Below are 58,523 nucleotides of genomic sequence, written 5' to 3' on the forward strand. Positions count from 1 at the left end.
TCCCTTTCCCAGCAGGGACATCTGGTCCCCATTTAGGGAAACTGAAGTCCCTAGCTTGTGGCTCTTCTCCCACTCCCCCAGTCATATCTGAGACAATACATTCACACCTTTTTTTTTTTGCAACAGGGTCTTAGTTTGTCATCCAGGCTAGAGTGCAGTGGCATGATCATGGCTTAGTACAGCCTCAACCACCTGGGTTCAAGCGATTCTCCCACCTCAGCCCCCTGAGTAGCTGGAACTACAGGTACATGCCACCATGCCTGATTAAATTTTTAAAAAAGTTATACACCAGGTGTGGTGGCTCATGCCTGTAATCCCAGCATTCTGGGAGGCCGGGGGAGGTGGATCACTTGAGGCTAGCTGTTGGAGACCAGCTCGGCCAACATGGCGAAACTCTCTCCTACGAAGCACAAAAAAAATTAGCTGGGCATGGTGGTGCGGATCTGTAATTCCAGCTATTTGGGAGGCTGAGGCAAGAAAATCACTTCAGCCTAAGAAACGGAGGTTGCAGTGAGCCGAGATCGTGCCATTGCACTCCAGCCTGGGCAACGAGCAAGACTGTCTCAAAAAATAACTTTTTTTTTTTTTTTTTTTTTTTTTTTTTTTAAGACACAGGGTCTCATCATGTTGCTCAGGCTGCTCTTAAACTCCTTGGTTCAAGTGATCCTCCCTTCTCTGGCTCCCAAAGTGCTGTGATTACAGGTGTGAGCCACCATGCCTGGCTCATAGTTTATTGATTGAAATAACACATTTAGATCACAAAGTTCAGGCAGAATTTGGATTTTAAACACTGCAGTGAAAAACTTTTTCAAGGAATTTCAAATGGACAGTTTGGTAATATTAATGGTGGTAGAGTAGCGATCAGCCTTGGGCATAGAAGTAGGACCAGCTTCATAATTTGCAGCGCCCAATGCAAAATGAAAATGTGAAGTTCTTTGTTCAAAATTATTAAGAATGTCAAAGCTGTGACAACAGAGCATTAAACCAACTACAGGGTCCTGTGTGACTGCATAGGTCACATACCCATAATGCCACCCCTGCATAGAAGGTACTAAAATTCCACCTCCCTCTGACCTATAAGCAGCTCTTTAGTTTGTTTCTGGACATCACCCTGTTCCCTAGAAGAGGAAGAGGTAGTGGCCAATCACACCAAGACTGCTGGCTCTGGGTTAGGAGCCACCAAGAACTGAGGAGATTTTTGTTTTCCACTTCTCTATTTTTCCTTTGTAAATTTTTCTTATTTAATTTTTTTTTTTTTTTTTTTTTGAGATGGAGTCTCGCTCTGTTGCCCAGGCAGGAGTGCAGTGGTGCGATCTCCACTCACTGCAAGCTCCGCCTCCCGGGTTCACACCATTCTCCTACCTCAGCCTCCCGTGTAGCTGGGACTACAGGCGCCCGCCACCTCGCCCGGCTAATTTTTGTATTTTTAGTAGAGACGGGGTTTCACCATGTTAGCCAGGGTGGTCTCGATCTCCTGACCTCGTGATCCGCCCGTCTCAGCCTCCCAAAGTGCTGGGATTACAAGCATGAGCCACCGCGCCTGGCCTTTTTTTTTTTTTCTTTTTTTTTTTTAAGACAAGGTCTTGCACTGTAGCCCAGGCTGGAGTGCAGTGGTGTGATCATGGCTCACTGCGGCTTCGAACTCCCTGACTCAAACAATCCTCTTGCCTCAACCTCCTCAGTAGCTGAGACTACAGGTGTGCACCACCATGCCTGGCTAATTTTTGTATTTTTTGTAGAGACAGGGTTTCATCATGTTGCCCAAGCTGGCCTTGAACTCCTGGACTCAAGTGATCCTCCCCTCTGCAGTATTCCAAAGTGCTGCGATTACAGGCATGAGCTACTGCACCTGACCTATTTGGTATTTTTTTTAAGATGGGGTCTTGCTCTGTCACCCAGGCTTGAGTGCAGTGGTACAGTCATGGCTCACTGTGGCCTCAAACACCTGGGCTCAAGCAATTCTGCCACCTCAGCCTCCCAAGTAGCTGGGACCACAGGTGCGTGCCGCCATGCTCAACTATCTTTTTTCCTTATTACCAAAATAACATATGTTTAACAGGAAATATATCCAAGCAAAACATTTTGATCCATGTCTTCCTTTTTATGTACTTTAAAAAATACACAAATAATAATGTGATAACACTTTACTGTTTCATAATTCAATTTTTTAACACTCTATGTTAAGGACTTTATTTTTCATTGAATTCTAAAACATTGATTTACTTTTTGAATAAGTATTACATGACAACAGCACAAAATTTTAAAATGCAAAAGTTACTTATGCAATAAGAATAACTTCCCTCCCGTTTTTGTTCCTGAGCCACTCTGTTCCCTGTTCTCCTCTCAGGAATCAACCAAGATGATACAGGGCTCTAAGTTAGGGTTCTTGGTTTGCAAACAAAATGTGTGGTAGCTCATAGAGTAAAAGGAAAAGATGAAGAATGAGGCCCTGGAGAAGATAATACCCAGAGTAGTTTGGGGTCTAGAACTTTCCTTAGGGTTCTTCTATTAGAATTAATCAGCTTCAATACCTTTTGGCTTTGGACACAGGCACACCTCTGGTGGGAATGTTTTGAGTACCTCAAGTGGTAGTCCCAAGACTGTGTGCAATGGGGTCTTGCTGGTCCCCTGAAGAGAAACTGAGGTACCATTACCAGAAGAAGGAATAGATGCTGAGAAAAACATGTATCCACTGTATTATTATTATTATTATATTTTATTATGAAGAAGCCACTACAAGATAATTGAGCTTGCTAATCAATTTTTGTATGGGGTATCTTATTTCTTACTTTTGATACTGAAATGGACACACTCAGCCTCCCAAAGTGCTGAGTTTACAGGCATGAGCTACCACTCCCAACCACTTTCACTATTTTCTGACTTGTTGAACTCCTTCCCGAGATGGCATCAAGAGCCTGGACAACAACCAGGGTAAGCGTTTCGAGATCTTCCCTAGCTCACCAGTATCAATACTACCATGCCATCTTAGTGCCAGAGTTTTGCTTTTTGTTTATAATCATGTTGGTACCAATTTACCATCTGTTATTTGCAAGGGTTATGTTAAATGGCAATAATCATTCTGTGTCTGTTCTTGTACTTACGTCTAATTTTTAAAATAAATTATGAAGATAAAAACCTTCTTTATAGTCTTGCCAAAAGGATTAAACTTAAAAGTGTCTAGTCCTCTAGATGTAACTACTAATTTACAGAGAATACACAGGACAGAGATATATATTAATGTACACCATGGCAGGATACGGTGGCTCATGCCTGTATTCCTAGAACTTTGGGAGGCCAAGGTGGGAGGATCACTCGAGGTCAAGAATTTGAGAACAGCCTGAGCAACATAGCGAGACTCCATCTTTATTAAAAAAAAAAAAAAAAAGGTCGTGGTGGTTCCAGCTACTTAGGTGGCTAAGGTGGGAGAATCCCTTGAGCCCAGGTGGTAGAGCTTGCAGTGAGCCAAGACGGCGCCACTGCACTCTAGCCTGGGCAACAGAGCGAGACCCTGTCTCAAAAAAAAAAAAAAGGACGGTATATGAGTTTGTAATCAGCAGCAAAACCCACAAACACATGGTTTCTTCAGCAAATAAGTCGCAAGGGAAAAAGAGACAAAGAGGCAGGTTGGGAGATATATAGATAAAAGAAATTGCAAAAGGAAAAAAAAAAAGATATTTAATTTTGTTAAGCTCAGACCAAAAACAGGTCACTGTGCTACCCACAAAACACCAAACATTCCTTTTCTTGGTCACGAAGAGGGACTGCTGCTGCTTTAACAATTCAACCCGAGGAAGGGAAAATACCTGAGTAGCCTGAGCTATATAAGGTATGCAAATTTTTTTTTTTTTTAGAGACAGAGTCTCGCTCTGTCACCCAGGTTGGCGTGCCATGGCACAATCTCGGCTCACTGCAAGCTTTGCCTCCTGGGTTCACGCCATTCTCCTGCCTCAGCCTCCTGAGCAGCTGGGACTATAGGTGCCCGCCACCACGCCTGGCTAATTTTTTGTATTTTTAGTAGAGATGGGGTTTCACCGTGTTAGCCAGGATGGTCTCGATCTCCTGACCTTGTGATCTGCCTGCCTCGGCCTCCCAAAGTGCTGGGATTACAGGCGTGAGCCACTGTGCCTGGCAAGGTATGCAAAATTTATCAGGTCCAGGGAAACAGGAGTATGGAACTTCAGTCACACCACCCCTGATGCCTGGGGGCAATTTTTTAAATACATTTTATGGCTAGCTGTACCACCCATTATCTTATTTTTTTTGAGACGAGGTCTCACTCTGTCACTCAGGCTGAAGTGCAGTGGAGCCATCAGGGTTCACTGCAGCCTCGACCTTCCTGGCTCAGGTGATCCTCCCACCTCAGTCTCAGGTGTGTGCCACCATGCCCAGCTAATTTTTAAATTTTTTGTAGAGGCAGGGTTTCATCATGTTGCCCAGGCTGGTTTCCTAGGCAGACAGAGTGAGACTATGTCTTAAAAAAAAAAAAAAAAAAAAAATTTTACTGGAAAGGGGTTCTGATCCAGACCCCAAGAGACAGTTTTTGGATCTCACTCAAGAAAGGATTGGGGGCAAGTCTATGGAGTAAAGTGAAAGCAAGTTTATTAAGAAAGTAAAGGAATACAAGTATGGCTACTGCATATACAGAGCAGCCCTGAGGGCTGCTGATTGGCTATTTTTATGGTTATTTCTTGATTATATGCTAAACAAGGGGTGAATTATTCAAGAGTTTTCTGGGGAGAAGGGCAAGAATTTCCCAGAATAAAGAGTTCCTCTTCCTTTTCAACCATATAGGGTAGTTTCCAGACATTGCCATGGCATTTGTAAACTTTCACCGTGCTGGTGGGGGTGTCCTTTAGCATGCTAGTGTGTTAAATTAGCATATAATAAGCAGTAAAGGAGATAGCATGCAAATATATTATAATTAGCATATAATGAGCAGTGAGGACGACCAGAGGTCACTTTTGTCGCTATCTTGGTTTTGGCTTCTTTACTGTATCTTGTTTTATCAGCTGGGTCTTTGTGACCTGAATCTTGTGCTGACCTCCTATCTCATCCTGTGAGTAAGAATGCCTAACCTCCTGGGAATGCAGCCCAGCAGGTATCCACCTCATTTTACTTAGTCCCTACTCAAGATGAAGTCACTCTAGATTGAACACCTCTGATAAAAGAACCACTCAGCACCCCAGCTCCATTTTCCAAATCATCCAATCAAGCCTCAGATCCTAACACCTCCTTATTGAGTCTTCTCATGGTTTCCCGTGGTGTGCGTTCCCCTGTCTTAGTCCATCTGGGCTGCTATAACAGAATAACTGAGATTGGGTAATTAATAAAGATACAGATTTATTTCTTACAGTTCTAGAGGCTGAAAATTCCAAGATCAAGGGCTCCACATCTTATGGGGACTTTGTGTTCTGTCGTCCAATGGAGGAAGGTAAATGTGCAGGAGAGTGCAAAAGTGAAAGAGCAATAGACAGAAATCGAAACCTTAAGCCCTTTCATAATTGGCATTAATCCATTCATGAGGGTGGACCCCTCCCATAGGCCCCATCTCCCAACACTGTTACATTGGGCATTAAATTTCCAACACATGCTTTTCGGGGGATATATTCAAACCATAGCATCCCTCTTGCTGCAATTAATAATAAACAAAATTGTTCAATTACTGGTGTGTTCCTGGTCTTAAAAGTTTTTGACTTGTTCTAAAAGACACATCAACCAATGACAATGTATAAATCTAATTTTGATTCTTATTTTAACAAATGAACAGTAGGAAAATAAGTAGTTATTGAGACATTTGAACACTATTTAATACTAAGCAATTACTATTTTTTAAAGGTGAGATAATGATACTGTGGTCATTTTTTTTTTCAAACAATAGTTCTTTTTTAGAGATATGTGCTTAAATAATTGTAAGCCAGGCATAGTTGCCTGTGCCTGTGTTCCTAACCACTTGGGAAGCTGAGGCAGGATTGCTTGAGCCCAGGGGTGTGAGGCTGCAGTGAGCTATCATCATGCTACTGCACTTCAGCCTGGGTGACAGTGAGACCGTGTTTAAATATATAGAGATGAAATGATATGACGTCTGAGATTTGCTTCCAAATATGCCCAGGAAGGGAAGAAGTGTTTAGAGATATAGACAAATCAAGCACGTCAAAATGTTAGTAACTGTTAAAGCTTGCTAAGGTAGTTACTCTATTTTTGTATAATATACGTTTGGAATTGTTCAAAGGTTTCTTAAAACTTATGTTTAATATTCTTTTAGGAGAAAGCAATATTGTAAGATCAAAGAAAAGGCCATAAACAGGGCACCCCAAAAATTTCAGCATTACCATTCTGAGGGTCAGGAGTCTCCTCCCTCCTATCCGCCAACACTTGAATCAGGGCTGTCAAGTAGGTGTTTCCAAGTGTCTCAGGCAGATAAATGGATAAATTGCAAAACTGGATATAGAACTCAAATCTGCCTCATACATGGGCCCTGTGACACCCCACCAGCTCATTTGCTCTCTCTCTTCCTTTCTTATGCCGTCCCAGAGTCTTGCACACTACCAAGATGGTGGTGAGTCAGGACAGTGAAACAGGTCGGCTCTTCACTCCAGTAGTGCGCGCAGGCGCCGGGCCGCGCAGGCGCATTACTGCTCCCCTCCCCCGACCTTGGCTGATCGCGCCTGCGCAGTGGGGAGCAGCTCGCGCCTGGGCTTTGGGCTGGCTGCAGTCTTAGTCTGAGGGCGGCCGAAGCGGCTGGCTCAATTAAGATGAGGCTTCTGCTGCTTCTCCTAGTGGCGGCGTCGGCGATGGTCCGGAGCGAGGCCTCGGCCAATCTGGGCGGCGTGCCCAGCAAGAGATTAAAGATGCAGTACGCCACGGGGCCGCTGCTCAAGTTCCAGATTTGGTGAGTATGTGCAGTGGGCCCCGGCCACCCCGCCGCTCCTGTGCTCGGCGCCGCTGGGTACGCGAGGCCCCGGCTTCGCGGCCTAGCTGGCTGCATCTTCGCTGGCCTCGCAGAACGGTGCGGGCGCCCTTCCACAGCCAGCCTTCTCGCGGGCCCTTTTAGAGCGGTCAGGCCGCCCTCCTTTTCCAGGTACAACTGCTCACTTGATTTTTGCCTCCTAGAACAGTGGGAGTGGGGAAAGAGGGCGCGAGAAGGTTAAACGCTGAAAGGCGAAGACGGGGGGACACCTGTTAGTACGGAGGACCTGTCGGCGGCGTCACGCCATAGCCACCCCGACTGCCTGCGGAGATGGGGATGAGTAGGCGCCGCGTCAGCGGAGGAGCGCCAAGCATTTGTCACTCAGTTCACTTTTCCTGCCTTCTTTTCCGGGGTTATGTTGGGCGGCCTCGCTCCCTGGCTAGGTGAAGGTTAATTCGGGTCGTTGGAGAGGATCCGGGAGTGACAGACGCCGTTTTTCTCCAGGACTTGCTGGGGGGACTGTTGAGTTTGCGAATGGGGCGTCTGACAGCTGGAGGGCGTGAAGGGGAGGTCTGGGGATGCTGGTTCTGTTTGCCATTTCCAAAGTGTCAGAAAAGGAGCACGTTGTTCTTCTAAACTTTGACAGTTCGCTCGCATTCACCCCTCACCTGCCTCCCAGGAGTTGCCTGCTCTGGCATCTCGTTCTACCTTTCAGTTGTCTTGTGTATTCACAGAAAAGATCTCGGCAGTTTTCGACAGTGTTCTTTAAATGATTTTGTTTTTAACCTAATCGTTAGGAACAGGGCAATGATGCCTTTTATACGGTAAGGGAGGTTGCGGGTGGGGATTGAAAAGCTCCAAAGATTGGGGGAAAAAACACCAAAATTGTAAAATTATAGAAATGAGAATCTTAAACCCCCAAAGATGACATTTTCTCAGGATAAACTGACCATCCCAGGATAGCCAGATTAGTAAATCATCAGAGTCCTGATACATCGGAATGCTGGTGTTGGCCATCATTCACTTAAACCCTTCTTTTAAGAACTTCATGTATTAGTATATTAAAGTTTAGATTTTCTACTTCTCCAACTAGCTTTTTGCTTACTCACTGAACACCAAGCAAATCTTTAAAATAATTTTTAAAAATCAGTTTAAGGTGATGTTTGAGTTAGAAAATAAGATGGTGAGACTTTATTTTTGGAGTAAAAACTAAAAACATTGCAATTTCTTCTGAGTAAAAACAAACAAGGCCTGGCGCGCTGGCTCATGCCTGTAATCCCAGCACTTGGGGAGGCGGAAGCTGGCGGATCACCTGACGTCGGGAGTTCGAGACCACGGGAGTTCGAGACCAGCCTGACCAACATGGAGAAACCGCGTCTCTACTAAAAATATAAAAATTAGCCTGGCGTGGTGGCGTATGCCTGTAATCCCAGCCACTTGGGAGGCTGAGGCAGGAGAATCGCTAGAACCCGGGAAGCGGAGGTTGCAGTGAGCCGAGATCGCGCCATTGCACTCCAGCCTGGGCAACAATAGCGAAACTCCGTCTCAAAAAAAGAAGCAAAAAACCTCCCTGTACGGTGTACTGTGTGCCTGAAATATATCATCTTTCATGTAATACTGCAAATGGGAGGATGGTTTAACCATTAACTTTTTTCCTTAATTTTTAAATTAGAAGGTAGTAATCATTTTACCAACCTAAAGATTGTTAAGTGTTGTGATACTTACAGATTTAAGTAGTTTAAAAACTGCAGTTTTCAAATTAATATAATTTTTCTGTATCCTACTTTATCTCTTGGTTGCATTTTTGCTTTTCCAAAATATCACTTTTACATTTGCTTGTTTTGGAACACTTGTCACAATGATTTACCAGGTGTATCTTCCACCAACGCTATTCATAGCAAAGTTTTCAAAATGTGTAAACAAACGTAGGGAAGGGCATTCAGTCCTTCAAATAAACTTAAAAAAAAAAAGTAGTAAGTACTTCACTTGAACTTTTGATACTTTGTTTTTCTTTGTTTTTAAGTACAGACCTGTCCCAAAAGCCTAATAATTTTCTTTTACAGTCACCCTGAGCATGTTATATAACAAAAATACTTCCATTTTAAAAATTATTTTTATTTTTATTTTTCTGACACTATCCACCAGAGATCATTTTTTAAAATCTGTAGATGGGAAATAACTTTATTAATATGACCCACCAAATACATATCACCTTAGCTTGTTGTTTGTTGCTTTTTCCCCCATAGATTAATCTGTTTGTGGTAAAGTGAATATTGGATTTCTGGTTTTGCTAGAATCTTTTGACATTAATTTGCAAGTTTGTTTGAGAAAGGACAGGAAGCTAATACATTTGAGGATAAACGTGAGAATTTTAAAATTCTATTTGAAGTCAGCATTATAAAATGCAGTTTTTCATTAATTACCACTGCTAACAGTCAAAAGAGAACTATTTTACCTTCATTTCAACTGACTGTTTCCCCTCATATTGATCATGAGTACTTTATCAAAAATAACTATACCTCAATATCTCACCTGGTAATTGTACCACTTTTGCAATTGTTAGTCAACAAAATAGCAACACAGTGCTGAGAGATCAACCTTGTAGAGTAACTTACCTATTCTCGTTTTTTTTTTCCTTTCTTTCTTCCTTTTTTTTTCTGAGACAGAGTCTCTCTGTGTCACCCAGGCTGGACTGCAGTGGCATGATCACAGAGCCTTGACTTCCTGAGCTCTGATGATCCTCCCACCACAGCCTCCCAAGTAGCTGGGACTGCAGACGCGCACCACCACGCCCGGAATTTTCGTGTTTTTTGTAGAGACCTGGTCTTGCCATGTTGCCCAGGCTGTGTGTAATACCTGATGTATGCCAGGAACTAAATATGCTAAAGATGTGACCATCTCAAGAACCTATCAGACTGGCATAGTATTACTTGTGTATCTGAGTCTTTGGTTTATTATATCGATTGAGCAATATAATTAGATAAACTTTTGATTATATTGGCTTCATACTTGGAAAAAATTTATTCCACTTATTTGGACGTTTAACATTTAACATAGAAAAAGGAAGTTCTCTAATCAGAGCTTAAAATTCCGTTGTTTTTGAGACAGAGTGTTGCTCTATCGCCCAGGCTGGAGTGCAGTGGTTGGATTTCAGCTCACTGCAACCTCTGCCTCCCCGGCTCAAGCGATTCTCCTGCCTCAGCCTCACAAGTAGCTGTGATTTAACATGTAATCAAATCTATATCATTGAATTAGTTGCAGTTTAAAGAGATTATTGGCTACAACCCATTACAGTTAATATTTACTTGAACATTTGACAATTGATTTGCTGAGAATAGTAGATTAAATGAAATTGAGATTTCAAAACATTAAGTAGAATATGGCAGGATTTTCAAAGTTTTGTTAATTTGAGAATCTACTGCTGTAATTTTAGGACAGCCAACTTCTAAATATAGTTTTAAGAGGTAAATGAAAAACTGTTACAAAAACAGATTTTTATTTAAATTTACAACTACTCAGCCTTGGCTTTCATAGTATGACAGCAAGAAAATAAAGACCAAAGGCTGATTTGGATGTTGATACTCATCAAGATTAGTAGTAAAATGCTGAATTGGAGAAATTGTGAGTTACAGAGATCATGTTGGTTACTTTACTGTAGACTTGATATTTGCATATTCAACAGATATTGGAGCACTTACTCTGTGCAGGCACTTTGCTTCCTGCAGAGAATTCAATTCAGTACTCTCATGGACTTCACAGCAAGAGCAGATGCAGCCATTAATCCATGTACTGACCACACACATAAAATTCAATTTGTGTTAAGTGCTGTGAATAAAGATTATGTATGTGGTGGTATGAGAGATAGCTAGTCGGGATCAGGGAAGGTTTCCGTGAGGAAATGAACTTTGAACTGAGATTCGAAGGATAGGATTTATTTGGCGAGAACTTTCCAGGCAATGGGAGTAACACGTGCAGTGTTCTTATAGTAGGAAAGACCACAGTTTTACCAGAGAAGCCTAAGCCTACTGACCTCAGAGACCTAAAAGAAGGTGCCGTTAAGAGCTTGAGGGTCTGGCAGGCCATGCTTAACAAAGACCATTTGGTTTCCTTGTGGAAAAGACATTCCAGGAGTCAAAGAATAGATGGGAAACCATTTAGGGTGGCTTTTGGAGTTGTCCAGGCAAGAGATGATGGAACTTGGAAAAGAAAGGAGGTGGTAGAAATAGAAAGAGACGTATTTGAAAGATCTTTATGTGGTAAATTTAACAGCTCTTAATGATGAATTATATGTTTGTGGGGAAAAAGAGGTGGCATGAAGTGAGAGATGTCAAAGATGATTCCTGAGTTCTGTGGTGACGCTACACCATTCACTGGAATGATAATTAAAATAAATGAGTTCTATGAATGTTTTTGGTGGGAGGGAAGGAATATTGACAAGCAGCCTGGAATTGGTGAGGAAAAAATTTTGTTGCGTAGGTTTTAGCATGAACTGCTGATAAATCAAGTCCTGTAGTGATGGGGACATATTTTAAATTTTTGTTTATGCCTTTTTTTTTTTTTTAATGCCACTTGGAAATCTTTTTTTTTTTTTTTTTTTTGGCTACTTGTCATTCACCTCAAAGGTTAGAGAGAACTCCACCAAGAGATACGGAGAAGAAGCTTTACAAACTAAGGGAAGAGCATATGCAAATGAAGCCTGATTTATCATATGGGGGTGGGGACAGGAAATGAGGAAAGCTGAAGTCCCCTGATCAGTTTAAAACACCTAGCTCAGTTTATATGTTGCTGTTTATCAATTAATTGCTTATTATTGTTATTTTCATTATTGTCTTTTTTTTTTTTTTTTAAGACGGAGTCTCCCCTCTGCCTCCCAGGCTGGAGTGCAGTGGTGTGGTCTTGGCTCACTGCAAGCTCCGCCTGCTGGGTTCACTCCATTCTCCTGCCTCACCCTCCCGAGTAGCTGGGTCTACAGGCGCCCGCCACCACGCCCGGCTAATTTTTTGTATTTTTAGTAGAGATGGGGTTTCACCGTGTTAGCCAGAATGGTCTCAATGTCCTGACCTCGTGATCCGCCTGCTTCGGCCTCCCAAAGTGCCGGGATTACAGGCGTGAACCACCGCACCCGGCCTCATTATTAATAGTGTTTAATGCTATGATGAGATATTTGTTAAATAAGCCTTTGAAACTTTCCTCTCAGCTTTAAAAAACGTGAAAATAGCTGGTTATGAAAATAATACATTTTAGTTATAAAAATAAGTAAAAGGAAGACAGTTAAAAATCCTGTATAATACAGTAGTATGTGTCTATATAGTCTTCTTCAAAATGATTCTATATAGGCACGTACTATATGAAATAATTTTACATAATTTATAGTTGTATGCTTTTTAAAAAATTTGCCTCTCACCCTCACTTATGTTTTCATGTCAGTAAATACAGATTTGCATCAACAGGCATAATATTTATTGGTTAATGGCCCAATTTTTTTACAAAATTTCTTTGCCAAGATGAATATGGTGTACTTGTCCAATTGTTTCCATAAAATAAATGCATAAAAGCAAAATGTTAATACAAAAGGTATAACATTTTAAATATTGACATAGTTGAATTAGTTAATACTCCTACTGGAAGATCATAAGGTGGGTTGTGTCACACGCATCCATGTGAAGAGACCACCAAACAGGCTTTGTGTGAGCAACAAGGCTGTTTATTTCACCTGGGTGCAGGCAGGCTGAGTCCGAAAAGAGAGTCAGCAAAGGGTGGTGGGATTATCATTAATTCTTACAGGTTTTGGGATAGGCGGTGGAGTTAGGAGCAATGTTTTGCCGGCAGTGGGTAGATCTCACAAAGTACATTCTCAAGGGTGGGGAGAATTACAAAGAACCTTCTTAAGAGTGGGGGAGATTACAAAGTACATTGATCAGTTAGGGTGGGGCGGAAACAAATCACAATGGTGGAATGTCATCAGTTAAGGCTATTTTCACTTCTTCTGTAGATCTTCAGTTGCTTCAGGCCATCTGGATGTATACATGCAGGTCACAGGGGATATGATGGCTTAGCTTGGACTCAGAGGTCTGACAGGTTGAGTTTTTAAAATTTTTCTATTTTGTTCCACTATAATCAGAGAATGACGTTTACTGTTTCTGCTTATTGGGTTTTCTTTGTGACCTAACAAACATGGTCAGTTTTTGTGAATGTTTTGTGGGCTGCAGAGATAAGGTATTTTCTATAGGAAAAAAGCTTTGATCTGTCTATTAAGATTCATCTACAATGATACTATTCAGATCTGTAATTTTAATTTTTTCTACCACATTACTTTTTCTCTTTAAGGCCTCGATAGGTTTTTTAAGAAAACTTTGGTAAAAAACGCATAACATTAAATTTATTATTTTAATCTCTTCTGCGTGCACAGTTCATTAGTGTTAAGCATATTTGTATTATTGTGCAACAGAGCTTTAGAATTTTTTCATCTTGCAACACCTAAACTCTGTATCCACTAAACATTAATTCTCCCTCTCTCCTTCCTCCCAGCCCTTGGCAACCACTTTTCTACTCTCACTTTTTATTATTTGGACCACTTTATGAGTGGAATCATACAGTATTTGTCCTTTTGGCACTGGCTTATTTTGCTTAATATAATGTCCTCGAGTTTCATCCATGTTACAGCAAACGACAGGATTTCCTTTTTTAAGGCAGCACAATAATCCATTCAAATCTATATACCACACTTTGTTTATCCATTCATTGATGGGCATCTGGGTTGCTTCCACCTCTTGATTATTGTGAATAATACTGTGATCAACATGGTGTGCAAATGTATCTTCAAGATCCTGCTTTGAATTATTTTGAATATATACACAGAAGTGGGATTGCTGGGTTATATGGTAATTCCATTTTCCAGGAACCTCCGTATTGTTTTTCTTTTTTTTTTGAGATGGAGTCTCGTTCTGTCGCCCATTCTGGAGTGCAGTGGCGCAATCTCGGCTCACTGCAAGCTCTGCCTCCTGGGTTCACGCCATTCTCCTGCCTCACCCTCCCGAGTAGCTGGGACTACAGGTGTCCGCCACCACGCTCGGCTAATTTTTTTTTTTTTTCATATTTTTAGTAGAGACGGGGTTTCACCGTGTTCGCCAGGATGGTCTCGATCTCCTGACCTTGTGATCCGCCCACCTCGGCCTCCCAAAGTGCTGGGATTACAGGCATGAGCCACCACGCCTGGCTCCATATTGTTTTTCATAATGGCTGTACCATTTTATATTCCCACCAACAATGTATAAGGGTTTCAATCTCTCTGAATCACCAATGCTTGTAACTTTCTGTTCTCTTAATAGTGGCCATTCTAATGGCCCTAATTGCGAGGGCCCCAAAATATGTTTTAAATCTGCTTTTTGGTTTTGAGTTTCCTTGTAGTTCTTCCGCATCTCTTTTATCATCCTTTTCTTCTGCCTGTTGCAGAATGTTTTTGGATGTAGGTGCTTATTTTGAATCTTTGATTACTGTTTCTGCTTTTTTTTTTTTTAAAGTGACAGAGGTCTTGCTGTAAGTCCTGGGCTCAAGCAATCCTCTTGCCTCATCCTCCCCAGTAACTAGGACTACAGGTATATACCACTACACCTGGCTAATTTTTTGAACTTTTTGTAGACACTGGAGTCTCACTGTGTTGCTGAGGCTGGTTTCAAACTCCAGGCCTCATGATCCTCCCTCCACTACCTCCCAAACAGCTGGGATTACAGACCTAAACTACTGCTTTTTTGTTTTGTGACATTTTCTCCATAGTCCCTCAGGTTTTTTTTTTTTCTTTTTTCTCCTTTCTCAAGCAAGACAACAGAAACAGCTTTAGGTATTAACTAACTGTACCTTCATTAGAATGTTGCTGGTGCCAAAAAGGCATAGATTTTTGTCTGTTTTGCTTTAGATTGTATCTCTAAGGCCCAGAATAGTAGCTGTCATCAGTTAATATTAAAAAATGAGCACACCCTGTCGTAGTCCACTGTTGTTGGCCTTGTAATAACCTATCCTACACATTCCCTCCCCCACTTACTAAATCCCTAATGCATATAAATTGATAGTTGCCAATACAGTTTCTTTTTGGTAGGTTTTACCTGGTTTGCCTCTCCTTCAGCTTGGTAGCTCTTATAAAAATTTAGAATGTAAAAATTTGGAAGATACAGATACGTATAAAAGAAGATGAAAATCCTGTCATCCGGCCGGGCGCGGTGGCTCAAGCCTGTAATCCCAGCACTTTAGGAGGTGGAGACGGGTGGATCACGAGGTCAGGAGATCGAGACCATCGTGGCTAACACGGTGAAACCCCGTCTCTACTAAAAAAAAATACAAAAAACTCGCCGGGCGTGGTGGCGGGCGCGGTGGCGGGCGCCTGTAGTCCCAGCTACTGAGGAGGCTGAGGCAGGAGAATGGCGTAAACCCGGGAGGCGGAGCTTGCAGTGAGCCGAGATCCGGCCACTGCACTCCAGCCTGGGCGACAGAGCGAGACTCCGTCTCAAAAAAAAAAAAAAAGAAAATCCTGTCATCCAATAACTTCGTAGCATTTTATTATATAAAAGCAGTGCATTTAAAAAACTTCTCCGTCTAGGGGTGGTGGCCCATGCCTATAATCCCAGCACTTTGGGAGGTGGGTGGATCACCTCAAGTCAAGAGTTCAAGGCCAGCCTAGCCAACATGGTGAAACCACATCTCTACTAAAAATACAGTTAGCCGGGTGTGGTGGCACACGACTGTAGTCCCAGCCACTTGGGAGGCTGAGGCAGGAGAATCGTTTGAATCTGGAAGGCAGAGGTTGCAGTGAGCCAAGATCACACCACTGCACTCCAGTCTGGGTAACAGAGCAAGACTCTGTCTCAAAAAAAAAAAAAAAAGAAAAAAAGAAACTCTTCTCCATTGAGACAAGTTGTATGGACATTGTTTAAGCTATTTGTAGATATTATTAAAGTGTTTTCTGAAGAAGTTGTACCAGTTCATACTGTTCCTACAACTGACAGCATTTGGTGTTTGGTATGATTGGTGTATAAAACCTGTAGATATTTATTTTTTGTTTATGTTTTTTATTCTTGTTTTTGAGACGGAGTCTAGCTCTGTCACCCAGGCTGGAGTGCAGTGGCATGATCTCGGCTCACTGCAACCTCTGCCTCCCGGGTTCAAGTGATTCTCCTGCCTCAGCCTCCCAAGTAGCTGGGACTACAGGCACGTGCCACCACGCCTGGCTAATTTTTGTATTTTTAGTAGAGATGGGGTTTCACTGTGTTGGTCAGGCTGGTCTGAATCTCCTGACCTCATGATCTGCCCACCTTGGCCTCCCAAAGGGCTGGGATTAGAAGCATGAACCACTGTGCCCAGCCTATTTATTTATTTTTTTAAGACAGAGTCTCACTCTGTTACCCAGGCTAGAGTGCAGTGGCATAATCCTGGCTCACTGCAACCTCTCCTTCCCAGGTTCAAGTGATTCTCGCGCCTCAATTTCCTGAGTAGCTGGGACTACAAGCATATGCCACCATGCCCGCCTAATTTTTGTATTTTTAGTAAAGACGGGGTTTCACCATGCTGGCCAGGGTGGTCATGAACTCAGGTGATCTGCCAACCTCATCCTCCCAAAGTGCTGGAATTACAGGCATGAGCGACTCTGCCCAGACAGAGCTGTATATTTAGCATATACAACTTGATGTGTTCGGAGATAATTATACACCATGAAACCATCAAACCAGCATTTGGTGTTATAATAGTACTGATACTACTAATAAAAACATTTGTGGTAAGTGAAAAATAGAGGCCTATAGTTACTTTGTGTTTCTTTTATTATTAGTGAGTCTAAATTTATTATTAAATGTGTTCTGATACATGGCTTTTTCTGTGATTTGGCTGGTCATAACTATTGCCTCTTTAAAAATTGAGGCGTTTATTCTTTTCGTTTTAGTTAAAACATTTATATGCCAGGTGCAGTGGCTCATGCTTGTAATCCTAGCACTTTGGGAGGCTGAGGAGGGTGGATCCCTTGAGATCAGGTATTTGAGACCAGCCTGTCTAATATGACAAACCCTATCTCTACTAAAAATACAAAAATTAGGCTGGGGCGGTGGCTGACGCCTATAATCCCAGCACTTTGGGAGGCCAAGACGGGTGGATCACTTGAGGTCAGGAGTTTGAGACCAACCTGACCAACGTGGTGAAACCCCTTCTCTACTAAAAGTACAAAATTAACTGGGTGTGGTGGCACACACCTGTAATCCTAACTACTTGGGAGGCTGAGATATGAGAATTGCTTGAACCCAGGAGACGCCCAGTGCGTCAAGATCACACCACTGCACTCCAGCCTGGGTGATGGAATGAGACTTTACAAAAAAAAAAATTAGCTGAGCATGGTGGTGCATACCTGTAATCCCAGATACTCTGAAGGCTGAGGCACCAGAATCACTTGAACCCAAAATGTGGAGGCTGCAGTGAGCCACGATCATGCCACTGTACTCCAGCCTGGGAGACACAGAGAGACTGTCTCAAAAAAGAAAAAAGAAAAATTATATACTAACACTATTCATCTTGTGCAATGTATTTTGAATATCTTTTTCCTATCTGCCTTTGAATTCAATTTATGGTACTTTTTGTGCTACAGATATTTTTTAATTGATATGCAGTCAGAGATACCAACAATTTTCTTTTTTTTTTTTTTTTTTTGAGACGGAGTCTCGCTCTGTCGCGCGGGCTGGAGTGCAGTGGCCGGATCTCAGCTCACTGCAAGCTCCGCCTCCCAGGTTTACGCCATTCTCCTGCCTCAGCCTCCCGAGTAGCTGGGACTACAGGCGCCCGACACATCGCCCGGCTAGTTTTTTGTATTTTTTATTAGAGACGGGGTTTCACGGTGTTAGCCAGGATGGTCTCGATCTCCTGACCTCGTGATCCGCCCGTCTCGGCCTCCCAAAGTGCTGGGATTACAGGCTTGAGCCACCGCGCCCGGCCAACAATTTTCTTTTAGGATACTTTTTCTCCTTGAAAGGCTTTCCTTACCCTAAGATCAGAAAAATGTTGCCTGTAATTCTTTTTGGCATTTTGTTTCATTTTTAAACATGAAATACTGTTCTGTATTTCTGTACTTTAATATACCCTGAATTAATTTTTTTTAAAAATTTAGATACAGGGGCTACATGTGCAGGTTTGTTACATGGGTATATTGTGTGATGCCAAGGTTTGAGCTTCTATTAAACCCAAATAGTGAACATAGTGTCCAGTAAATAATTTTTCAACCCTTACCCTCTTCCTTCCCTCCCCTTTTTTGGAGGCTTCAATGTCTGTTTTGTTTCTATCTTTATGTTTGTGTGTACTCAATGTTTAGCTCTGATTTATAAGTGAGAATATGATATTTGGTTCTGTTTCTGCATTAATTCACTTAGAATAATGGCCTACAGCTATGTTTGTATTGCTGCAAAGGACATGATTTCTTTTTCTTTTTAATGTTTGCTTAGTATTCCGTGGTATATATGTACCACATATTCTTTATCCAATCCACCATTGATGGGCAACTAAGTTTATTCTATGTCTTTGCTATTGTGATTAGTGCTGCAGTAAACATACTAATACAGATGTCTTTTTAGTAGAATAATTTATTTTCCTTTGGGTATATGCTCAGTAATGGGATTGCTGAGTCAAATGGTAATTCTGATTTAGTTCTTTGAGAAGTTTCTGCTTTTCGCGTGGGCTGAAGTAATTTGCAGTCCCACCAAGGGGAGAAATAGAGAACCCAAAAATAAAGCCACACGCTTACAACTAACTGATCTTCAACAAAGTCAACAAAAATAAAACGATAGGGAAAGGACATGGTGTATTAGGTGTTACCTTTTTTTCTTCATCCTCACCTACATTTGTTATTTTTTGACTTTCAAACAGGAGTCATTCTGATTGTTGTGAGATGGTATCTCATTGTGTTTTTAATTAGCAGTTCTCTGATGATTAGTGATGAGAATTTTTTTCATGTTTGTTGGCTGCTCATATGTCTTCTTTTGAGAAGTGTGTGTTCCTGTCCTTTGCTTGTTATTTGTTTTTTTCCTGTTGATTTAACTTCCTTGTAGATTCTGCATATTAGTCCTTCGTCGGATCGATAGTTTGCAAATATTTTCTCCCATTCTGTACGTTGTCTGTTTACTCTGTTGATAGTTTCTTTTGCTGTGCAGAAGCTCTTCAGTTTAATTAGGTCCCACTTGTCGATTTTTGTTTTTGTTACAGTTGCTTTTGAGGATTTAGTCATAAATTCTTTGCCTAGGCCAGTGTCCAGAAGAGTATTTCCTAGGTTTTCTTCTAATATTTTTATAGTTTGAGGTCTTACATTTAAGTCTTTAATCCATCTTGAGTTGATTTTGGTATATGGTGAGAGGTAGGGGTCCAGTTTCATTCTTTGCATATGATTAGCCAGTTTCCCCAGCATCATTTATTGATTAGGAGGTCCTTTCCCCATTGTTGGTTGTAGGTGTGTGGCTTTATTTCTGGGTTCTCTGTTCTGTTCCATTGTTCTATGTGTCTATTTTTATACCAGTACCATGTTTTGGTTACTGTAGCATTGTAGTATAGGATTGCTTTGGCAGTTTGGGCTCTTTCTTAGTTCTATATGAATTTTATAATAGTTTTTTCTAATTCCATGAAAAATGAGGTTGGTAAGTTGATAAGAATTGTGCTGAGTCTTTAAGATTCCTTTGGGCAGTCTGAACATTTTAATGATGTTGACACTTAGAATCCATGAGCATGGAATGTTTTTCCATTTGTGTCATCTATGATTTCTTTCAGCAGTGTTTTGTAGTTCTCCTTGCAGAGTCTTCCATCTCCTTGATTAGATGTATTCCTAGGTATTTTATGTCTTTTGTGGTTATAAATGGGATTGCATTTTTTATTTGTTTTTTCCGCTTGAACGTTATTGTTGTATAGAAATGCTACTAATTTTTTTTTTTTTTTTTTTTTTTTTTTGAGACAGGGTCATGTTCTGTTGCCCAGGCTGGAGTTGCTAGGTTTCATAATGTGAAACTATAACGAAATTAGTTAAGTGGTGCAATCACAGCTTACTGCAGCCTTAACACCTGGGCTCGGTTGATCCTTTGGCCTCACCCGTGGAGTATAAGGACTACAAAGTCCATGCCATCACAACTGGTGCTACTGATTTTCATATGCTGAAACTTGACTGAAGTAATTTATCTGATTTGTGAGCCTTTTGACAGAATCTGTAGGGTTTTCTAGGTATAGAATTATACATCAACAGTAGACTGGTCGCTGTGGCTTACGCCTGTAATCTCCACACTTTGGGAGACCAAAGTGGGAGGATCACTTGAACTCAGGAGTTTGAGACCAGCTGGGCAACATGGTGAAACCTTGTCTGTACTAAAAATAAAAATACAAAAATTAGCTGGGCATGGTGATGCATGCCTGTAATCCCAGCTACTCGGGAGGTTGAGGCAAGAGAATCGCTTGAACCCAAGAGACAGAGGCTGCGGTGAGCCAGGATCATGCCACTGCATTCCAGCCTGGGTAACAGAGTAAGATTGTCTCAAAAAAAAAAAAAAAAAAAAAAAGAAATAATCAACAAAGACAGATAATTTGATTTCCTCTTTTCCCATTTAGATTACTTTTATTTCTTTCTCTCGCCTGATTGTTCTGCCTAGGACTTTCAGTATTATGTTGAATAGGAGTGGTGAGACAGTAGACATCCTTGTTTTGTTCCAGTTCTTAGGAGGAATGCTTTCAACTTTTGCCCATTCAGTATGATGTTGGTTATGGGTTTGTCATAGATGGCTCTTACTATTTTGAGGTATGTTACTTTAAGTTGTTGAGGGTAAAACTTAAGTTTTGAATACACTGCGCCATCAGTAACTTTTCGGCCTGGCCTCCATGCCTCTACGGATGGGACTATAAATTTCCAGAATTCTCTGTGCTACTGCTAGTCCTTTTCCTGCTGCCCTGATACCCTGACACACCCTTGCTACTTATTCTGTTGATGTTTTCTTTTTCTTTTTTTGAGACTGGGTCTCACTCTGTCACCCAGGCTGGAGTGCAGTGGTGCAGTCATTGCTCACTGTGGCCTCAACTGCCCAGGCTCAAGTCATTCTCCCACCTCAGCCTCCCAAGTAGCTGGAACTACAGGCAGGCACTACATGCCTGGCCAATTTTTGTAATTTTTTGTAAGAGAGGAGGTTTCTCCATGTTGGCAAAACTGGTCTTGAACTCCTGGGCTCAAGCAGTCCTGCCTCAGCCTTCCAAAGTGCCAAGAGTACAGGCAGGAGTCACCTTGCCCAGCCTTGGTGTTTTCTTTCTTTTTAACACATCCTCTGTCAGGATATAGAAAGTTGGGAATGGGAGCATGGAGAGTACCTTACTTCACTGAAGCTGACCAGCTATTCGGTTCTTCCTTTGGGATGAGCCTTAGATCTGTGAGCTTTCAGATAGGAATTTTCCTGAAGCAGAGTTTAGGTAATTTTTCTTAATCTTGACCTTTCTGTCTACCTTGTAATTAATATAATTTTCACCTAGATTTTGTCATTAGGTTGTTAGTGTCAGTGTTTGGTATGATTTATTTTTGTGAATTTTTGTGATTTCAGAATTTGAGTAAGAATTTGATAGAGGCTATGTACTGAAATTACATTACATTAGAGAATTTCAGTAGTTTAATGTTTTAAAAGGCAATTTTGGCTGGTAGAAAAAAATGAGGAACAGAGTGAATGATATCAAAGGTTCCTAGTAGTTATATGAATGAAAGTGAAACCCAACTGTTTTACTTATGATCGGTCTCTATTGTCATATTACAGTGCTTACTTTTGAAGGTAGCTTAACTAATTTTGTTATAGTTTGGTATTATGAAACCTAGCATTTGTACCTCAAGCAAGACAGTCTTTTCGTTAGGTATAAAGGTACCCTTTTCATTGACAAGGTGTTCATTTGATAAGTAGTTATGTCATTAAGCAGAACTATTTAAGGTTGATTGATTTGGTTATCTCAGCACTACAAATTCAGGATGTCACTGTGTTTGGTTTTTCTTCAAATTTGCATCTTAGTAACTAAAAACAGTCTTAATATTTCAATTAGGTGGGGTTCATGTTTCATTATTTTCAATTTTGCTGGTAGAGAGAAGAAAAGGATAGAATATACACAATTGATGACCTAAGAGAAGTGTGATAGAAAGATACACCAGTGAAATTATTGTTCTTTCTCTCCTTGCTCTTTAATTTGTGTTTGTAATTTGTGCATTGCTTTCTGGGCTTGCTTCTGCATTACCTTATAATTGTTCCCCAGGGTTTGCTGTGTATTTGTCTCTCTGAAATTAGATTGTGAACTCCTTCAGGAAAGGAGACTAAAAAATGTTTTACTAACATTTAAAGTATCCAAATGCTGTTAACATTTTTCTAATAATGGTGATAACCTACCTACATACATGTATCACTTTTACATGCCTTATCTCTTGAGTACTCTGAGAATTACCTGTGTGTTGCAGGTGTCATTCGATTTATTGTACAGGTGTGGATACTGTGACAAAAGCAGGTTAATGGACTTGACTGTTGTCTTGTTTGTCAGTGAGAGAGCTGATTTCCTGACTGTATTTAACGGTCTTGCCACAGTACTGTTGCATCATGAGTCGTGTGTGTGTGTGTGTGTGTGTATTTGTTTTTGTTTTCTTTTTTTAATAGTAGTAACCTTTATTTAAAATAGTTTTTAATTTAGGAAAGCGCATTTTACATCAGTTTCCAACTAATTATTAGAGTCAGAAACAAAATTAAATCAGAGAAAATTCCTTTGTAGAAAAAATACACAAAGAACATTTCTACATGTGAAAAAGCAGTAAACAGTGTTAGCATCCAAGTTTTTAGTCTCAATTCCACATCTTCTAATGAACACCACTGTCAACCTTGAGATCTGATTTGTTCTTGTCATTCTTCACTGATTAGATGAAATATGTTAAGATGTCTTTTTCACTCACTGGAATAGACCTAAAGTGGCAACCAACTATCTCAACAAGTTGTGCTTTATTAAGTCCTGGTTGGTTGCTGGCTTTAAGTGTCTTTTGTATCTCCTAAGTGTATTTACTTGTAATTGGTATAAATCAACCTCTGGGGTATCAATATCTTGAACAGGTGAATCACCTCCATCGTCATCACTCCCTTTTCTCTTTCTTCTGTTTCGAATACTCTGAATTAAGTTTTTATGATAATCACATATGTAAAGATGCCTGCGCTCATATCCAGCGTGATCTTCACCTTCTGGGATATGCTCCTCTGGATCCTCTTGCTGAAGCTGGCGTTGCCTGCCGCCCGGCCGCACTGCTCACCATCCTCCGCAGGCAGCACAGTTGTTCGGAGCCTGGCCTGGCCGCCCCCGGGGGCCCAGCCGCTGAGACCATAAGAATAAGAATCGAGACCATAATTTCGATTCTTATTCTGGATCTGCCACCTACTAGTTATATGACTAAAACAAGTTAACCTCTCTGAGTCTGTTTGCTCATTTATAAAGTGGGCATGATAGAACTTCAAAGGATTGTCTTGAGGGTTTAGTAAGAATTTAGCTAGCTAGCTAGTTTGTTCAAGGACATAGTATCTGATAAATCTTAATGTTTTTTCCCCTGTTGGCTGAATTAGAACAGAAATAAGAGTTAAAACTGCTGGTAAGCCTATTTTGTCCATCTTCTTATTTTGCCCATAGTTAAAAAGCCACTTTTGTTATATTCTGCACTAATCTCCAAAGTTCATTTTGTTTTAGCTTTTATTATTTTAATTAGCCCAGTTTATTTTTGGTTATGTTCATCTCTTGTGCTTATCCTTTAGACACATTGTCTAAAACCAAAAAGCCATGTTTCTGAAGCAGAGTTTTTAAAAGATACTTTATATTTCTCATTAAGATTGTTTGTGACTCTAGACAGAATCCCTCCCCACACACAAACTCCAGCTTATCTATTTTTCAAGATCTAAGTTAGAGTTCTTGGCATTATTCACATTTTTACTGTACCTTCTTGAAGATGAAAGAGTCCGAAAGATTTAAAGGTTTTTGAGCAGAATTATACATAAAAAACTGTCGTAGTTTGGTGTTGCTATAATAGAATATCACAGACAAGGTAATTTATAAAGAAAAATTTCTTTGTCATAGTTCTGGAGGTTGGGAAGTTCACTGTCAAGGTACTGGCATTTGTTGAAGGCCTTCTTGCTGAGTCAGCTCATGGTGGAAGGTCAAAGAGAGGGCAAGCGAAAGCAGGTTATTGAACTTGCAGCCTCACCTTCCATTAGACCCTGCCTCCCAACAGTGTTGCATTAGGATTGTTTTCATCCTATGCTTTTTGTAGGGCATATTCAAACCACAGCACAAACACACTTGTTTAAAATTTTAAATCACTGTTAAAGCATGTTTCCTTGTTATATGTGGAAAGCATTGCCTAGTATAACTTAATAGTCTGAAGGTAGTTTTCTGAAAAAAAAGTGGACATAGTGCAAACATCTTAATACATTTTTTGATTTGTTTTGTGGAGTGTTATGTCATATAAATTGCAGTTGCACAAAAGTGAATAAAGGAAGGTAATTGTAAAATTTGATGCATCTAAGGTTAAATACTTTAGGGACATTCTCTTCACTAAACTATGCAGAAGATGGGAACCTTTTTTTTTTTTTTTTTTTTTTTTTTTTTTTAAGAGAAAAAGACCCAGAGATGATTGAGAGGTTCAGGTTAAATTAACGTGACGGTGCATTCATCTCATTAGGTTCCCTAAGATTCTCAACACATGGTGTGTTGGCCACTTGATTGATTCACAGGTTTTTTGGAGATAGGATCTTTGCAAGATGGCTCTTCTGCTCTTGAAGACTGGCAGTAGTTACAGGTACAGATAGATATGTTACTGGTTTTGTACAAGATGCAAAAGAGGAATGGTGATCAAGCCACCCTGGCCACAGGAGAAAGCACATGCAGTTATTCATCAAGAGACAGTACACTTCATGTTTATTTTTTAAAAAATCCAAGGCTTTGGGATCAAGAGAAGGTAAGGTGCTATTGAACAGTTTTGAGTAGTGGCACCACAGAAAAAGATAAATTGGGCTTATAGACGCTGTTATAATAAACGTTATAAATTGAGGATGCTAACAAGTACAAAGGAAACAGATATATAAAACTTTATTCGAGTTAGCTGGGTATTCTGTTGGAGATTCTTAGGAGCTGTGAATGGAGGCAGGTGGGGGATGACTAGTGAGAGGAAGCTCAAGTAAGGCACGTCCTTCCTGCTGGTAATTCTTAGAAGCTACAGATTAGCTTGTCAGATTTTAAATGTTAGTCAAAATAAGTATACCTGAAGTTTATTGCTTGGAAAAGCAAGTCAGATGTGACTAGAAATGGAGGGGTTTTTTGGGGGTTTGTTTTGTTTTGTTTTGTTTTTAATGGAGGATTTTAGAAGGGAGTAGTGTGGAATTTAGAGCTAGAAAGGATCTTACACATGAAAATACGAAAAGTAGACTTTGTAGGTTTATCTAAGATTTTTGTTTAGTGACAGAGCTAGAACTAGGATCCAGGGTTTCTCTTTCATGGTTAGTTCAGCTAGGAAGAATATTTAAAGAAGCCAGGGTAATTCAGATGAACCTTGATAGGTTTAGGAAAGAGGTAAGAGAACAAAAATCCAGTAGGTAAGAAGATGGAAGAATTTTAAAATCATTTTTATAAGAAATAGATATTATTAATTTAGAATTTATGAGTTGTTTCACAGAGGGCTTGAAGTGGGAAAACAATTGAAATTATATAGACCATATAAATACTTCTATAAAACATCTGTTAAAATTGATTCTGTAATTCATTGTCATTTGAATAAAGTGGGCCTGTGTCAATATTAATCAAGTGCTATTTGAATGTCTACTTTCAAGTAGCTGGGACTACAGGTACATATCACTATGCCCAGCTAATTTTTGTATTTCTTGTAGAGACAGGGTTTCACCATGTTACTCAGGCTGGTTTCAAACTCCTGAGCTCAAGCAATACACCTGCCTTGGCCTCCCAAAGTGCTGGGATTACAGGCGTGAGCTACTGCACCCAGCCAAAGTGAGAAATGGTTTTACGCAGGTGAATACTATGATGGAATCTACACTCAGGCAGCTGAATTGATTGGAGGAAGGATAGGTGGAAAGCAGCATACCAATTATTATAATAGTTGAAAGGCAGCTATGGGTATGTGGTGATAAGCCCAGTTGCAATAGAAAAAGCAAATAATGGAGCTGAGTTGGAGGACTGCTTTGAGAGAAGCAGGCTGGATATGTGAGGAATATTACATTCAGAGTACGTTTGTTTCTCTCAGTCTGTGTTCCTTTTTTCCCTCTCATCTCTCTCCAACCTGTGTTTCTTATAACTAGTCTTAAATCTTTTCTCTTATTTAGTAATTATGGAAATGTAAAAAAAAAAAGTTTGTTTTAACAAATTCAGGAAAGACATGGTGACTCATGCCTGTAATCCTAGCACTTTGGGAGGCCGAAGCGGGAGGATCACTTGAGGCCAGGAGTTTGAAATCACCCTGGGCAACATAGTGAGATCTCATCTCGACAAAAAATTAAAAAATAGCTGGGCATAGTGGCACATGCCAATAGTACCAGTTATTGAGGAGACTGAGGTGGAAGGATTGCTTATTTCCTGTTTATCTTGTACTTTTACCTGTTGATTGTAGATTGGTTTCAGGTGACATTTGAATGAACCCAATAAAGAAGCCAGGACTTTCCACATCTTAGAAGCCACGTGTTAGGCTCATTTTGTGTGTATTTCTACAGTGGTAGACAGTGTAATGCTCTAAGAGTGTGGCAGCTGTAAGAGAAATCACCTGGTCTCATGTAATGTAGTTCCTTAACCTGATAAGCTACTACTTACTTGTGTAGTGTTGTTTTTATAACTTAAAAAAAAATAAATAACTGAGCACGCTTTTTATCTGCATTCAGAGTGTTTGCAGCTGTTTGTTTGTTTGTTTGTTTTTGACAGTCTTACTGTCTCCCAGGCTGGAGTGCAGTGGTACAGTATCGGCTCACTGCAACCTCCGCCTCCTGGGTTGAAGTGATTCTCATGCCTCAGCCTCCCAAGTAACTGGGACTACAGGCACATGCCACCATGCCCTACTAATTTTTGTATTTTTAGTAGAGACAGGATTTTACCATGTTGGCCAAGCTGGTCTCAAACTCCTGATCTCAGGTGATCCACTTGCCTCAGCCTCCCAAAGTGCTAGGATTACAGCACTGCACTGGCTGATAGTCACTTTTTAAAATCCCAATTCTTCATTTCTAGAGAAGAAACTCTGTTTGGATCTTGTTGTTACAGGTTTGTATTTCTGGAACATCAGCTATTGCAAGGAATGGGGCCTCGTTGTGTAAATGGGACTCAATGCTATGCGTGGATAACTATTGTGAATCAAATGGGAGGGTGAATTGGAGATATTGTGGAAATAGAAAACCACAAACAAATATTTATTTTGTAACAGTAAATATCTGCGATCTTGTTCATGTTGTCTTTTAATGAGGATGCGAGAGACTGGGGTTTATGATTGGCCCAGGTTTGATATAAGTAGGCATTTGACTCCAATTAGCAGCAAATGTAATAGAGAAGGTAAAAGTGGGATGGTTGGCACTATGAATTAGGACACTGAACACATATTGCTCTGTCATCCAGTCTGGAGTACAGTAGTGTGATCTCAGCTCACTGTAGCCTTCACCTCTTAGACTCAAACGATCCTCCCACCTCAGCCTCCCTAGTAGCTGGTACTTCAGGTATGTGGTACCATACCTGGCTAATTTTTCTTTTCTTTTTTTTTTTTTTTTTTTTTTTTTTTGTAGAGACGGAGTCTCACTGTATTGCCTAGGCTGGTCTTGAACTCCTAGGATCAAGTGATCCTCCTGCCTCAGCCTCCCAAAGTGCTGGGATTACAAATGTGAGCTACCATGCCCAGCCTATGATAGACTTTAAAAAGCACAAAATCAATTTAAAATAGCATGGACAAGAGATTTTGCTGTATTTTCAAAATTTCCTTTCTGTTATGCATAGATCATCTAATATATAAGCAAGATCTTCTTTTAGAAAAGTAGTTTCCAAAATATTTTAAATCAAGCAATTGCAACAGTTGATTCCATATAGTAAGATATCTCTGTATTACTAGAAAGGGATTTGCAAAGTGATAGACTTAAGATTTCATTTTGGCCGGATGTGGTGGCCCACGCCTATAATCCCAGCACTTTGGGAGGCCGAGGCGATTGGATCATGAGGTCAGGAATTCAAGACCAGCCTGGCCAACATGGTGAAACCCCATCTCTACTAAAAATACAAAAAAAATTTAGCTGGGCATGGTGGCAGGCGCCTGTAATCCCAACTATTCAGGAGACTGAGGCAGTTGAATTGCTTGAACGCGGGAGGCAGAGTTTGCAGTGAGCCGAGATCGTGCCACTGCACGCTAGCCTGGACAACAGAGCAAGACTCCATCTCAAAAAAAAAAAAAAAAAAAGATTCTTTTCAGGAGTTAGGTTTGATTACTAAGGACATTTAGTCCAGGGGCAGAAGGATAGGCAGCTGATGCAACATTTTTATGTTCATATATTTCTTTGGAGGTGTACTGGGAGAGGCAGTTTTAACTCATTGACCTAGAAAGAGTGGAATCATTTGAAAGAACTGGGTGAGGTGGTAGAGGTGATGGTTACTAGCTCTTTACCATATATACTTTTAACATTTGTCCACCTTGGTATGTTACATTTTGGAAAACATCTGTTAGTAGTAGTGATTGCTGCTTCACAACAGAAAAATTATTTTAGGGAAAGCAATTATATAGGAAAAAAAGTTCCTTGGTTTTTCTTCACAAGTCTGGAAGCCAATATAAGGAGGAATATGCATAAGTAAACTTGTCTAAAAATATGTTGTGGCCGTCTTATAAACTGCTTTATTTTTCAGAAGAAAGAAAAGTTCCGTTTTAAAGTCCTTTTTGGAATCTGAGATTATTAGCTAAATTCTATTTGGAGTTTCACACAAAGGTCTAAGACTTAACTGAAGATTTAGGGCCTGATGAACCAAGTAGATTTATGCTTCTAAACACGTTAGCCAGAAAAGTGGGTAACTAGGGGGAATCTGACTGTTAGTTCAGCCTGCGCATATGCACATCTCTAGTTGAGTCTCTTAGGGTTTCCCTTAAGGTACTTCTTAGGGCTCATAAGCTTGGTCCTCTCAGAATAATCTCTGTATCTTCATCATGGAAAAACCCAGGAGGCCAATTTTATGGGTACCCGATGGTGGCATTGTGGACAAAGGGAACTTACTTCCTGGACATATGAAGGATAGCTCTTGAATCATCAAATTGTTAAATTTGGGGTCTCGTGGAAAGGGCCTAGAAACCCAAATCACAAAGACTATGTTCTGGTCCCAGCCCTGGCACTAAGTGAGGACAGGACCGTATCTGTGTTACTCACCACTAAATACTCACTGCCTACTACAGTGCTTACCATGTAATAAGCATTCAGTAAATATTTGAGTGAGTGAAATAATACATTGGATGCATAACTTTGGAAAAGTCACTTTATCTCTCTGGGTTTCATTTTCTCCCCTTCATCTATAAAATACAAGTTTTGACTAACCAAGTCTCTAGTTCTCAAATTACTGCATTAAATGTTAGAAAGATACAGTTATTTTAGATAATCAATTCCATTGTAAACACCAGTGCAAACTTGGGCATTGATATCTGGTGGCATTTCTTGATTTTAAGGTAGTTAGGCTTATAGGTTATCTAGATTGTTTTTGTAAAAAGCAATATTAAACTTTTTTTATGTTTGCTTTTGCTTTTTTGGTGTAAAGAAAGGATTTATAAAAATTTTTGCAGAGAAAGCAATTGTGGCAGAATATTAATATGTGATGAATCTAGATGAAGTGTTTATGTAAGATCTTTATACTATTCTTGCACCTTTCCTGTAAATTTGAAATTATATTAAATTAGTAATTTGAACTCAGAAAAGCCCAGCATGTAGTGAGACAGAATAAAAAGTACAACAATGGTAATAATAAAACATTAGGTGGATGTTAAGGATAGTATTTGGAGATTTATAAGTTCACTTAAGTATAGAGATTTGCGTCTCTTTGCAAAATATTTAGACTTGTAAGGGACATTCATTCTAAATGTAAAGGAAATATTCACTATAAAGACTGGTGAATTTCTCACATACCGCTCCCCCACGCCCCCCCCAAAAAAACAGGTTTTCTTAAATTGAGATCTACTAATATTTTTTACCATTTTACCCTGTCAGATAGAAACTCCATGCTGTTCCTTTGGGTTGGTAGTAGTGGTTATCGTTTTTTTTCCTTGATTGACAAAGCTGGCACCTCAGGTTTTACTGTAACTTAATTACTGACCCTACTTCCTCTGTACCAAGTGGTACCTTATATTTATCTGTTCCTTAACTTAGAATTTAGTGAACTTTAGTGTTTAACAATATTACCTGAATTTGTAAGCTCTTCTGTTGATATAATGGTACCATCTTCTTTTTTCTCTCATATGCACTCTGGTGGCATATTTCCTTTTTTTTTTTTTTTCTTTTTTTCTTTTGCTGGTGCAACATATATCTGAAAATGAGTTGCTTAAGAGACTTTAGAGACTTTCTTCTCTAGAGTAATGATAAGGATTTTCTGTCCATATTACTGAAAATTATGTTCCCAATCTTCATTTTCATTTGCAAAGTAGAATCCAATTTTAGAGTTAGAAGGGATCTAGGTCTAAGTTCCTTTTGTTGTGCTTGGGCAAACAAGTTTGCCTGGTTAGGGGCAGAATGGGAATAAGAACCAGAGTTTTATTCTCTCATGCCTTGAATTTTTTTTTTTTAAAGTCTTGTGTCCCAAATTTGAAAGTCTCTAGCTCAGATGAATAAGAAGAGTTGTTTTCATTTCACTGTTTATGCAAGTAATTGATACTCCCCCAAAATGGCCAAATCTGTGTGAGAGCTCAAAGTATGCTGAATGTGAATAGGTATTTGCTGTTGTCCAACAGTAACCCAAATCTATAAAGTTTAATGTTCTTTTTAACTTAAAAAAAATCAGGCCGCATTACTGGCATATATAGTTTAATGTCTTAATGGAAGGATTTGAGGGGGTGGTAACTGAAATATGTGAAATGTATTATAAAAAAAAAACTCCATGTATTTGTCATCCTGGTTCAATTATTATGAATTTGTGACTGATTTTGAGAAAAATTTGTCATCTTGATAATTTTTAGGCTTTATCTAACTGCAAAATAAATCTAGGTATATGCTAAATGACTTAATAGAAACACTTATTTTTTTCTGCAGTGTCTCCTGAGGTTATAGGCGGGTGTTTGAGGAGTACATGCGGGTTATCAGCCAGCGGTACCCAGACATCCGCATTGAAGGAGAGAATTACCTCCCTCAACCAATATATAGGTAAGAAATTTTAATAACTTAAAAGGAAAGTAATTTATTTGATTTTATAAATGTTTGTGAATTGGTTTAATTAGCTGTCCTTAGTTATTGTAATTACTTAGTTGGTTGTAATAATATACAGAGAATGCTGTTTTATATATAACAAGTTTATTTGACCCAATATAGAAGGCTTTTTCTTTAAGAAGAAATAGGGTCATTTCAGAGATGGCAACCCTTCTAAAGATGTATTTTCCTATGTATTTTTAATTGTAGAAATAGAATAACAATCCTAAATTTTTACAGAAACTGGTATTCTGTGTTTCATAAAATAATAGTATTTTTAAAGACCAATTCTATATAAATGTGTGGGTTAATTTTTCAGTTTATTTTAAATATATTAAACTTTTTTGTTTTAAAATTGCACAATAAACTTTAATTGCTTTCTTTTTTTTTTTTTTTTTTTTTTTTGAGACGGAGTCTTGCTCTATCACCCAGGCTGGAGTGCAGTGGCACGATCTGTGCTCACTACAACCTCCGCCTCCCGGGTTGACGCCATTCTCTTGCCTCAGCCTCCTGAGTAGCTGAGACTACAAGCGCCCGCCACTACGCTCAGCAATTTTTTAAATATTTTTAGTAGAGACGGGGTTTCACTGTGTTAACCAGGATGGTCTCGATCTCCTGACCTCGTGATCCGCCCGCCTCGGCCTCCCAAAGTGCTGGGATTACAGGCTTGAGCCACCGTGCCCAGCCTGCTTTTTCTATAAGTAACTTTTAGATTTGGTGTCTAGAAAATCTTTACATACACTTGAATTACTAAATTTTAAAGTAGGTTTGAAATTGTGGCTTCTGATTATTTTCTTTCTTTTCTTTTGATAGACACATAGCATCTTTCCTATCAGTCTTCAAACTAGTATTAATAGGCTTAATAATTGTTGGCAAGGATCCTTTTGCTTTCTTTGGCATGCAAGCTCCTAGCATCTGGCAGTGGGGCCAAGAAAATAAGGTATGTAACTTAATAGCTTTGGTAACTGTAGGTTTTTACATTGTCAATGAAATATTCTAATAAATTTTCTTATTTTGAATACTTGTTATTGATTCAACTGTTAACATGTATTATTTTAATTTATACCCGTTTTATCTCTGGGGAAGTCACTTAACCTCCCTTGACCTTCATTTCCATATTGATATATTAAGAATGATTAGGTCTTATCCTTTTTAATTTTGGGGGACAGGGAGGTGTTAGTTTAGTATAACCTGGGCACAAAATAATTTGTTATCTGATTTTGATTGTATTACTTAGGTCACATCATATCCGACAAAACATATATACATAATGTAGACCTTTTAAACCAATTAATGTCATATTAGTGGGTTGATTCACATTAAAAAGGGGATTCCCATTAACTTGTTCTTATCAAAACTCATCTGTCTCTTTTTAAATTCTTTGTCCTTTGCCTCTTCTGTTTATGGATCTGTTTGAATAATTGCCTGAAAGAAACAATATAAATATACTTAAGAATTTTGTGCTGTTTCTCTTTTCCTCTGTAGGGTCTTATTGCCGCATACATTCTTTCTAGATTACTCTTATTTTAATTTATTTTACTTAAAATAATTTTTTCTGGAGGGCTTACCATCCTGTTTGAAATGGGTTTAATTTTTATTCTTCTCATGGATTAGATTTTTCTAGGCTTCCTTTTATGAAGTCTTCTTTTTTGGAGTCTTCTATCTGGTCTTGTCCTTTAATTCTAGGCTGAATACCTTTAGCGGACTCCTGCGTAGCTGTACTTTTTTCTTTGGTAACCATTTCTTTCTAGTAACAGGCAGGACTTCTTAATATAAATATCTTCAAGTGGTATCTCTAATTGAAATATATCTCTACCTGGTAGGTTTTATGACATTTCCTTGTGTATTGTTCCCATGAAAATATACTTAACATTCCCAAATGGTAGAGTAATTCCTGTAAAAACAAACCCCACCTAGCTCCTGTGGGGTAGTAGGGAAAGCTCTTTCTCATCTGCTGTGAACATTTGATTTATTTTTCTGAAACAGCTTGCTGTGAATTGGCATTCTCACTGCATCCTACTTTTAGTCCGGTGATTTTGTTAAAGTAAAACTTTGCTGGCCAACAAGAAACACCTCGCCACTTTTAGGAGAGTATAGATTTGCCTTTGAAAGGTGAATGAATGTGCTTTGATATGCCTGTGCTTTCTAGCGTACTTTATTAGTTTGACTTAAAATGATTTGTTTGAAACATATACAGGTTGTATTGAATATTATATGGAGTTACTAATTTTGCATCACAAGTCTCTTATGAATTCATATATTATAAAAATGGTAAAGTGAACTCTTATGCTTGTGTATTTTTGTTTAGCTTATTAAGGCTATTATGAAATCTCTTAGAAATTCTGTGTACATTATGAATATCATCTATAAATGCTTCAGCATGTGTAGACCTGCAAATTAATATTGGTTTACTTTTGCTTTATGTATGTTATCCGAACATACGGAATAGCAGTAATAGTTTTTATGGGAACTTTTAAAGTAGATTGAAAAGAGCATTTGCCAAAAATGACTTTGCCTGTTGTGCTTAATTATATTTTCTTTTAGGTCTATGCATGTATGATGGTTTTCTTCTTGAGCAACATGATTGAGAACCAGTGTATGTCAACAGGTGCATTTGAGATAACTTTAAATGGTAGGTTCTGAATAGTTTGCATTTTGTGATAGATTTTAAATGATTTATAATCAAGTATCAAGCTTTTATCTTTTATAATAAGAGAAACTTCTTTAGTGTTTGTATAAAAATAAGTTTATTTGAAAATTCAGGAGATAGAAGAATTTAGAAAATTTTAACTTATTTTTTTTAAAATTCGCTGCCTCAGCTTAATCTCTTTACCTCTACTGGAACTTCACATCTTTGAATTCCTTGAGGAGTTGGCCCTCTTCTTTTTTTTTTTTTTTTTTTTTTTGAGACGGAGTTTCGCTCTGTCGCCCGGGCTGGAGTGCAGTGGCCGGATCTCAGCTCACTGCAAGCTCCGCCTCCCCGGTTTACGCCATTCTCCTGCCTCAGCCTCCCAAGTAACTGGGATTACAGGCGCCCGCCATCTCGTCCGGCTAGTTTTTTGTATTTTTTAGTAGAGACGGGGTTTCACCCTGTTCGCCAGGATGGTCTCGATCTCCTGACCTCGTGATCCACCCGTCTCGGCCTCCCAAAGTGCTGGGATTACAGGCTTGAGCCACTGCGCCCGGCCGGCCCTCTTCTTATATCAGATTGTCTCTGTGAACTTTATGTACTCCCATGGCTTTAAAATAACATCTGTATGATGATCCCTAAATGTATATCTGTCAGTCTCTCTCCTAAAATGCTGTGCTCAGGAATCTTAAACATAACCTAGTCTAAAATAAACGCTTGCTTACTTCTCCTTCCTATAATGTCTGTAAACTCTTTTGCTCCTCCTCTGACATTTCTCATTTATTTAATGATACCATCATTTGTCTACTCAGTTGCCCATGCCAGAAACCTATGATAACATCATCGTCTTCCCTAGTCCCCCTATTTAATGGATTACCAAGTCTTCTCAATTCCGCCTCCTAAATTTTTCAAAAATCTACCTTCTGTTCATCTTAACTGCCACCACCCTAGTCCAGGCCACAATTAACTTATTACCCTTTTCTACATTCTCTAAACCAGGGGTTGGCAAATATGGCCTATGAGCTAACAACGTTTTTACACTTTTTAGTTAAAAAAAATAAAAGTAATATTTTGTGACACATGGAAACTATATGAAATTCAAACTTCTGTGCTTATAACTAAAGTTTTGAGTTGCATCAATGAAAAATTCATAGAAATTTATATTATATAAGTACCTATATAATGTTCTTGATTTTTATCTCTTGGTCCACAAAGCGTAAAATATTTAGCATCTGCCTTCTTACAGAAAAATTGACCAATATCTGTTCTAAACAATGACTTTTTTTTTTTTTTGGGAGACGGAGTCTAGCTGTGTTGCCCAGGCTAGAGTGCAGTGGTGCAATCTCAACTCACTGCAAGCTCTGCCTCCCGGGTTCACACCATTCTCCTGTCTCAGCCTCCCAAGTAGCTGGGACTACAGGCGCCCACCACCACGCCTGGCTAATTTTTTGTATTTTTAGTAGAGACGGAGTTTCACCCTGTCAGCCAGGATGGTCTTGATCTCCTGATGTCATGATCCATCCGCCTAGGCCTCCCAAAGTGCTGGGATTACAGGCAGCTGCGCCCAGCCTAAACAATAACTTTTTTAATGCAAATTTTATCTTGCTGCTTGAGTGTTCCCCATTCATTAAATGACTTGACTTTTTTCTCAAGATAAAGACTAGAACATTTAATGTGGCCAAAAGGCTCTGTATTATCTAGTTTAGCAGTTAGCAAACAAAGGTCTTATGGATTTTATCCTCTGCTGCTTGTTTTGTAAATAAAGATTTATTAATAATAAACCATGTCCATTTGTTTATGCATTGCTACAACTGCATTTTTAGGCTACAAGAGTTGAATAGCTGTGTCAGAGACTGTGTATCTTCCCTAGCCCAAAATGTTTATTCTCTGTCCCTTTACAGTTTATTGACCCCAGTCTAATCCTTTCCACTTTCCCATCTTCCCTTATATCACTCCTCTTCTATATTTCTCTCAGCTATGCTGATTTTCTCTTAATTTCATGTGCCAAGCTCCTTTCTGGTCTTTACATTTCTGTTCTCTCCCTCAAAGGTTTTCTACTCTCATGAATCCCCACTCTGTCATGGTAATTTTTCTTTATCTTTTAGATCTCATTTAAATGATACTCTTTATCTGACTAGACAGGGACAGCCTTGTGTGTATGTCCCTCCTAGTACAGTAGTGCCTTTCAGTTTTAGCTCTAAGTACACAGTTGTAATTTTGTAGCCATTTGTGTAGTTCTTTTGACATTTTCCCTACTGGAATGTAAATTCCCTAAGAGCAAGCAGTGTACTTTTTTTGCTTACTTTTGTATCCCCAGTTGTGTACATAGATAATAAATATTTGTGGGATGAATGCATATTATAAAATTATCTTTAATTTTTTGGGGGGCGGTACCATTTATTTTTATAGATGTACCTGTGTGGTCTAAGCTGGAATCTGGTCATCTTCCATCCATGCAACAACTTGTTCAAATTCTTGACAATGAAATGAAGCTCAATGTGCATATGGATTCAATCCCACACCATCGATCATAGCACCACCTATCAGCACTGAAAACTCTTTTGTAAGTTGTTTAAAATATAGCTAATGTATAGGTTCCTGTTTATTCTTACGACTCAGCAAGTTGGTAAATATTACGTATATTATTGTTATGCGCATCTGTGTGAAGAGACCACCAAACAGGCTTTGTGTGAGCAATAAAGCTTTTTAATCACCTGAGTGCAGGCGGGCTGAGTCTGAAAAGAGAGTCAGCGAAGGGAGATAAGGGAGATGGGGCCGTTTTATTGGATTTGGGTAGGTAAAGGAAAATTACAGTCAAAGGGGGGTTGTTCTCTGGCGGGCCGGAGTGGGAGTCACAAGGTGCTCAGTGGAGGGACTTTTTGAGCCAGGATGAGCCAGGAAAAGGACTTTCACAAGGTAATGTCATCAGTTAAGGCGGGGCAGGGCATTTTCACTTCTGTGATTCTTCAGTTACTTCAGGCCATTTGGGCGTATAAGTGCAAGTCACAGGGGATGTGATGGCTTGGCTTGGGCTCAGAGGCCTGACAATTATCACTTGAGTTTTCAATTTAAGATTAAACAGAGGGATGTATTCTTCATTAAAATGTTGAAGTGTATGAAGAGAGTTTGGACCTGCCAAAATAAAGTCAGGTTGTTAGTAATTTTATCTTCAAGGCTTAATAATTGGGTCTGAAAACCTTATTTTCTTTACTCTAAATTCCTAATGGCCAGAGTTGATATATTATGCTAGAGGTGTGTGTACTTCCTGTCCTTACCTTCAAGTAATTAGTTCCTGAGAGTATGCAAATTCTTTGAACATACTCAAGATAAAAAATTTATAGACTAATGTGTGAACACAGAGAGGTATTAATTAACTTTTGCTTAGCGGAGTTGTTCTCAGTTTCTTTCTGATCAATGAATTGACGTTCTAAAGAGTTTTTATGAGTGATTTTTGAAATAAAATATTCTTTTTTCTGTATATCTTTCAGGCATTAAGAGATCATTGCAAGAGCAGCGTGACTGACATTATGAAGGCCTGTACTGAAGACAGCAAGCTGTTAGTACAGACCAGATGCTTTCTTGGCAGGCTCGTTGTACCTCTTGGAAAACCTCAATGCAAGATAGTTTTTCAGTGCTGGCATATTTTGGAATTCTGCACATTCATGGAGTGCAATAATACTGTATAGTTTTCCCCACCCCCCACAAAATCACCCAGTTAATGTGTGGTGGTGTTTTTTTTTTCAGGTAGACATTACTACCTGTAACTTTTTTTCTTAGTCATATTTGAAAAAGTAGAAAATTGAGTTACAATTTGATTTTTTTTCCAAAGATGTCTGTTAAATCTGTTGTGCTTTTATATAAATGTTTGTTTTTTATAGTTTAAAATTGATTCTTTGGGAATCCAGTTGAAGTTCCCAAATACTTTATAAGAGTTTATCAGACATCTCTAATTTGGCCATGTCCGATTTATATAGTTTACAAAATATAGCAGATGCAAGATTATGGGGGAAATCCTATATTCAGAGTACTCTACAAATTTTTGTGTATGTGTGTATGTGCGTGTGATTACCAGAGAACTACTAAAAAAAACCAACTGCTTTTTAAATCCTATTGTGTAGTTCAAGTGTCATGCCTTGACCAATCTAATGAGTTGATTAATTAACTGGGCCTTTATACTTAACTAAATAAAAAACTAAGCAGATATGAGTTAAATTTAAAAGTTTCAATTTATTGCTCAGTGTACCTGTTAACATTATATTTAACAATTGTCTGCTGAAATTTTTGTTTTTGATTTATGGATAATTTCATAAGAGTACACACACTTTAGATATACAAATAATAGGTTCATTTACCATCTGTAGGATCATTGAAACTCATCTCACTAAAGAAAGTTCACTTGAACCTCTTTACAGCATTGATATTAGGTGAACAGAAATTACCTGACTAATAATTTGTTTAACATCATATATCAGAATTTTATTGTATATGATGAACAAAACTTAAAATTTTTTAAATTTAATTTTTAAATACTGTTTCAGAGTTCTAAAAAGGCAGTTTTTTAAAAAACTTAAATTGTTAAAAACTGTAAGAATAACTTAGCAGAAATAGAACCAGAATGTAGAAAAATAGTCATGTAACAGCAGTCATAACATACTTCAGCTTCCATATAGGAATAGAAGTGGTAGAGCCAAAAGTGATTTAGGGAAAAATTATAAAGGTACAGGTTGAGTATCCCTTTTCCAAAAATGCTTGGGACAAGAAATATTTCAGATTTCATAATTTTTTCAAAGTTTGGAATATTTGCATTATACTTCCGGTTGGGCATCCCAAATATGAAATCTGAAATGTTCCATGAGCATTTCCTTTAAGTGTCATGTTGGCACTCAGAAAGGTTCAACATTGAGTCCACCTAACACTTAGGTGTTAAAGACCTAACTTTCTGTAACATTTAACCTTATAGTTTGTCATTGAATATTTGTTGAATGCATGTCAGGTAATGGTCTTGATTGTGATAGCTTCAAGGTGGAACATACTGTAATCTCCAGATGCTAGGAAGTTAGTTTAATAATTTACTGCAGAAAATTGATTAAATGACTGTCCTTTTAATTAAGAGTGTGGAGCCATTAACCTCAGTTCTTCATATAGTGACAAGAGTCCTTAGAGATTGTTATTCAAGTTCCTTAGAAATTGTTATTCAGGTATAACATCATCTTTGACTAGAGCTTGAAATCTTGTTATCTGATTGTGTACCACTCCAAATTCCCTGCCTTCTGCAAGTTGAATGTCTTGCTGAATGTGTCTAGGGGTTCATCTTCAGTGATCGACATTCCACTAGTGCCACAGTTAACTTCATGACATGTAGACATTCAAAACTTGAGCCTTGGATGTTCCTGTGGACCTGACAGTTAAAAATATAAAGAACCTAAGATTCAAATACAACTTTCTCTGTTTGCCTTGGGTTGAATAACTTGTCTTTTGGAGAATAGCTTTAAGTGGCTTAGACACTGATAAAATTCAGCTATATTGTTGACACTCATCTGTTTTGTCTTATGCTTAGCCATATTTAAATCTTGACTTTAATAGAGTCTAGTGAAAAAATGAGTGGGAAGAATGAATATAAAAGTAATAATATAAGGAAAAAGGGAAAGTAAACTATTTAGAATGTAGTTTTGTTATATTTCCAACATTTCAATATTTATTAGTTACTTGTAAATTACTGTGGCAGTGTAGTTTATAAATGTCTGTGCACTATATTAATTAGAAGACCATAGAACATGCCAGCAGGTTGGCTAATGCTGTGGGGGTTTTTAACACAGTTGCCATTGTGGAAGAAATTATTTGGTACATTAATAAAAAAAATTGGTAAAACATGGCTTTATACCTCAGTGTGTAAGAAGTGCAAGACAAATATGCTTATTTCTTTTTCTAGAATATAAGTGATTTATTTGCTTATGATACTAACACTATTAATGACAGGAGTCAGTCAGCCTTTATAGCTATCAAAATATATTGAGATCCCAATGATGATCCTTTCTTACTTTGAATGTTAATTAGTTTGGGACTTTGATTGACTGGCAAACATTTTATCATTGTCAGAATTTAATTTAGGTTTCAAAAATAGCTTACAGGATTTTAAACATGGTGTGGTATTCTAAAGCCTTTTTTTAAAAAAGTACTTTTTGAAAGAAACAAATGAGGATTGTAAAGTTTGGAGACTTACCTCTGTAGCATTGTGAAAATAAACTTTTATTAAGCTGATTTGAAAGGAACTCCTACTTTGTGGAATTAAATCTACACTAGAGCACTTTATATGGTAACTATACTTGCAAAATTTTGCATTATAAAAATTATTGTCATTACTTTTTAATGGCTTCTTAACCTGACCAGTGTTTACCACCCACTGTCAGCCTGGCACTCAAGTCTTACCACCCTCTTGGACCTTACACTACTTCTCAAGCCTCACAGTCTACTTGTGCTTCAGTGCTGCTGAACTGTCAATAGCTCTGTGATGTATTCTATGCTGGAGTGGTGCAAAGTGGAACAGTTTCCATCACTGTCCGTCTTTACCCCCAACCTGCAGAATTCCTGAAACACACTAACGTCCTTAAATCTGGAGAGAAACAAAATGAATGCTTTCCCTCTATTAACTGGTATAGACAATTTAACAATCTCAGAAGAAAGAGCAAAGATCAGACTTTTTAAAAAAATTCAGCTGGATCCTTTTCCCCTAGGCTTCAGAAAAGCAAATAGAAACAAATAGATCCACAGGCCAGGTGCAGTGGCTCCTGGCTGGGAGACCAAGATGGGTGGATTGCTTGAGCCCAGGAGTTCAAGACCAGTCTGGGCAACATGGCGAAATTCCATCTCTACAAAAAAAAAATTAGCCAAGCATGGTGGCATGCACCTGTAGGCCCAGCTACTTGGGAGACTGAGACAGGAGGATTGCTTAAGCCCAGGAGGTTGAGGCTGCAGTGAGCCAAGATTGTACCACTGCAAGTGACAGAGCAAGACCCTGTCTCAAAACAGAAAACAACAACAAAAAAGAGACAGACCCAGCTCCAAACTGTATCTTGAAGAAAAATATGAACTGGTTTCAGATACAGTAGAAAGCTGTAAAGTCATCCATTCTATATCAAGACTAACAGAACGTTTTCTTTTGCCTATGTTAAGCATGAGCAGAATAAAAAAGCACACAGACAAACAGTAGTGGTTTTAAAATTTTAATGTGCTTAAAAATCACTGGGACAAATTTCTGGATCCCACTCCTAATGGTTCTGATTTAGTTGATCTGAAATGGTGCCAGGTAATTTGCATTTCAAACAAGCCTCAAAATAATGTAAATACTGTTAGTCTGTGGTGTATAGACCAGGAGTCCCCAATCCTTGGACCATGGACTGGTAGTGGTCTGTGGCCTATGAGGAACCCAGCCACACACCAGGAGGTGAGTGGCAGGCAAGCAAGCATTACCTCCTGAACTTTGCCTCCTGTCAGACCAGCGCATTAGATTATCATAGGAGCCCGAATCCTATTGTGAACTGTGCCTGCGAGGGATCTGGGTTGTGTGGTCCTTTTGAGAATCCTAATGCCTGATGATCTGAGGTGGAACAGTTTCATCCCGAAACCATCCCCCCAGCCCCCCCGGTCTGTTCATGGAAAATTTGTCTTCCATAAAAGCAGTCCCTGGTGCCAGAAAAGGTTGGGGACCGCTGGTCTACACTGAGTAGCGCCATACCACAGCAGAATGCAGAAGAAGATTCATGACTCGTCCTAGATGCACCACATGTATAGAATGACTTAACACAAATTCAGCAAAATGGGATCTCAGGAGATAAAAAGAATGATATGAGAGGGAGATTATGTTTCTAAGAAAACACTGACTTAATTGTCCCAGTCTTATCAATGCAACACATCCTTTCTTGTTACCACTTTACAATCTTTTGCATGAATTTCTTTTAGAAGGAAGTGTTAAATCTTTGAGTATAATATAAAATAACTGGTTTTAATTGCCAGATTTTCTCAGAGCAAACCAGGCAATAGCACGCCTACATTATCCTTAATTTACAGTGACAACTGATTTTGATTTTCACATTAAACGAAAATCTATTTAAATTCTTGGAATTCTGAGTAGAGAAAAATTTACATATTTAGCTTTATTAGAGTAATTAACCATAATAGAACTGTTTAAATTGCCAGGGAAACCCAGTTTACTATTTTGTCCCCACCAACTCCCTGGAAGGATTAATTAGTTCATGTAACTGACAAAGTCCAATGTAGAATTGGCTTCAGGGATTCAAATGAGAGAATCAGAACTCTCCTCTAAATTGGCCTCATTTTCTCCATGAACCTCACCATAATTAGGGAAGAGAGTTGGGGAAGGGGGTGAGAAAGGGGGATGATGAGGAGGGGAAGGGAAGAAGGAGAGCATGGATTAAACTCCCAGAAAAGTACTCTGGTCCAACTTGGGTGTCACATTTCCTATCTTGGAACTTCCTCACTTGATATCTACTCCCTGACCATTTTGTCATCTGTTAACCCCTTTTTCCGTTATTGACCACTTCCACCCAACCTCCTTCTCATTCAGGGTTATAATTGTTTAAGACAAGCCTATTGCTTTGTGGTTATAGGCTGCTCAGATCAGGTAGCTATTTAACCTGTTTGAGAGTTGTCTAGAATGGATGGAGCCAGCACTTAATTGCTTGGTTAAGAAACAAAAATATTAAGGCCTAGGGAGATTGCTACCAACACTCCCTTGGGACACTGGCCATACTTGTCTGTTCTGTGTACTAGCAACTCTTACAAGAGGAAAAAAACAATTACAACTCCTTTATTACTCTTGAGTTGCTAAGAGCAGATCTGTTTGAAAGAGAGTGTGCTGTTGACATTTTTCCCTAAGCGTTTTAAAAAATAGTATTAGAAAATGCTGATGAATTTTGTCTTTTAAACAGCTCATAAAATTTAGGAATAAAATTAATTTTTAATATATTAAAGTATATAATGTATATAAGCAACAGGTGACTCATAAATGTGATTCTTCCAGTAAAATTGTGTTTTATACAGATGTATAGGAATTTGGTGTTGAGATCTACTTCAGTACTTCAATTTTCAAATTTAAAAAAATGGCCAAGAGAGGTTAAGTGTCTTGCCCTGGTTATATAGCTTATGACAACAAAACAAAACCAAACAAACAAACCCTGCACCCTTGGGGGGGCCTGGGGAAAGCAGAATAACAGCAGAGGACTTTGTCAGGAATTAGGTGGGAAGAAAGAAGACAGTAACAAGGCAATCTTACAAATTTAATCTCAATTTCACTTCACATTTATGCTTTAGCTAAGATGAGCTGAAATTTTTCAAATAAACTGAAAAAGGCAGGTGTATGTGGTGCAAGATACACCAGAGGAAGGCAAGTTTACATAATAATTTCTTATCCTAATATAACAAAATTGAGGTTTCAGATTGACTGGGTCTATTTTCCCACTTGGAAAGATCCTTACCCAAAAGCAAGTTTATAAATTGCAGTTCTTCAGACCATTTGTCCTGTTCACTGATTACTTGATGAGAATTGAAAACACACAGAGATTACCAGCTATGTGTCCCAGGCAACATGGTTACCTCACGTGTAAGGTAACTTTAAAAACAACACACGTGTCCGGGCTCAGTGGCTCATGTCTGTAATCCCAGCACTTTGGGAGCTTGAGGCGAGTGGATCACCTGAGGTCAGGAGTTTGAGACCAGCCTGGCCAACATGGTGAAACCCCGTCTCTACTAAAAATACAAAAATTAGCCAGGCATGGGGGCGCACACCTTGTAGTCCCACCTACTTGGGAGGCTGAGGCAGGAGAATTGCTTGAACCGGGAGGCAGAGGTTGCAGTGAGCTAAGATTGTACCACTGCACTCCAGCCTAAGCGACAGAGCAAAACTCCATCTCAAAAAAAAAACAGCACACCTGCGTCTCAGCTGCAGTTTGGATCACGTGTTCTCTCAACATTCTTGCCGTTTTAATTTGGTGAAATGCTGTGTTCAACTAGATCTCAACTTTGCTGAAGCACTGGCCTGCCTGGGACCATGGCCTAATGTGGCCTATTGCAAAACACAATTTTGTTGATGTCTCATTTTAAAATTCATCCCCAAAACATTTTATTTCAAATTGTTCATTGCTGGGATTAATATAAAAATTTTGTTTTATTATTCTTAACTCCCTAAATCTTTAAGCAAAATGAATGCTCGGGAAATGCGTTTCTCCTGAGGCTGTGTGTAACCCCTGCATATTATTCCCCATGGGTTTGGAGGAATGTGTGGAGGAATGTGTGTATGTGTGGACAGCATCTTAAGAAATAAGGTGATCATTATAGAGTCATCTTCAAATTTGTATAAGTTTTCTAGATAATCTGCAGTACAGCCTTATGCTTAAGGATTATTGCAGTAACAGAAGAAGATGTGTTTCAGGAACTTTGTATCCCCAAGATGCATGTGGGAAGATTATATGGAAAATGAAGATAATGAGTTTTAAAATAATACACAAAGTTACAATACCAGAAAAAGCAATTAAATACTGTAGAAAGTAATGACAAACATGCTGAGAACAGTCTTGAGGAAGGCTAAAGTGGTGGTTCCATAAATGTTGACTGAATGAATGAATGAATATGGTTAAGGCAATGGTTCTCAACTGGGGTTTTACTCTCCAGGCTCACGCAGAGTGGCTTCTTTGGGTCCTGTAATGGATCCTGTTCTTAACCACCACCTCTAGCTGGGAGCTGGGGTGGAAGAGTCTTACCCTAATCAGGCCCCAGACGGGAGAGGGCAGTGCTTGTTTCCTAGCCACTCTGAAAGGCTGAAAGCTGTTAAGGAGACTTAGTGTCATTTCAAGCAGTCTCCCTTGCCTCTGTGAGTAGTTTTTCCCATATTTATGCTTAAAACAAACAGGAAGCTTTTCATTCCAATAATGAAATAAAAGGCTAAATTCAAGGTAACAAACATTTTAGTGGGAAAGATTGTCAAGGATAGCAAACCAACAAAGGGAAATAGCTCTTATTAGGTCTTTTCTTCTTTTGATTAGAGGAAAAAAGCCAAAGAACTACTTTTGAGGCTTGAAGTGGCTAGAGGACTACCCCAGAAGACACAAAGAAAGAGGGTTCACAGTGTTTCTAGGGCACTTCCTGTTTTCTTTGAACTTGTGTGGGAATGTGAAGCTGTGGTGAGAAGCAGCTTTGAAATGTGACCAAAAAAAAATAAAAAAGACTGGTTTTAGTATGGTTTATTTTCTTTCAAAGCATTTGTACTAATGAGTTGGATGGTAAGAGGTGATTAACATTCCAGACCAGTAGATTTCAGAAATGTCTTCCAACAATGAAAATAACTTGTGTTAATCCTCCGGGCTTTCACCTTTACTTAGGCTGACTGAGGGGTGGGAAATAGCTTTGGAATCTGTACTGAGGACCAAGCAAATTTACAGTTCGAAAGTCAATCCTATTTAATTTTCCACCTTCTCCAGAATACTGTTTCCATTTAGCTTCTTGAGAGCATTTATGGAGGGATTACTATGTGCTAGGTACCGTAAGGGGTAACCGTTGTGAAGACGTGTGGCACAATTCCTGTATTCAAGGTGCATATGGTATAGCAGAGGAGAGAATCACAAAAATGTTATGGCAAAACGACAAGAAGCCTCATGAGGCCTATAGGAGCAGGAGGGGCATTGGTTCTAGATGCTTGAGTATATAATTTTCCATAAATGGGGACAGTGCACAGGAGGAGCAGCACTTCAGGGATGAGAAAGCAGAAGCACAGGGTTTCTGTGATAATTCCTATAGGGAAGGGGGCTGGACCGTAGTGTATATTGGTGGGGGTGGAGGGAGATATGCAGGGAAACTGGCTGTGGGCATTGACAGCTGAGGTGAGGAATTGGACTGCACTGTATGGATAATAAGCAAGGAGAGTTTCTGAGCTGATGATACTGATGAATAAGATCAGATCTGGCTTTTAGGGGTGAATCTGTCTGCACTGAGGCTATGGTGGGCAGAGAGCAGGATGAAGAGGTAGAGGTTCCAACAAAAGCATGCTGGGCACTTTCAGCATCACACTCCAGACATCTTCAACCTTGGATTAATAATTTATAAGTAATATATTCCATTTAAAAATTAATGTTCACTTTTGTGGTTACATTCCCCTTGTATCCTCTGAGTTTTCTTTTACCCTTCTTAAATCTAGTTTCATCTTTACAATTTAGCTTTTAAACTTTGGGTATCAGTTAAATTTTTTTCTTGTCTGTTTTCTGCTCATTGGCTAAGGAGCCTTTTTCCTGTCCTGAGAATATGAGATTCATTGCAATTAAAGAGCCTAGTGGTTTAATGTGATTATTCCTTCTTGTTTTTCTGAGAAGTCATCCTTGTCTTTTGTGGACCAGTCAATCCTGCCTTTGATCTCTAGGGAAAATACACTGTGAGTATTTATTTCAGGAAAGACACTGATCCTAGATATTCACTTAGGGGACGAATTTTCCTTATTCCAAGGAAAATTGTATGATAGAATTTTTTTTTTTTTTTTTTTGAGACGGAGTTTCACTCTTGTTGCCCAGGCTGGAGTACAATGGTGTAATCTCGGCTCACTGCAACCTCCGGCTCCGAGGTTCAAGCGATTCTCCCGCCTCAGCCTCCCAAGTAGTTGGGATTGCAGGCATGTGCCACCATGCCTGGCTAATTGTTTGTATTTTTAGTAGAGATAGAGTTTCTCCATGTTGGTCAGGCTGGTCTCGAACTCCCAACCTCAGGTGATCCACCTGCCTTGGCCTCCCAAAGTGCTGGGATTACAAGCGTGAGCCACCGTACCCAGCCTGTATGATAGAAATTAAACTGATTACCCTTGTGGACTGAATGAGAACCTCCATATTCTCATTCAATACAAGCATAAGTAGGACCTAGATATCTTTCTGAAATCTAGCAAGGCATACGGGCTACCTGGTATACAGTATATAGGATGCTCCCTCCCACCCCAGGCAAGATGGCGTGATGCACTTACTTGTCCTTCTCTGGGAAGATAATGAGCAGTGATGACAGATTTCTCAAGGGTCCCTTATGATAGAGTTGCAATTCCCCATTCTTTTTCCCTTCTCAGAAATTTCTGAAACTCATTTAGTTAAAAGATTAAAAAAACACATTGCAAAGGGACTTGAAGTAATTGGGACCCGACTCACCTTCCTGATATAAATAACTAGAAGTAGACAAAATATGTGAAATAACTACACTCAGAAATTGGACAACAGACAGTGCAGGGCGTTGATCCCCAAGAGAAAGATAAATACCAAGGAACTACAACAAAATGTTTCAAGTTTTCTCCTTGGAGGCTGTATTAGTTAGGTAGGGCTGTCATAACAAAATACCACCAATTGGGTGGGCTAAACAACAGAAATTTGTTTTCTCACAGTTCTGACAGCCAGAAGTCCAAGATTAAGGTGTTGTCAGGGTTGGTTTCTTTCTTTTTAATTTTTTAATTTAAAAAAATTTTTGTGACAGAGTCTTGCTCTACCACTCAGGCTGGAGTGCAGTGGTGTGATCATAGCTCACTGTAGCCTTGATCTTCCAGGCTCAAGTGATCCTCCTGCCTCAGCCGCCCAAGTAGGTGGGACTGCAGGTTTGTGCCACTACCCGGCTAATTTTTTTTTATTTTTAATAGAGGTGAGGTCTTGCTATGTTGCCTAGGCTGGTCTTGAGCTCCTAAGATCAAGCATTCCTCCTGCCTTGGCCTTCCAAAGTGCTGGGATTATAGGTGTGAGCCACTATATCTGGCCAGGGTTGGTTTCTAGTATGGCCTTTCTAATTTTTGTAGAGATGGGGTCTTGCTCTGTTGCCCAGGCTAGCCTCAAACTCCTGGCCTCAGGTGATCTGCTTTGGCTCCCTGAAGTGCTGGGATTACAGGTGTGAGTGACTGAGCCTGGCCAAGGGGCTCTTTTTAGACTAAGGTACAGATTGGGGGATCCCAAGCACAAAACAGTCATCTCACTGAGTTGAAGAAGCAGATTGGAGTTCAAGAAGGTGGTTTGGAATTGGCATGGCAGACAACTGTAGAGAAGAGAGCTATGCAGAGAAAGAGCTCCAGAAGTCTGCACAGGAGTTTCTTTTGAGTATTGCTGAAATCCCATGAGCTAGGCACACTTTGCCCTACGCATCTCTTCCATCTGGCTGTTCCTGAGTTGTATACTTTATAATAAACCAGAACATTTTAAGTCAAGTGTATCCCTGAGTTTGTTAGCCATTCTAGCAAATTATTGAACTTGAGGGTTGTGGGAACCTCTGATTTATGTCTGATTGGTCAAAAGTATGGGTGGTCCAGGACTTGCAACTGAAGTGGGAACAGACTTGTGGAACCGAACACTTAACTTGTGGGAGCTGACACTAACTTCAGGTAGATAGTGTTATCAATAGAAATGAATGGAATGTCAGGACACTCGGCTGGTTAGTGTGGGAACCCTTCCTCCCTCAACACACACATTTGATATCAGAAGTATAGCGTGAGTAGGGAAACAACTTTAAAATTTTTTAAAAGGATTTTTTACTGTTTTATTTTTATTTTTTAATTAGAAGTAGAGATGAGATCTTGCTGTGTTGCTCAGACTTGTCTCCAGCTCCAGAGCTCAGACAAACCTCTTGCCTTAGCCTGCCAAACTGCTGGGATTACGGGTGTGAGCCATGTCCAGCTAAGAAAGTTTTCTTTTATGGTTTTAAAACTTTTTCACTTTGAAAGCCTCATAGTGATCCAGAAGTAACCCAACAGCCTCACAGAACAAAGTCTTAGATCCATTGACAAAAATAACAGAATTCAACACTCCTCAATATAGAATTTGCAATGTTAATCCAGTAAAAAATTACTAAACATAAACGCAGGAAATATGAACCTTAGACAGAGAAAAATCAGTAAATAGAAACCAACCCAGAGGCCAGATGGTGACTCATGCCTGTAATCCCAGCACTTTTGGAGGCTAAGGTAGGCGGATCACTTGAGCCCAAGAGTTCGAGACCAGCCTGGGCACATGGCGAAACCCCGCCTCTATTTAAATAAATTTTTTAAAATTAAACTTAATTTAATTATAAAAGAAACCAACCAGAAATGACAAAGATGATGGAATTAGCAGAAAAGGATTTTAAAATAATTTATGTATATGTGGTCAGATATTTAAAGAAAAACATGAATAGAACAAGAGAAATTAAAGATATTAAAACAGAACTAAGTGAAACTTCGAGCATTTAAAATACAATATTTTATGTGAATAATTTACTGAGACTTAACAGAAAATTAGATACTGATAAAGAAAAAGATTCATGAACTTGAAGAGAACAAAAGAAACTATGCAAATGGAAGAAAGAGTATAAAGACTGAAGAATCAACAGAGTATCAGTGACCTGTAGACAACATTATGAGCTATAACTTACAGGTAATTAGAATCTTAGAGGAGGCAGGGATCAGGAAAAAATATTTGAAAAAAAAAATGAAAAATATTCTGAAATTTTAAAAAATAGAGACAGATTCTCACTATGTTGCCTAGGCTGTTCTTAAACTCCTCGGCTCCAGTGATCCTCTTGCTTTAGCCTCCTGAAGTGTTGGGATTAGAGGTGCAGGCCACTCACTATGCCTGATGATTTAAAAAAAATTTTTTTTGTTTGAAACGGAGTCTCACTCTGTCACCCAGACTGGAGTGCAGTGGCGCAATCTCGGCTCACTGCAACCTCAGCCTCCCAGGTTCAAGTGATTCTCCTGCCTCAGCCTCCTGAGTAGCTGGGACTACAGGCGCATGCCACCACACCCGGCTAAATTTTTGTATTTTTAGTACAGAAGGGGTTTCACTGTGTTAGTCAGGATTGTCTCCATCTCCTGACCTCGTGATCCGCCCACCTCTGCCTACCAGAGGGCTGGGATTATAGGTGTAAGCCACCATGGCTGGCCAAAATTATTTCATTGAGACCTAATTCACAAGGCTCACATGCTAATTCACTCATTTAAAGTACACAATTTGATGTTTTTAAGTACATTCACAGGTTTGTATAACCATCGCTACGACCTAATTTTAGAACATTTTTGTCCTGCCTAAAACAAGCCTCTCCAATTACCACAGTCAATTTTAGAATATGTTTATTAACTCAAAAATGAAAGCCTGTGCCCTTTGGATATCATTTCCCTATCTTGGCATCCCTGTAGCCTTAAGAAACCTCTAGTCTATGTTCTGTATCTACACATTTGTCTATTCTTAACAATTGATATAAATTAAATCATGTAATATGTAGTATTTTGTGGCTGGCTTCTTCCACTTAGTGTGGTATTTTCAAGGCTCATAAATGCTGTTTCATTTATTAACATTTCATTTTTTAAATTGCGAAATAATGTTTCCATGTATGAGTATATCACATTTTATTTCATCAATTGGTGGGCATTTGGGTTGTTTATTTTTATTTTTATTTAATTAATTTTTAGAGACAGGGTCTTCCTATGTTGCCCAGGTTGGTCTCAAACTCCTGGGCTCAAGCAATCCTCCCACCTTAGCCTCCCAATGTGCTGTAATTATAGGCATGAGACACTGTGACCACTCAGATTGTTTCTTTGGGGCTGCAAGAATAGTGCTCCCATCAGGCGCAGTGGCTCACATCTATAATCCCAACACTTTGGGAGGCCAAGGTGGGCAGATCACTTGAGCCCAGGAGTTTGAGACCAGCCTGGGCAACATGGTGAAACTCCATCGAAAAATATAAAAAATTAGCTAGGCATGGTGGCACACACCTGTAGTCACAGCTACTCGGAGTTGGGATGGGGGCTGAGGCAGGAGGATCACTTGAGCCCAGAAGGCTTGAGGCTGCAGTGACCCCTGATTGTGCCACTGCACTCCAGCCTGGGTGACGGAGTGAGATCCTGTCTCAAATAAATAAATAAATAAATAAATAAAACAAAGTGCTCCCAAGAACCACAGAATATACATTCTCATATGCACAAAGAACATACACAAAGATTAACCACATGCTCAGTCACAAAGCAAATCACAATAAATTCAAAAAAGTCAAAATCGTCCCAAGCATCTTCTTGTACCACGGTGGAATAAAAATAGAAATCAATACCAAGAGGAACTCTCAAAACCACACAAATACATGGAAACTAAACAATTTGCTCCTGAAAGTCTTTAGGGTAAACAACAAAATTAAGACAGAAATCAAAAAATTATTTGAAACAAATGAAAATAGAGACACAAGGTACCAAAACTTCTGGAGTGCAGCAAAAGCAGTGTTAAGAGGAAAGTTTATAGCACTAAATGCCTGCATCAAGACAATAGAAAGATTAAAATTAAAAGCCTAATTTCACACCTAAAGGAACTAAAAAACCAAGAACAAACTAAACCCAAAGCTAGCAGAAGAAAAGTAATAACTAAAATCAGAGCAGAACAAAATGAAACTGAGACCCTAAAGAACCATACAAAAATTAACAAATGAAAAGTTGGTTTTTTGAAAGGATAAATGAGATTGATAGACCACTAGCTAGATTATCAAAGAAAAAAAAAAAGAGAAGATCCAAATAAGCACAGTCAGAAATGACAACGGTGTTAGATATAACAACCAATCCCACAGGAATATGAAAGATTCTCCAAGACTATTATGTACATCTCTATGTGCACAAACCAGAAAATCTAGAGGAAACGAATAATTCTCTGGAAACACACAACCTCCCAAGATTGAACCAGAAAGAAATTGAAACACTGAACAGACTAATAATGAGTTACAAAATTGAATCAGTAACAGAAAATCTAACAACCAAAAACAGCCCTGGACCAGAGGGAGTCATGGCCGAATTCTACCAGATATACAGGAAGCTGGTACCAATCCTACTGCAACTATAGGAGAAAAGAGGAGGGATTCCTTCCTAACTCATTCTGTGAAACAAGTTTTGTTTTGTTTTGTTTTGTTTTGTTTTTTACCAGTATCATCCTGATACCAAAATCTGGCAAAGACTCAACAAAAAAGAAAACTACAGGCAATATTCCTGATAAACATGCACACAAAAATCCTCAACAAAATATTAGTAAACTGAATCCAGCAGCATATCAAAAAGATAATTCACTACAATCAAGTGGGCTTTATCCTTGGGATGCAAGAATGTTTCAACATGTGCAATTCATGCCAAGCACACTGGGTCATGCCTGTAATCCCAGCACTTTGGGAGGCTAAGGTCGGTGGATTGCTTGAGATCAGCCTGGGCAATATGGTGAAACCCCATCTCTACTAAAAATACAAAAAATTAGCTGGGCATGGGGGCATATGCCTGTAGTCCAGCTACTCAGGAGGCTGAGGTGGGAAGATTGCTTGAGCCTGGGAGGCAGAGTTTGCAGTGAGCCGAGATCGGCCACTGCATGCCAGCCTGGGTAAGAGTGGGACATCATACCAAATGGGCAAAATTTGGTTATATTTTCTCTAAGAACTGGAACAAGATAAGGATGTCCACTCTCACTACTCCTATTTAACATAGTACTAGAAGTCCTAGCTAGAGCAATCAGGCAAGAGAAATATATAAAAGGCATCCAAACAGGAAAAGAGGAAGTCAAATTATCTCTCTTTGTTGATGATATGATTCTATACATAGAAAATTTTAATGATTCCATGAAAAGACACCTAGACCTGATAAATGACTTCAGTAACGTTTCAGGATATAAAAAAAATCAACATGCAAAAATCAGTGGCATTTCTATACACCAATAACATTCTAGCTGACAATCAGATCAAGAATGCAAGTGTATTTACAATAGCTACACACACACACACACACCCAAAAATATTTAGGAATACATCTAACTAAGGAAGGGAAAGATCTCTACAAGAACTAAAAAACACTGCTGAAAGAAATTATAGATGACACAAACAAATGGAAAAAATATTTAATGCTTATGGAGTTATCATTAAAAAGTCCATACTGTCTAAAGCAATCTACAGATTCAATGTAATTCCTATCAAATTACCAATGTCATTTTTCACAGAATTAGAAAAAACTATTCTAAAATTTATACGGAACAAAAAATAGCCCAAATAGCCTAAGCAATCCTAAATAAAAAGAACAAAGTCACACAGGTACATTACTTGAGAGTCTTTTCTTTTTTAATATAGGTCTTTACATCTACAAATTTTCTATCGAGCACTGCTTTAGCTGCATCCTATGTTTTGGTATATTGCGTTTTGTTTTCATTTATTTGAAATGTATTTTCTACTTTCCCTTGTGATTTCTTCTTTGGCCCATGTGTTATTTAGGAATGTATTGTTTAATGTACCATTTACAATAGCATCAAAAACAATAAAATAGGAATAATTTAACCAAGGGGATGAAAAATCTGAAAACTATAAGATATCGATGAAAGAAATTGAGGCATTAGCTGGGTGTGGTGGCTGGCATCTGTAATCCCAGCTACTTTGGAGGCTGAAGCAGAGAATTGCTTGAACCTGGGAGGCAGTTTGCAGTGAGCTGAGATCGCACCACTGCATTCCAGCCTGGGTGACAGAGCGAGACTCTGTCGAAAGAAAGAGAGAGAGAAAGAGAAGAGAGAGAGAGAGAGAGAGAGAGAGAGAGAGGGAGGGAGGGAGGGAGGGAGGGTGGGAGGGAGAGAGAGAGAGAGAGAGAAGAAAGAAAGAAGAAAGAAAGAAATTGAGGAAGACACACATAAATGGAAAGATGTACCATGTTCTTGGATTGGAATAATTTATATATATATAAATTATTATACAAAAGGGCAATATATATATATATGTGTGTGTGTGTATATATATTTATTTATTTATTTATTTTAGAGATGGAGTCTGGCTCTGTCGCCCAGGCTGGAGTGCAGTGGCGAGATCTAGGCTCACTGCAAGCTCCGCCTCTCGGGTTCACGCCATTCTCCTGCCTCAGTCTCCCGAGTAGCTGGGACTACAGGCGCCCGCCATCTCGCCCCGCTAATTTTTTGTGTGTGTTTTTTTTTTTTTTTTTTGAGACGGAGTCTCGCTCTGTCGCCCAGGCTGGAGCGCAGTGGCCGGATCTCAGCTCACTGCAAGCTCCGCCTCCCGAGTTCACGCCATTCTCCTGCCTCAGCCTCCGGAGTAGCTGGGACTACAGGCGCCCGCCACCACGCCCGGCTAGTTTTTTGTATTTTATAGTAGAGATGGGGTTTCACCGTGTTAGCCAGGATGGATTTTTTGTGTTTTTAGTAGAGACGGGGTTTCACCATGTTAGTCAGGATCGTCTCAATCTCCTGACCTCGTGATCTGCCCGCCTCGGCCTCCCAAAGTGCTGGGATTACAGGCGTGAGCCACTGTGCCCGGCCAATATTCTTAAAATGTACACACTATCCAAAGAGATCTATAGATTCGATATTATCAAAATTATGATGGTATTTTCCACAGAAATATAAAAAAGCAGTTCTAAAATTCATAAGGAACCAACAAAGACTCTGAATATCTAAAGCAAACCTGAGGAAGAAGAACAAAGCTGAGGCATCGAACTTCCTGGTAAACAAGCAGGAAGCTATAGTAATCAAAATGGTATAGTATTCATATAAAAAGAGACACATAGACCAATGGAACAGAATCAAGTGCCCGGAAATAAGCCCATTCATATACAGTCAACTGATATTTGAAAAGAGCATTATGAATATACAATGGGCCAAGTGTGGTGGTTCACGCCTGTAATCCCAGCACTTTGGCAGGTCAAGGTGGGTGGATTGCTTGAGGCCAGGAGTTTGAGGCCATCCCGGCCAACATGGCAAAACCCCGTCTCTACTAAAAATACAAAAATTAGCTGGGCATGGTGGCACGTGCTTGTAATCCAAACTACATGGGAGGCTGACACAGGAGAACTGCTTCAATCAGGAAGGTGGAGGTTGCAGTGAGCCGAGATCGCACCACTGCACTCCAGCCTGGGTGACAAGAGCAAGACTCTCTCTCAAAAGAAAATAAATAAATAAATATATATATACACACATATATATATATATATATATGTACACACACACATATAATGAAGAAAGGATAATCTCTTCAATAAATGGTGTTGGGAAACTGGATATCCACATGCAAAACTATGAAATAGGATCCCTGTCTTACACTACTCACAAAAAATTAACTTAAAATACATTAAATATATTAATGTAAGACCTGAAAATGTCAAATTCCTATAAGAAAACATAGGGAAAAATCTCCTTGACCCTGGTTTTGGCAATGATTTTTGGATATGACACCAATAGCACAGACAACAAAAGCAAAAATAAACAAGTGGACCTGCATTAAACTAATATTTTTTGCACGGCAAAGGAAACAACCAACAAGGCAAGCTACAGAATGGAAGAAATATCTGTAAACCATATATTTGATGAGAGGCAAGCATCTAAAACATATAAGGAACTCATACAACTCAAAAACAAATAATCTCATTAAAAATGGGCAAAGAACCTTAACAGACGTTTTTCCAAAGAAGACATACAAATAGCCAAGTACAGAAAAATAGTGCTCCACATCACTAAACATCAAGGAAATGCAAATCAAAACCGCGATAAGATGTCACCCCACTCATTATGATGGATATTAACAAAATAATAAAAGATAGCTATTGATGAGGATGTGGTGAAAAGGCAACCGTTGTGCACTGTTGGTAGAAATGTAAATTGGTACAACCATTATGGCAAAGGGTATTGAGAGTCTTCAAAAAATTAAAATTAAAACTGTCATATAATCCAGCAATCCAACTTCTAGGTATATATCAAAAGGAAATAAAATCAGTATCCTGAAGAGCTATCTACACCCCCATGTTCATTGCAGCATTATGCACAATAGCCAAGATATGAAATCAACTTGTGTCCTTTGACAGATGAACAGATAAAGAAAATGTGGTATATACTTATACAGTGGAATATTACTCAGCCATAAAAAAGAAAATCTTGCCATTTGTGACAATATGGATGAATTTTGAAGGCATTATGCTAAGTGAAATAGCACAGACAGAAAAGACAAATACTGTATGATCTGAAATCTGATCATATATTTGTGCAATCTGAAAAAGTCAAAGTTACAGAAACAGAGAACAGAACGGTAATTGCCAGGAGTTTAGGGGTGGGTGAAATGAGAAAGATGTTGGTCAAAGAGTACAAACTTACAGTTATAAGATAAATAAGTTCAAAGGATCTAATGTACACATGGTAACTATAGTTAATAATATGATATTAAATCCTTGAAATTTGCTAAGAGAGTAGATCTTCAATGTTCTCACCACACAAAAAATTGTAACTGTGAAGTGACGTATATATTAACTAACTTGATTGTGGTAATCATTTCACTATATATTTATAAAAGTATCAGGTTGTACACTATAAATACATATAATTTTATTCATTTTACCTTAATAAACATGGGGGATAAGGAATGACTGAAACCCATCTCCACCCCAACCAATTTATTTTTATTTTTTTAGAGACAGGGTTTGTCTGTGTTGCACAGGCTGGTCTCGAACTCCCGAACTTCAGTGATCCTCCTGCCTCGGCCTCTCAAGTGCTGGTATTAAAGATGTGATGCACTGTTCTCGCCCCAACCAATTTAAATTTGGAATCTCTGGTGGTAGAATCAGGCCGTGTGTGTGTGTGTGTGTGTGTGTGTGTGTGTATAAAAGTGTATGCATATATAAAAATATGAAATATATGTATGTGTTTTTAACTTATATGGAAATTTAAAAATAAATATCAAAATAGAATTGTACAAGGAACCCTCATGTACCACTCACCTAGCTTGAAAGATGATCAGTTCATGATCATTCTTGTTCCATTGGTACTTTCTTCCTCTTTCCTCCCCTGCTGAATTATTCAGAAGCAATTCCCAAATATCATATTCTATTAGTTTATCAGTATGTGTTTCGAAAAGAATGACCCCTTACAAAAATAACCACAAAAGCATGATCACATTTTAAAATTTAATATTAATTTTATCAGTGACATGGGGAGAGTTCCAATTTCCCAGGCACAGGGATTTGAAAGGCTCCCAGGGTGATTCTCATGTGCAGCCAGAGTTGAGAACTACTAGATTCCGATCCGTGCTCCTCAAACTTACAGCAAGCACACATTTCGGGGGTCTGAGATTCCACATTTCTAACCAGCTCTTGCCTGATGTCCATGCTGCTGGTTCAAGAGCTACCCTCTGAGTGGCAAGGCTATAGACCACAGGGTCTTTGGGGGAGTTGATGTGGGTGTGTGTTGATAGGACTAACATGCCACCAAAATGGCATAAAGGTTATTTTCAACTGAACATTTTTTAGTTACAGCAGATGCAGAAATAAATCTTATCTGCATGTCCCATATCTAACTAAAGCAAAGCTCCCTGAGAATTCAATTGCTATAACCCACTGCCTACCCTCTCCAAGAGAGTCTTCAGAGAAGCAATTGACTTTTAACACAGTGACATTCCAATAATATTTTGTAAATGAGCCTCTCAGAATCTTCCATATATTCCCACTGAAGCCCCTTCTCACCTAAATCCTTACCCTTAGCTGTTGGGAAGTGTGTCCTTCCTTCCCACCCTCTCTCCTGCTCTCTCTCAGGTGCTTGCACATGAGTAATACACTTTTTTCCAGGTTCCACGCTCTAGGATATAAGGTGGTAGAGAAGAAAGTTTTCCTCCCTACAGTGTGTGCAGTGTGTGTGTGTATGTCTATATAATAGTCTTTGCTTTATGACCAGAAAGAACCTCCATTTTGCATCTTGCAAGAGTAGGAAAATTGGTTATACTATACGTGGGGTGTCAACTTTTCTCTGGATGTCCAGCCAATGTTTTCCCCTTGGAGGGTGGTCTAATTCAGTGACCTTCAAATGGGATCTGAGGACCTTCAGGGGTAAAGCCTTCTTAGGGGATCAGTTCCCATGGGCTGAGTTTCATGCCTTCTCTAAATGTGAATGGAGAGAGATTGTGTGTGTAATGAAGATGTAGGCTCTTTCTTCATCTCCCATTTACAAAGAAAGGCAGACCCCTCACCTTGGTGTCTCACTGAGGGGGCGTACCAGGTGCACAACCCTCCAAGCCTCCACCCAAGGGGTCCATGGTGAGAAAATCAGTGACCCTGGTGACTGGGTAACATACATGTTAAGCAGTTTGTAATTCTTTGAGTTTAACCAAATTTAAGGAGAGTGAATCATACATTTCCAATGAAATTTTACTTTCATTAAAATTTGCTATGTTGTTTTGATCAGTTATGTGCTAATAACAATTGTAATGTTAATCAAAGGATTTTTTTGAACACAGAGCCTTAAAGTCATAGAAAGTAAACTTTTACATTTTAAAATTTTAATATATTACTTTTGTAGTCAAGAAATATGAGAAGATGATCAGTAATAGATTTTCAAGCATAAAAATATATCACAGCCCAAATAAACTTCTTTGGAGGAAGTAGGATGAAACTGTAAATTCAAAAGAAAATAAAAGGAATGTTGCAGAGTTTCTGCCTGTTAAAAAAGAGCTAGTTCATATACTTTTTAAATGGATAATGTCAAGTATTATGTTACTGTGGTATTTAGATTCCATTGGATTCATTTTGGAAGGTAAT

General features: G+C 39.1%; 1 protein-coding gene and 1 pseudogene across 2 annotated transcripts; one reads left to right on the top strand and one right to left on the bottom strand.

Moving 5' to 3' along the window:
• Positions 1 to 6,708: 6,708 nt before the first annotated feature.
• SELENOT (selenoprotein T) lies at positions 6,709 to 40,222 on the top strand. Of its 2 annotated transcripts, none has more exons than XM_074031274.1 (6): positions 6,709 to 7,078; positions 31,183 to 31,293; positions 32,149 to 32,275; positions 33,880 to 33,967; positions 36,374 to 36,527; positions 37,453 to 40,222. In XM_074031274.1, the coding sequence occupies exons 2-5, from the start codon at positions 31,220 to 31,222 to the stop codon at positions 36,496 to 36,498; spliced, it is 414 nt and encodes a 137-aa protein (XP_073887375.1). In that variant the 5' UTR covers positions 6,709 to 7,078; positions 31,183 to 31,219; the 3' UTR covers positions 36,499 to 36,527; positions 37,453 to 40,222. The 2 variants fall into 2 exon arrangements, with proteins under 2 accessions (XP_073887375.1, XP_005546147.2); XM_005546090.5 differs by having other exon boundaries at positions 6,709 to 6,889.
• LOC107128816 (histone deacetylase complex subunit SAP30 pseudogene) lies at positions 22,764 to 23,297 on the bottom strand (annotated as a pseudogene).
• Positions 40,223 to 58,523: the final 18,301 nt, after the last annotated feature.

Source organism: Macaca fascicularis, chromosome 2 (genome assembly GCF_037993035.2).
Source record: "Macaca fascicularis isolate 582-1 chromosome 2, T2T-MFA8v1.1".
Taxonomy (NCBI): domain Eukaryota; kingdom Metazoa; phylum Chordata; class Mammalia; order Primates; family Cercopithecidae; genus Macaca; species Macaca fascicularis.

Bases quoted from the DNA above. Each gene is read 5' to 3' on its own strand.
- SELENOT (XM_074031274.1), top strand. From the start codon at position 31,220: ATGCGGGTTATCAGCCAGCGGTACCCAGACATCCGCATTGAAGGAGAG. The intron at 31,294-32,148 runs GTAAGAAATTTT...TTCTTTTGATAG, and splicing joins CTCCCTCAACCAATATATAG to ACACATAGCATCTTTCCTAT. The intron at 33,968-36,373 runs GTAGGTTCTGAA...TTATTTTTATAG, and splicing joins ATTTGAGATAACTTTAAATG to ATGTACCTGTGTGGTCTAAG.